General features: G+C 42.3%; 3 protein-coding genes across 4 annotated transcripts in view; 2 read left to right on the plus strand and 1 right to left on the minus strand.

Annotated features, from left to right (window-relative positions):
• Nucleotides 1-3,329: 3,329 nt before the first annotated feature.
• On the minus strand, nucleotides 3,330-27,698 carry LOC135894208 (scaffold attachment factor B2-like). Of its 2 annotated transcripts, none has more exons than XM_065422265.1 (21): nucleotides 27,486-27,698; nucleotides 26,639-26,726; nucleotides 24,268-24,332; nucleotides 23,974-24,180; nucleotides 22,651-22,713; nucleotides 21,684-21,711; nucleotides 20,270-20,759; nucleotides 19,816-19,862; nucleotides 18,709-18,809; nucleotides 16,393-16,542; nucleotides 16,186-16,286; nucleotides 13,775-13,920; nucleotides 12,520-12,611; nucleotides 11,828-11,964; nucleotides 9,795-10,088; nucleotides 7,339-7,476; nucleotides 6,066-6,105; nucleotides 5,072-5,193; nucleotides 4,139-4,248; nucleotides 3,891-3,957; nucleotides 3,330-3,672 (listed from the first exon to the last, which is right to left on the minus strand). In XM_065422265.1, the coding sequence occupies exons 1-21, from the start codon at nucleotides 27,672-27,674 to the stop codon at nucleotides 3,546-3,548; spliced, it is 2,802 nt and encodes a 933-aa protein (XP_065278337.1). In that variant the 5' UTR covers nucleotides 27,675-27,698; the 3' UTR covers nucleotides 3,330-3,545. The 2 variants fall into 2 exon arrangements, with proteins under 2 accessions (XP_065278337.1, XP_065278338.1); XM_065422266.1 differs by having other exon boundaries at nucleotides 23,902-24,180; nucleotides 27,486-27,674.
• Nucleotides 27,699-28,142: 444 nt separating this feature from the next.
• On the plus strand, nucleotides 28,143-54,139 carry LOC135894236 (scaffold attachment factor B1-like). The gene is made up of 21 exons (XM_065422300.1): nucleotides 28,143-28,331; nucleotides 29,089-29,176; nucleotides 30,545-30,606; nucleotides 30,687-30,893; nucleotides 31,930-31,992; nucleotides 33,094-33,121; nucleotides 34,008-34,506; nucleotides 34,908-34,954; nucleotides 41,873-41,973; nucleotides 43,628-43,777; nucleotides 43,875-43,954; nucleotides 45,489-45,628; nucleotides 47,012-47,103; nucleotides 47,391-47,497; nucleotides 49,203-49,496; nucleotides 50,708-50,845; nucleotides 51,552-51,594; nucleotides 52,197-52,318; nucleotides 53,419-53,531; nucleotides 53,666-53,746; nucleotides 54,060-54,139. The coding sequence occupies exons 1-20, from the start codon at nucleotides 28,143-28,145 to the stop codon at nucleotides 53,719-53,721; spliced, it is 2,619 nt and encodes an 872-aa protein (XP_065278372.1). The 3' UTR covers nucleotides 53,722-53,746; nucleotides 54,060-54,139.
• Nucleotides 54,140-60,197: 6,058 nt separating this feature from the next.
• Nucleotides 60,198-71,179, plus strand: part of LOC135894211 (disintegrin and metalloproteinase domain-containing protein 10-like) — a 20,813-nt gene continuing 9,831 nt past the window's right edge. The window contains exons 1-9 of the mRNA XM_065422269.1: nucleotides 60,198-60,267; nucleotides 63,077-63,227; nucleotides 64,664-64,782; nucleotides 65,533-65,691; nucleotides 66,179-66,270; nucleotides 68,013-68,135; nucleotides 69,401-69,493; nucleotides 69,810-69,978; nucleotides 70,661-70,821. Of these exons, the coding sequence (XP_065278341.1) occupies nucleotides 60,198-60,267; nucleotides 63,077-63,227; nucleotides 64,664-64,782; nucleotides 65,533-65,691; nucleotides 66,179-66,270; nucleotides 68,013-68,135; nucleotides 69,401-69,493; nucleotides 69,810-69,978; nucleotides 70,661-70,821 (1,137 nt within the window). The remainder of the gene's footprint in view (nucleotides 60,268-63,076; nucleotides 63,228-64,663; nucleotides 64,783-65,532; nucleotides 65,692-66,178; nucleotides 66,271-68,012; nucleotides 68,136-69,400; nucleotides 69,494-69,809; nucleotides 69,979-70,660; nucleotides 70,822-71,179) is intronic.

Below are 71,179 nucleotides of genomic sequence, written 5' to 3' on the forward strand. Positions count from 1 at the left end.
CAGTCCTAAGGAGCACTGAAGAGTGGGATGTGTTAGGCCAGGAATAAACAAACCAGACCATGAATGAAGGAGTCATACAATTAAAATTCTCCAATTCCATTGATTGCAAGCCAGAGAGCACATATATTTGTAAACAAAAGCTACATATAGTGAGAGTTCAGGGAACAGCAGGACACACATATCCATCCATCCAAAACCTTAGAAGTATGGAAATAAGTTAAAGGGGAAGCATGGGCAGCGTGTGAGCCCTGCCTTTGGGGAGGCTAGCCTCAAGGCCCCACCCCTTCAGACTGAGGCCCTGCCCCTACCGCCCCCCCCATCCACCAGAGCTCCGAGGCCAGAGGAGTCCTGGACAAACCATCCCGGGACACTGGCTGGCACCAGCACCGGGTCACCCACGAACCCCAGTGTGGCCACAGCACCAGGTTGCTGGCTGGCCCCAGCTGCCTGCTGGCCTCTGACTGGAGCTGAGCCCCCGCCAGCTTCGGGGGAGAGAGAGGAGCATGGGGCGGGGCCAGGACCTGGCCTATTTTACCCCCCACCCATGGGGGAAAGATTTATGCATTCCTTTCCACCTTCATATTGCTTACACCGCAATATGTCTGGGGATGGGTCCTGCTTTGAGCAGGCGGTTGGACTAGATGACCTCCTGAGGTCCCTTCCAACCCTGAGATTCTATGATTCTATATCTGCATCTGTACCACTTAAGCAGAGATATTTTAAATGAAATTCCTAAGTAAACTACATACATTACACACACACTTACACAACTGTAGCACGGGCCAGCTGAAGAAGTCAATCCTTTAAGGGATGAAATTGGCCCAAGGAGTTTAGAAAGATCTAGATCAGGGGTTCTCAAACTGGGGGTCTTGACCCTTCAGGGGGTCGTGAGGTTATTACAGGGGGGGTCACCAGCTGTCAGCCTCCACCCCTAAATACTGCTTCTCCTCCAGCATTTATAATAGTGTTAAACATAAAAAATGTGTTTTTAATTTATAAGGGGAGGGGGGGGGGTCGCACTCAGAGGCTTGCTATATGAAAGGGGTCAGCAATGCAAAAGTTTGAGAACCCCTGAACTAGACAGAGCAGTTATTTTACAGTGTAGTTAGAGTAAAGGAAAAGCACCCACCACTTGGGTTTTTTTGTTTGTGAAAAGTCAGTCTTCAAAATCCCACTTTAAAATGTCATTCAGTACTACCTGGAAACCCACTGCACTTCATTTATAAATGGAGCCACCTAGTGGAATAGTGGGAGAAATGTAGCTGTAACATGCAAGTTTAAACCTTTTGCCTGTAGATTATATGATTAGCCCTTTCGCTTGACTGAGTGAATTTAGCTCTTTTTCCCCAGCTACATCAGAAACCACTATGAGATTATAAATTGCAGTGACACAGCTGGTCCGTTCCCCATATTCTCAAGATCTAACTCACTGCTACGACCAATTTTGAGGAGGTTTTAAAAAGTTAACTTTTTTCCATTTAGCTCTTCTCTGCTGACTTAAAGGCTGGAAAAGGGCTAAAATGTAATTGTCATTTTCTCCCTTCACCACGTGTGAGGGAAATTTTTTTCTATTGCAGGAAGGTCCTAGGCTACAGGTTAAACACTCACCATCAACCTGGGCTTGCATTCGACCTGTCTTTATAAACTAGCAATATGCCCCGATCCCGCAACTAGCCCTGCACAATCTGATCCTTGCACTCTCAGAGAATCCCATTGACTTCAAGGAGCATTCAGGTGCCCACCTGTGCAGAACAAATTGTAGGAACAGGGCCTGGCTTTCACAAGATGTACATTTCTTGCTCTCTGAATAGTCAACCAGTATTCAGACTGCCATTCTCTGGGGAAGAACATAAGAGCAACGTCCGTTTCACTTTCCAATACAGCCCCTCATTTCTGCTTCCTATGAGCTTGGCCCCCATACTAAGGTGAACCAGTTCAGATATAAAGATTGGCCACGTTCTCTTTTTTTCATTCAAAGAAACTGAAAAGGGGTTTTTTGCTCTCTGCAATTGAGTGTTAGGAGACACTGATTGACCACTCTCATAACTCCTGCTAACTCAGTCATCCCTGCAGGAGTGACTCAGTCCTACCAAGATTTAAGGCTAGTATGGCCTCTGATCATCTATTCTGACCTGCTATATAACACATGCGTGTTAGAGCTAAAGGCTTATGAAATTAGAATGTGAACTGTCATCCTCGCTTTTGTTTTTACTTGTAAGCACTTGGGGCTTTTTTCCTCCTGCAGACACATAAGTTCCCTGAAGAATACATCAGCCTCTGACTTTCAGTGATGACATGCCTGTTTACGGGCGTTTTGGCCATTAGCATCACCTCATCAGATCTCACTGCTGAGCAGAAGTAGGCCTGCTCAATATTTGACTTGGAGACCTCCAATAAAACCCAGAGGCAGATGCTGGCAATTCAATCCATGAAAGTCTCCAGGGCTCAATGCCTCTTACAGATGTGTGCCAGTCCCAAGGACTACAATGGGGGCTGTGCATGTGTGCAGTCAACGCAGCAGTCAGCAAGGGAACAAATGCCTTTGGGTAGAGAGCACTGTGCACCATCTTCCAGATGAAATGAAACAGATGCCCTGGCCTGCTTGTGGTTAAAGGCCTTACAAAAATACTCTAAGAGCAGGAGTTATTTTTTTCTTCACCTAAAGAAGCTATAGTGTACTGTACCAATACATAGCTCTCTCAGGTATACACAACACACACAATTTCCTTATGCTTTCAGAGGAATGGTTACTTTGCAGGAGATTTAAGTAAATGACTTAACAGGGTTCAACAAAGAACTAGATAAGTTCATGGAGGATAGGTCCATCAATGGCTATTAGCCAGGGTGGGCAGGGATGGTGTCCCTAGCCTCTGTTTGCCAGAAGCTGGGAATGGGCAACAGGGGATGGATCACTTGGTGATTACCTGTTCTGTTCATTCCCTCTGGAGCACCTGGCATTGGCCACTGTAGGAAGACAAGAGTACTTGTGGCACCTTAGAGACTAACAAATTTATTAGAGCATAAGCTTTCGTGGGCTACAACCCACTTCTTCGGATGCATATATAGAAGTGGGTTGTAGCCCACGAAAGCTTATGCTCTAATAAATTTGTTAGTCTCTAAGGTGCCACAAGTACTCCTGTTATTTTTGCGGATACAGACTAACACGGCTGCTACTCTGAAACCTGTAGGAAGACAGGATACTGGGCTGGATGGGCCTTTGGGCTGACCCAGTATGGCCGCTCTTATGTTCTTAAATTCACATTTTTTTATACTTCTCTTGTGATACAGAATGGCCAAAGACCATGAAAACAAAGAAGAGCGTTAGCTGTAAACTAATTTTATTATTTATGAAAAATGGAATGTTTCATTAACAGAAACTTAAGTGGTGTTTGAACAAGAACACATTTATTACAAAAAACAAACAAATGAGTTCACATAGTTTTCAATTACAATATGGCAGATCTTTAATTACATAAATTCAAGGTGACCCTGGGTAACAGAATTCACCACTGTCGCCATCTTGCATTCAGAGAAAGTTAAAAATTTCAGTAGCGGTGGGTGAAGCGGGGATCACTGGGTCTGTTTGCTCTGTCCTGGCTTGCAAATGCTCCTGGCACTCCACTAGCCTGCACTATCTCGCTCTGGTTTCCACTTTGCATGAAGCCTCCACGCCTAGGAACAAAATCAAACTTTTTAAAATGTGTGTTTTAATCTTCAGTGCAAATTTGTAACATTGCTGTGATTTTGTAGTATTTACATTTTTTTAATGATTTTTATTCTTGAAATAAAATGCACCAGATAAAATCATGGAAACATTACTCAACTGATTCAATTACAACATGCAGAGGGAAAGGAAGTAAAGGAAAAGATCTTTGACAAAAGCTTCTTACCCCGATATTGCTCCTCGATTCATCACATGGCCTGTTCCGGACTGACCAGGGATGCCCCTATCAGCACCTACAATAAAGGGGAAAACATTTAAATAAAAATAAAGCATTTTTAAAAAGAAACACCTTCCCAGAATTTTGCTTGCTTGGTAATGCTTTTAAAGCTCAGTATGAGTTTTAACTACCACTAAAAGTTCAACAGCAGTAATGCCTAGAAAAACCACAATCACACTATTAAGCAGCAAGTATACCTTGCCATCTCTCATGATCCCGTCCCATCACTCCATCTGCACTGCCCTGCCATGAACGATCTTGATGCCCCTCTAACTTTCGACCATGATCTCCCCAGTCACGTCCATCTCTTAAAAAACAAAACAAAACAAAAAAAAAATGAAAGTCTTCTAAGTGCGTCCATTATCACTTTGATAGCTAACCGTGAAGCCAAATACAATACCCCATACATAAACTTATTAAAATCATTTACCAAGCTATAGCTATGCAAATTCTACATTTACAGTGGATACAATCGAATTAGGAAGATTGTTCAACAAGTTTCTAACATAGAAAACTGAATTTTCTTAATTGATTTACAGACATAATCAGTTAATATTACAACATACAGCAACACTCAATACTTAACAACATGGAGCTATTAATGGAGTAGTATCACTTCAGACAAGTGTAGATGTATATTTTATATACAGAACAATTAATGCAAAGTCTGGATGGATGGTTTAAAAAGAAACATCTGGGATTTCATATTAGTCTCATCTCAGGTTTTCCACCAAGATTCTAGCTTGCTTTCATTTCTATTAATACATACAATCTCAAATCCACACCACCAGCCCTAAATTAGCCCCTTTTCAGAGAATTTCTGGAGCGTGAGTGAAAGAACTGGATTTTATCCCTAGAAGAGGAAGACCATACAAGAGAACCATGATTACACTGGCAGAGCAGCACTTTAATAACGAGAGAGCTCCATTCTCTTGATGCACAGGGGAGCGCTGTGTAAATTCACTGCACATCCAGAAGAGAACAGACCCTCGATGAAACTATTTAGAGAGAGGATTTACACTTGTAAAACTGATTCCCACTATGAACCTTCAGAGAGTTCATTTGACGTTTCAAAGAGCATGAGCACTTTGAGCACTGGTGAATGACTGTCCTCGTTTACAGGTACTAACCGGGACTGTGGAGGTATCGTTCTCCCTTCGCTTATTCTTCTGTCAGACCCATAGGCAGCCCAACTGTCCCGTGAGTCCCGCGAGTGACGTTCTGGTCCTCCATGGCGCTCATCTGCATAATGCTGAAAGACACACAGGAATGCTGCAATCTAACTCTCAAATTGGTAAATGCTGGTCAACAGAATTTAGCCAGTGCCACAACCTATCAAGTCACTAGAGCATTTTTGACAACAAGATTCCACACAGCCCTTCTACGACCATCTACTTGTGTGAGCTCTTGGAGCAATATTTTCTCCTTCAAATAACTTTCAAAACTCTTCACTGGTTCCCTTACTACTCTAAGGCTCATTCTGTGTATTATGCAATTTTACTCCAATCCCTTTAACAATTTGCCTTTGCTTCAGTTCTTTCCTCCAGGTTCAAATAACTTTACATAAACTAGTCTCAGTTCAACTCTTCCACTTTGGTAAAGCGTCAACAGAATTCTTAAATTTCCAAAGTACCAATCCAGCCACTACCTCAATGTTTTTAAAAAGGTGATATTTGTTGCATGGTTACATTTGCCCCTCTGTATTATGGCACCTTTGCATTTTCTATAGACCATTTTGCTATATTGAAGACACCGGGTTCTTTGCTGTTCATGGATAGAGTGCCAGAATAATTACCTTACACATGTTATATTTACTGATAATACATCTGACACCAATAACCAGAACACACTTTCTTTTCAGCAACTAGCCACAAAAAGAGAATCCATATGGTAATTTAAATCATTTAGACATGTGTTTTTTCCTAATCTATGACAACTACCGTAGTTAGCAACTGATTTATGCATTGCACATTCAGTGTGTGAAATCGGTTGTTTATTAAACAGCTGTTGTGTTTCATGCCAGTGGCGGCTGCATTTAAGCCCCGTGCGCCCTGGGATCCTTCCAAATGAAAGGCGCCATCTAAATGCACATTTTTATGAAGCAAGAGTTTCAACTTAACCTACCTGCCCATCTCGATCTGCCACTGCCCTTGAAACTTCTCTCCTGGGGTGAAAAAAAAAAAAAAAAGAGCACTTCAGTAACAATGGATATATCTTCCAGTTAAATTACACTGGGGTTTCCAAGAAGTAATCTACATTGAATGCTGGTATTTGTTACACTGTAAAGTATGGAAATGGTCAGTGCCGGCTCCAGCTTTTTTGTTGCCCCAAGCGGCGGAAAAACAAACCAACAAAAAAATGATCTAGCTGCTGCCGAAGTGCCGCCAAGGAGCAAGACAGCGAGTGAAGGACCCGCTGCTGAATTGCCGCCGCTCCGGACCTGCCGCCCCGACAATGGACGACGCACTGCCGCCCCTTTCCATCGGCCGCCCCAGGCACCTGCTTCCTTCGGTGGTGCCTGGAGCCGGCCCTGGAAATGGGAATACTTATTTTATTAGAAATATAATATTAGGATTGGAGACACTGGTTTACCAAAGCAAACACATACCAGGGCACTAAAATGTTATGTGCCAGTGCAACACAAGTGGCAGTATCACTGAAATGTGCCAAAGCACCCGAGGCGATAGCTCTGTATCAGATCTGAAGGAAGGATGGGGCCCAAGAAAGGGTACACAATAAACATCACATAAACATGAAGAGCAGGAAAACAATCAAAGTGGAGCAGCTCCCACAAAGAATTCCTTTGTCAATTGCAGTAAAAAAAACAACACACCCTAACAGCAGTATCTGGAGAGCAACATTTTTATCTTTTTTTATTTGGGGGGGGGGAGGGAAGGGGAGAGAGAAGAGAAGAGGTATACAAGTATAAAACAGCCAGTAAGGAGCCTGGTTCACGCTCTACCCTTCTATCATTGCCTTCAACAGTTAAAAAAAGCAAAGGCAGTTCCATTAGTCTTGTGCCAAGGAGCTAGGAATCAGGAGTGATAATCCTGTACAGTTGTTATCTACATGTTCTAGATTTCCACACATGCTTTGTGGGATAGTACAGAAAGTGGCTTTCCTTATGGTGCTTATTCCCACGCCTTACACAAGTTCACTATGCTTTTCAGTTTCACATTGGCAAACAAAATTTTTTCAAAGTCTGACAATATTTTCATAAGTAACATACACAAGCTTGCAAGTAGCAGATACACATACAGCCATAAGAACACACAAGTTCGAATACCTACTTTTTTTGCACTATTTTACAAGCAAATAGTAAAGCTGATACGATACTAAATATTTTGTCTTTTCTTAATTTCAGCTAATACAGGAGGAAAAAAACCACATCACTAACCTATCCACAGAATGGTCTTGGTATCGGTCACGATCCCTGTGATCAAAATCATGGAAGCGATTTTGGCGGCTAAAATCAGAATGGTATCTATCATCCATCGCCATTCGCTTTGCCTCTGGCCAGTAGGAGTCATCTCGCCTGTAAGGAAGTGCACATTTAATACAATGTGAAGCAATAATTTTTCCATCTTGCTCTTTCTAAACCAAGTCTCACTTAAAGCAACCTGTGGGTTAAGCTGAACATTCAATAGTTATATTTTTGATATGATAATTAAAATCCCTGAAGTGCCAAACTGACTTCTCATTTCAATTTCAGAAAAGAAGTTAATTGCATCAATACAGCACACACCTTAATCTCAGCATATGTTGAAATGAGAGTAGAAAGACTATTTAATCCTTCTGACATTTGTGTTTTATGATTCAAGTCCACAATTTCTACAGCCCCTCGTGTAACTTCCCTTGAGAATCTAGTTTCTGTAGGAGTCAAAGGAATAATTGAGTGCTGTCATGTAGTATTATGTACATCGCAGCGCTGCTTCCAATTGGCTATTTTTTATTTCTGCATGAATGTAGGTGACTGAGGGCAAAATTCACCCCTGGTGTAACCCCCCAGGAGCACTTCACCAGAATCAAACCAGGGTTGAATTTGTCCCCAGGTGACTAGATTTCAGGTATATCATCAAAAAAATAGGTATGAAACAGCTTTCAGAACATGTTAAATTCAGGCAACTCATTCTGATATTCCTCTATCAGCCTGCAGCAGTCCCAGACAGACAGACACTGCAAAGGTGAATTGATATCTAGCAGACAAGACACATTTGAGAGCACTATCATCATTTGTAAAGCTGTGCGCGGCTGGACTGTCAAATATTAATATTGTTCAGGATACCTGGTTAAGAATTAATTTGGAATTAACATCACACACTACTGTATTAACTCATGTTCTAAAATCTTAAGAGTTCAAAAGACACTAACAATATAATTTAACTTACTGGGCACTCACCTAGCTATGTAAACTGAAGTTTATTGTGAATACTTGCCCCAGAAACAGACAGTCACGGTGAAAAGCTGGCAAGGCACAAGTGATTAAAATGCTTCTTGCCTTATATGTATATCAAGATTTCAAGGACCACACAGAAATCATGAAATTAGCCCAATACCATGATTTTTCCTACAGGTGAGAGGCGGTAGTGGAGACTCAGCTGCTCGTGTGTGGTGGGGGCAGGGAGGGTCTGGCAGCACTGACAACGCACAACAATTAGGAGCCCCAGCTCAGCCTGCCACACGGCTCCCCCAGCGGGTCCGGGGGAGATACCACAGCACGGGCTGGCATGGAGCTCAGAATAGGATCATCCACTTGGAGCATGGGTGGGACGGGATCCTGCCCTGGCAGAGAGGAGTGGAATGGGGGATGGATCCTGTCTCACCCTGACCCAGGGCTCCTCACACACACTTTCAGCTCCTAACCAGCCAGAGCTGCACTATCTCCCCCGGACGTGTGGGGGGCCACTATGGGACGGGGATCCTGATTGCTGCTGCGTCCTGGTGGGTGGGGAGAGGGGGGCAATGTTAATGCATGGCAGACAGCCTGGGTCAGAGGTGGGCACAAAGAAAGCCAGGCCCCAATCCCTACTAGGCCAGGGTGCATAGAGCCATTGGCTGAGACACGCCTACCCCAACTACCACCCACCCTACTCCCCAGGATCCAACTGACCTATTGCCGCCCAACCCAGGATTGGAATCAGCCTGTTAACCCCCCCGGAGCAGCTGCAGCCTTAGCAGGGAAGCGGAAACAGGGATGCCTGCTTCTGCCTCCCTGCTGTTGGAAAAATTGCAGCACTTCAGGGGGGATTTGGCAGCCATGTGTATCCACTGAAATTCAAATACTTACCCATGAGCCTACTGTGAATTTTTTTTTTTTTTTTTTTTAAATACAATTTCCTCAGGTCCTTACCCAGAAAAGAGCAGCTTTAATGCCAATGAGGAAGATACTCCCACCATTCTACAGGTCAAGGTAGGGGTAGATAAAAGGCTGCTTCAAAGAGCTGGGAGAGAAAAGAGTTCCTTCTCCTTAAGAATCATAGATGTAACTTTAATTCGTGTAGCTGCACTTAACACCCCATGGTAATGGATGCCTTAGAAAAGTATGAAATACATCATTTGCTGTGGCTGTTTGACTGCATTGTGTTTTGTAATCTACTTTGGATGTGCATTTACTGCTTTTTGAGTTTATTAATACACATCTGTGTGTTTTGCTGGATTTTGCTTATTTAAAAACATCAAATTAACTAGAATAAAATAAACAAACCGATCTAGAAACAGTGGTGGTGCTCAGAAGTTTAGCAGCTGTTCTAAGAAGAGTTCTTACTAATTGCATAAAAAAATCTCACTGATTACAGCCTAAACTTCCTGCTATAAACACACTCTACAATTTGGAATCTCACCGCAATCACTTACCTTGCATCAGTGTCGTAAGGTCTTCTAATTGCCGATCGCCGTTCTTGCACATAGCGCAGTTGTTCTTGCTGACGACGCAGCTCTTCTCTTTCTCGCTGTATGCGATCCTGTTCCTTCCTCCTTTCTTGCTCGATATGCATCCTCTCTCTCTCCAGCCTCTCCCTCTCCAAACGCTCTCTGTCAAGCCGCTGCCTTTGAAATTCAAGTCTGTCGCGCTCTCTCTGAAGCCTCTGTCTTTCATCCCGTTCATGAATGGCTTGAATACGCTGCTCTCGCTCTCGCCGTTCTCGTTCTCTGAAAAGGGGAAGTAGCGGTTTGTTGGTTTTAAAGAGTACTCTACACCTTCAAGTGACATATTTTTAAGGCTTCCTAGATCTTCTCCCACAACTCAGCTGACTGTTATTTTCTACTAAACAAACATCACAGCCACTTAAAATAGTTCTTTAAAAAGTAACAATATACACACACCAGATGAGAGGAAAGAATTTAGTAGTGATAACACCCCTTTCCCAGGGAGCAGTTTTGAAAATGCTTTCCCGTAAGGTGAAGAGTTCTATGTCCCTCTTTACATTCTTCTGGAAGAAAAGGCAGCAGGCATACAACTCCCCGATAGAAGGGAGAGAGTAATTTTACTCTCCCTTCAGGGTGACAGTTCAATACAAGCAAAGTTAAAACAAAGGTATTTTAGCAAAGCTAAACGCAAAATTTGAAAATACCTAAGTGTTACTGAATAACAAAGATTCTGCTTCTGTTCAAAAGATTTACTGCAGAATCTATTAAAGCTCATGCAATAAAAATAGCACTAGAAAAATATAAACCCAGAGCAATGGACAAAGATACAGGAGACTAAACTTTGAAGTTGAATATAACTATGCATGAGGTGATAGATCGCTCCAATACTAAATTGTCATTTTCATAACAGACTGTGTCAACAGAACAGTATCATCACAGGATAATCATCTCTTGCTACTACATAAATGCAGACATTTTTCAAAGCAGGATAAATGATCCTGTAACATATTTATGACAATTCGTCCCTTGCATAGCAGTAAGGGTAAAAAGTCATATAAAAACATTCCAGTTTTGCCCCGTTAGCAAGGAAGGAATACGTTTAATTTCTCTCTATTACACCAATGATTCATGTTGGTGCATTAGGGACAGTTCACTGCATTCTAAATATTGAATACACAATATAGTACCCACTACGCCTAAATAAATTTGTTAAACTGTACACTAAACCACTATGAATCACAAACCCATAAAAAGCCGTTTCTGCAGACAATCTGTGATCAGAACAAGGAGCCAAATCTGAATTGTTTAAATTAATAGTTCAATCAGGTTTTAGTGACGTCATATTTTACTCCTCGGAGAATTCTGTGCCACTGTGCATGTGCAGAAACATGCCCCCTGCAGATTCTCTTTGCTTCCCGCAGAAAAATGGTTTCTGTGAGGAAGCAAAGAGAAGCTGCACCAGTGCTCACTCACCCCTCCCTGGCAGCACAGGTGCATCTGTTCAGGCAGATCAACCCCCAGAAACCTCCCCAGCTGCAGGAAGCTCTGCACTGGAGGGGGGAGGGAGGGAGGGTCTGGCTGCAGGAGGTGAGGCTCGGTGGGGTGGGGGTTCCGGGTGCAGGGGAGGGGGGGTCTGGATATACGGGGGCTGGGTGGACAGGGGGAGCAGCTCCCCATGCAATGACCCCTTCCCCCACATCCTGGCCACAGGGGGAGAGATCACTGTATGGGGAGCTTAGTGGGGAGGTCCAGGTGCTGGGGGGATCTGGATGCACAGGAGTTCGTTGGGGGGTTCTGGGTGCAGGGGGAATGGAACTCTGCTGGGGACTCCAGGTGAAGGTGGTTATGGGTCAGCGCGGGGGCGGTCTGGGTGTAGGGGGCTCAGCGGAGGATCTGGGTGCTTGAGGAGTCGGGCTTGGTGGGGTGGGGGGCTCAGGGTGCAGCTGATTGGAGCTCAGTGGGGTGGGAGTCTGGGCGTGGGGGGCTCCCGATGCTCAGAGTAGTGATGACACTAAGCTCACCGGCGTCTCTCCGTTTCTCTGATTTCTCGTTCTCTCTGCCTCTGTCGCTCACGCTCTCGCTGTTCTTTGATTTTATCAAATGATAAAATATCTTGTTTCTCCTTGCTCTCTGACTTGCGATCCTGGCTCTTAGTATTCTGCATTTAATCAAAGTAATACGTGAACCAGAATAAAAGTGTTTGGATTACATTTCCAGAGACCAGATAAGATAAATGCCCACAAAATACGACCACTATCATCCCCCCTTCCTTACCAGAGGGACAAATAATTGTAGGCATTTTGCAGGTGAACTAGAAGGAAGAGAGTCATAGGAAGCACCAATAATTTGGCTACAATTTTTGGGGAGCGAATCTGCTAGCTAGTTTTGTCTCTGGTGCAACACAAACCATATCACTTTAAAAGTGTAGTGACACGGACTGCTCCCCACACTAAACATCTGGGGCAGCATGGTGTCTTAATGGCCTTGTTCCATTAAATATGTGCAACTCTGCCTAAAGTAGCAGTGAAGAAAGCTGTAGCATAGACAGGGTATGATCATTTACCAATATAGTGTCATATTACTAGCCAAATCCCCTTATTTACAAAGAACAACCACAGTTTTCAAAATGCAAGTCAAAGACTCCACAGGCGTACAGGGAAAGTTGGTTTAAAACTATTTTCAGGGAAAAGTTTTCTATTGAAATTGTACTTACTCTCTCTTTTGATGTGGTAGAGGTTTTCACACTAATAACTGGTTCTCCTTTGGATTTATCCATTATTACTGTCCTTTCAATTCCTCGACTTCCTAAATGAACCAAAAAACCCAAAGATTGTATAATGAATAAAACAAACTGTGGCAAGAACAGTATTCCTTAGATGTTTTTTATAAATATTACAACCACAGAACTATGTTCATCGGGTTTTTTGAAGTGAGAGGCTGGAGGTTAAGTTTTTTTAGCCTAAATATGAGATTTGTATCAAAGAAAATGGAGTAGTAGTAAAATTAGTAATTCAGAATGCATGCTTTTGTGAACTTTGGGAAACAAAAAAAAAAAGGGAGATTTCAAATAACATCAGAAGTCTTACTGTAAAGGACAAAAAAATTCAAAACAGTGAATTTAAGTCCACTTTTGCACCTTAAAATGTTTCTCATTCAAAAGACAGACCATGAACTGCACCAGATTCTATACATATCAGCAAAACTTTAGACAAAATTTGCTTCCTGCTTATAACCAGAGGCAAGAGTTTCACAAATAATAAAAAAGATGCAAAAATCCTAAATTTTTATTCTTTCCACAAATTTTGCAGTTTTTTAAATCTAAACCCATTATGCCCTAAATCAAATAGCTGCTGCTCTGTTGAGAGTCTGACAGAGAAACAGCATAATGCTGTATGAATTAGCGTCACCCATTTATCTTAATGGAATGTTAAACTTGTTGAAATACCATCTATAGCTGAATATACTAAATATTCTAAATTGCAATAACTTAAGTAGAATAATAAAAACTTCTTTAAATTAGCTGGGTCTTCATAATTAAAATGTATTTTATACTACATGTGAGGTTTTTTTTTTTACAATGTAGAAACATACTTTGTTCAGAACAGAAAAATCCTTGAAAAAAACTAAAAGCATTTATCTACAATGTAATCAAATTTCAAGTATTTTGAAGGACACTAAATAGCCACAAATATTTAGATTACAGGTCTAAATTCCAAAGAGTCAACAGTTCTCAAACAGTGCCCTATTTGTACTCCTTTTTAAAACACAGGGTATTGAATATTATGAAAACTTCTCCAGCACAGAGGAAGAATTCTCCATGTTTTATCACTTTCCCCACAGATTTCAGTGGATACGGCATGACAATCTAATCTATCTGTATGTCGGGAAAGTCAATCTTTTGTCACTTAGTTGTCCATATGAACAAAGTCTGTAATACAGTTCTCTATTTAGAAAGCAGTTTACATTACCTGATTTGCTAGTCCTAGAGCGATTGGAGGATGTAGTTTTCTGTTCATCTTGCTCTTTTCCTTCTTTTTCATCTTTTCCATCTCTCTCTGTTTTCTTAGTATCATCTTTTTTATCTGTCTTCTCATCCTTTTTAATACTGACAGACCTATAAATAAACTGAGCTTTAATAGTACAGTACATAGGAACACAGTTATCTATGCAAATCCACTTCTTTTGGATTTCTACACAAGCCACAAAAGACATCCAAAAACTGAAATTTCGTAAGCTCTTCCAATTTGCCAAATCCTGAATGCAACATATAGTTGCACACATTTTCCTTAATTTAGCTGACTGAATATGAAAGCTAGAAAGATCCAAAGAAATTAGGAAGAATAGTAGGTGAACCTTTTGAATATTAACAGTTTTCCAAATTGTTATTAATTCCATCCATAATGAATCTTCATATATAGCTCACTCTTTGCCATTTAAAAACAGACATCCATACAGAGTGAACTAGAGTAGGATAAAAGCTTTTGCAAATATGTTCTGCCGTAAGAAACTGCTCAAGTAAAAGTCAAATCAGTAATCAGGACTTTGGCAAGTAAATTAAATACAGAGTGTAGCATCTAAAGGCATATGTCTTCACTAGCAACGTTAAGGCACTGGCCATGGCAGCGCTTTAACGTGGCTGTGTAGTCGTGGCATAGCACTGGGGGAGAGCTCTTCCAGCGCTATAAAACATAATAAAAAAAAAAAAAACCACACACCTCCACGAGGGGAATGGCTCCCAGCGCTGGTGCACTGTCTACACTGGCACTTTGCAGCGCTCGGGGGGTGTTTTTTCACGCCCCTGAGCGAGACAGGTGCAGCGCTGTGAAGTGCCAGTGTAGACAAACCCTAAGAATACTGTGAAATGGAATGCCCCTCAAATAACCAGTAGAGGCAATCATGCCCAGGGAAAATAAATATTAGCAGACATCTCATGACCCATTCCAGCAGCCCTTTTAGAGCTTGGGATTAGTCTTTGAATGAAACTGCCTAAGTAACAGGAAGATTTGAAAATTTAGAGAGCTGACCCAGTTCCATTAAGATTACAGGAAGGCCCTTTAATACTTCATTTATGAGGACAACATATATGAAACAATCATGATGACCATGGTGTCTATGCTGGTTTACATAAAAACGAACTGGATCAGGAGATACCAATATAGGGCCCAAAACAATATGACCAGGTCCCAAGCTACAAATAACTGGACTAAGCTAATATGGAAGGAAAAGCCACACTACGTAGCACTTTACTGCCATTGAGGATTCTTGGTCACCTTATTTGTCTCACACATTCAGCATACTAGCATCCCAGAAGACACTACTTATATCTTTCTAGTATCCTTGAAGGGCATGAATAATTCCGAAAGGAAACAATCATTGTGATATTGAACATAACAGCTCCAGATGTTAGTTACTGCAAGTAGTACTGAACTGTCACATTCAAGAAGTACAAGATTTATCAAGGCTGGTCAGGCCTAAGAAAGGAAACGATCATTACAGGGATCAAGAATCTGACATGACGTGCCCTGAAGGCCTAAGATACTGAAGTAAAGTTTGCACCACTTTAAAAGAGAAAGCAGAGCTAGGATTTGGAAACAGAAGTATGAGCTGCAATCTAAGCAAGGCCAGGTGTACACTAGAAACTTCTGCTACTATAATAATGTCAGTTAGTGGTGTGATTTTTATGACATTTTTAAACGGGCAAAAGCCCTAGTGCAGACATAGTTGTACCAGCAAGAGTGCCTTTGCAAGTATAGCTTATTTCATTTGAGGAACTGGTATAAGCTATACTGGCAAAAGCACATTTCTGATAAAAGCTGCATCTACACTAGGAGGATTTGACACTCTAGTTACACCAGCAAACCTTTTCCAATGTAGATTAGACATGAGAGACCTTTTCTGACTCTAAAGAGGTATCAGACATGGATCTTATAAGACTGACTTGATGCACATAAGTTAAAAGTTAACTGTATCACTAAAAGCGAATTATATGACTAAGTCAGAAATGTGTGCACCAGGATAACAAGACAGCTTTGAGGCTGTAAAAGCAAATGTAGAGTACTGAACTGAAGCAGGTACACAAGTTTGCATGAATGGGAATCTACAATCTAAAAGAAACTAACTACAGGTTATAACCTCTTGATATTTCCATTTCATGGACTCTCAAGGTCACAAATACAGGATCCATGAAGCAAGATGTGCAATGCAATAAAAATGCTTATTCTTCCTTGATATCAATCAATACTTCAGGTGCAGCATGAAACAACAAAACATGTTTGGGTACTTTATAAACAGTAATATCAATAAAACTAAATTCTGTTAAACTATTATTTGTCTTTCACAGTTACATTTCACAGTTTGTTTGTTTTTAAACCAACTTTACTTTTCAGACTTGGAATCTGTAGAATGGTGCCTGTCTCTTTCCTTCCTCGCTTCACTTTCTTTTTTGTCTGAAGGTTTTTTCCCAGCTGGTTCATTTTTTGCCTGGAATAGTATTTGCCAAAAATATAATCAATTACAAGTCTGAGGTCATTAATGCATGCACTCTTATATTTTCATTATGGATCCATCTTGGAAAATTACCACTTACTTTTTCTACAGAGATCATTTTCCCATGTAACTCTGTTCTGTGGAGGTGACCAATACATTTGGTGGCTTCCTCAGATGTTGACATTGTAACAAAACCGTAACAGCGAGCCCCAGGACTGCGAGCGTTAGTCACCACTTTTGCACCAACCACCTTTAAGAAATGGTATTTTTTATTATTGTTTTTGCAACACCTTCAACCATACAGCCTCATAGACTTAGACTCATAGACTTAAAGGTCAGAAGGGATCATCATGATCATCTAGTCTGACCTCCTGCTCATTGCAGGCCACAGAACCTCACCCACCCACTCCTGTAATAGACCCCAAACCTCTGGCTGAGTTATAGAAGGCCTCAAAATCATGATTTTAAGACTTCAAGTTACAGAGAATCCACCATTTATCACTTCATTGATACAACGTACTTGGTATACAGAATAAAATGCCAGCTATGCCACGTGTACCAGGAACATTAGTTTTGCACCATTCCATTGGAACACCATTTTCATTATTTATTATTTGTATTATCATAACGTCTAGAGGCCCCATGCATGGGCCAGGACCCCAAAGTGCCAGGTGCTGTACAAACAGAACAAAAAGACAGTCCATGCCCCAAAGAGCTGACAGCACTTCTAAAAAACCACCTGACTTCAGTTGTCCAGATTTTGATAATGGCATCACGGTTACACTTTGGAACAGAGGTGTATCCAATTTGGCCATTAGTATTCTAAAAATGTTGTGCTGAGAAGTACTTATCAAAGTGAAGTATAAATATTAACAGTGTTTCCATTGATGCCAATGGCAGTGCCAACATTACTGAAAAGACCAGAGTTTAAAATTCTAGAGCGTATTCTAGTGCTAAAATAAGCAATCTTATGCTGGAGTTTCCATCCTGACAGTATCAAAATTAATACAAAAAACTTAGATCGTGCTACTACAGTGGTGTGCACAAAACCACTAATTCGGTTTATGTAGTGGGACGTGATAACTGCAAAATGAACATCCTCTCTGCAGCACTGACCAATATCAGTGCACTGCCTTATTAACATCACCGTTAATATACTTCACTTAAATTATATAAAAAAATTAGAGGCATAAATCTCCACATGAACATAACCAATTTCTTTATTTAATCCTGTAACACAATGCAGCATTTACATATATCTCAAAATACATTTGCAGTAGTACGACTTTCACTGGAACATTTATAAGCATGTTCAACAACTCAAAGTTGACCTTTTCTGAAGAGATAAATGACATAAGGAATGACTGAGTCAGAAAAACCTCAATGACTTAGGGTTGGGTCTAAACTGAAAAGTTAGGTCAACCAACTATGTCGCTCAGGGGTGTGAAAAATTCATACCTCTGAGTGATATACTTAAGGCAACCTAACTCCCAGCGTAGACCATGCTAGAAGATCCACGGAAGAATTCTTCCATTGACCTAGCTACTGCGTCTCAGGAAAGTGGATTAACTACAGCAACCAGAGAATCCCTCCTGTTGCTGTAGTAGGTGTCTACACTGAAGCACTACAGCAGTGTAGACATATCCTCCGACTGCCTCTCACGTAGCAGTGGATCCAAGAAGTCCACCAGCTGACCTTTCAGAGCATCCCGGTGAATTTTTTTCTATAAATGGGGAAAAGCCATTTGAGGAGAGGGGGAAGAAGTGGCTACCAGCTGTTCCAGATTCCACTTCCTTGCTGACACTAAAAAGCTCCAGGAGGAACCATGCTGTCACTGACTGGGTTTCTCCTAGTAGCCAACTATGGAAGGATCACCACCTAAGCCAATACTGTTTGAGACAGCATTAGATTTCAGGGGGATAACCAGGTGGTGAAGCAGTGACTATGATGTGGAAGGTGCCAGATCCCCGGCTCTGCCACTCCTGTATTCGAACAGGCATGCCACCTCTCATGGACACCCTCTGCAGAGGGGTCAATCTGGGCAACCATTGCATTACTTTACCGGATATTTCTGAGAATGTTTTGATAGAGGACTGTCCTCTCGGGGGAGATTTTCAAAGGCCTAAAAGGCAGCCAAGAGCCCAGCTCCCTTTGCCTCCGACTTTGGAAATCTGACCCTCAATAATTGACAATTCTATGTGCTATCAGCTTAGCCTGTTCAGCCATACAGCCAGTTCACTCCCATTTTCCTCCTAAGGTTTTACACAAGTAGGCAGAAGACAGAATTTATTTCAACCTGATGCTCATTATTACGTAAACAATAGCGAGATTTTAAGTCACCATTTAGTTTTAATAAGTTGTTTAAGTAAAAAAAATTGCATTTAATTTAAAAGCACTGTATAAAAAAAATACATACCTTTCCATATTTGCTGAAAAGGTTCTTCAAGTCTGTAGCTCTGGTAGAGGAGGAAAGTCCACTAACCCACAAATTTCTACCAGAACTGCTACTTGTACGACCTAATTCAAAAATAAATCACTACTGTATCAGAAAAATGTCGCAGTGAAAAGCAACTGTCCTAGAAACTCCATTTCCTTCAGTCACAGACCATTTTGATCTTAAAAATATTGAGCACTTTTAAATACATGAAGTTTCAAACACACTATTTCTTTTGACATAACTATTGGTATGACATGGTTAATATCAAGGCCCCTAGCCTCTGTTTGCCAGAAGCTGGGAATGGGTGACAGGGGTTGGATCACTTGATTACCTGTTCTGTTCATTGGGCACCTGGCACTGGCCACTGTCGGAAGACAGGATACTGGGCTAGATGGACCTTTGGTCTGACCCAGTATGGCCATTCTTATGTTTTTACGACATGCAGAATAATGAAAGTATAAGAAATTTTCATCTACTGAAAGCCTGATTCTACTAGACAATGGAGAATATTGTTGGAGACTTGAACTCCTTTGAAGAGTGCCACAAAGGTTATAAGTCTTATCATGAAGTATTAGATAAAATTTCTGAAAACCTTGCCTTTGTTTTAATCAATAAGCAAGAAGTTTTTATACAGAATTACATTAAATCGAAATGGATAGTACCATGAAACATACCACCTTATGTTAGTAACTTTAAATGGAATCAATGTTTGCCATGCACTAAAAGCTAACCTCAATTATCATAAAACTCAAGGATTCATTGCATTGACAATCTTGATTAGAAATAATCAGAACCTATATTAAAAGTAGGAAGCAACTTTTTACAGCCAAGATTATATTTTCAAAGATGCACCCCAGTCCTATAAACACACCTGCACTTAATTTTACTACTGGGAGTAGTCCCATTGACTTCAATAGGATTGCACTGTAGTAAAATTAAGCATATGCCTAAGTGTTTGCAGAATCATGGCTAAACAATGCAATTGAAATGTGTTCTCAATTACTCCCTTGGATCTTTGATGAATGTAGAAGAGTAAGATTTAGTATTATAACATTTTTCCAAGTCAGTCTTAATCTTACAACGTACCTTTCTCATCTTTTGAGACCATCTTTGTGTCTGCATCCTCAACAGAGCTAAAGACAAAAAACAGTGTTATTCAACCAGGAAAAACTGAAAATAACTCTTAATTATGTGTGCTAGAATTCAATACCTACCAGAAAATTAGTTGTGAAATAAAAGACACCTTTGCAAACTTTTTCAAATCTGATATGTGGGAAGTCAGATGTTTAAACAGACAATTAATTCTGTTTGTCAGAAGATAAAAATTAGGAAGAATTTAAGAAAACAACCTTTGAAGGTTGAGGAAAGGAAGGAAATCAAACCATCAGTTAAAAATTGCACAAGAAGAAATAAAAGATTCTTTAGGAATAGACTACAATTTCATCAGTCTTGCTGACCAATTGAAGGAAACAGCTTATTTGCATCACTTAATGACCAATGAAAAAGATAGCATCTGGTCTAAAACTGAGAAAAAACAAACCTCTTTTTCTGATCACCGCCCTCATTGGTAGAGGACTCTTTAGTAGCAGATGATTCTTCAGAATTAGCTTTGTCTTCTGTTTTCTTGGCATCTTCTTTACTATCTTTGGTTTCAAGACCTGCATCTTTATCCGCTGTTTCCCCACTAGAGGCTTCCAGACCTTGTGATGGTTTGCTACTCTGATCACTTATTACTAAAGATTCAGAGTCCATTTTCTCTTCATCTATTGTCTGTTCACTTGTCTCCCCTTTTGCTACAACTAAATGCTTTGCTTCCTTCCTTGAAAGATCTTGTGCTGACTTGCTGTCCAAATCTAAAGCATCTTCCTCCGACTGACTGGCAGCAAGAGCGTCCTCTTCCTCTGCTAGCTTTTTGCCTGCCACGGCGTTACTTGCTTCTTGTGCATATGGCTGCTCCACTTCGGAAATTTCTTCTTTAAGTGGTTCAGATTTACAAGTTTCCCCCAAAATCTCGAGTATTTTCTCATATTCTACGGATTTAACAGGAATAGAATGGCACAAGATTTAATCACCAGGGAAATAAAGCAATCACAAATGTGGAACTGGCATGGCTGCCACACTAACACCAAGAGAAGTTCTAAGCTACACAGAGATTGGAAAACCCCAATGTACACAATATTAAAAGTTCTAAACTATCTGCAGTCTAGCAAACTATTATATTAAAGCCTGAAAGCTACATGGAAGAAAAATGCCCAATAAACTTAAACACAAAACCTTCTGTCTCGTCCTTGACAGTCTTCTTCAAGTTGAGTTCTAGTTCTTCCTAAGTTAGCTTCCAAAGTCCAAGATGCTTAACTGACTGCATCAATTCTTTGACAGTGCAATTCCCAAATTCCTGTGAAATTCTTTTAGCGGAACAGTCCAACATGAAAACCGGAACATCTTCTGATGGTGCATGAGTATGTTTGCAGTCCAGAAAAGTGAACAGTATCTGTATGAAGTTTCCATGAAGAAACTCTGTCTTCCTTCTTCTGAAATCCAGGCACTCTTTAATTTTAGTTCCCTACTATAGTATTACACTACCTGCACTCCTCCACTCAAAATTACAGCGTTAATGTACTGTGTGATATCACAAGATCTGTTTTACGTGCAGAACCTTCAAGTTTTAAGGCTTAGGTTAATTAACATACTTACTTAAAGAGGTTTTAAAGCAACCACTTTATCACACTGAATGTATTTCTCACACAACAGAGATGACACTGTCACAGATCTGGTGATATGACTGGGTTTCCAATCTCTATGATCCTTGAATGATCTGGACTGTGCACCATTAGAATAATGCACACTATAGTAATTCAGTTAAATAAAACAAATAAGGGTACAAGAGGAATTTGGTGCAAGAGCGAAACCATTTCAAAGCCTAACTTTTTATTTTCTTCCCCCCAAAACAGTACCTGGCTCCAAAGGTAGTTCTTCAATTTCCTATAAGGAAAAAATACATATATTACAAACCACCATCCTATGTAAAGATGCTGAGCTTGGCTAAAATTATTTACAAAAGAGAGTATGGAAAAAAATTACTGTAAGTTTTATTAACTCTTATAAACCTCAAAAAGGTTAGATTTTAAAACAACTTCCTTAAAACAATCATTTTTAGAGTAAGATTTTAAGGTAAGTACATTATAATTTCCACCCATGAAATATAAATACAAAAAACCTCTAAGACTACTTGGAATCAGACACATACACCAAGTGTTTTTGTGGGCATTCAAAGCATATTACAGGACTAAGGCCACATCCATCATATAAAGGATGGGAAAAAAATCACAATAGCGCTATTAGTCAGCTGAAGTGTACACTGTACTGTTCACTCTAGGGCCTTTAAAATACAGGCAAACAAAATCAGCAGACAACAGTTTTATAAATACATGTGCCTATGTGAGCGATACCATTTTTCCAACACTATGTAACTACGACAAATTTGATTTGCCTAGGTACAAGTCACCTACAACTCCTGTTGAAGTCAACGGGAGCTGTAGATCCTCCAGACTTCTGAAAACCAGGCCCTATGTTTCAGTTAATTTATATCACACCCAATTATGGTAACAATGAACATTATAAAAATGAGTGTATACAAAAGTCTGATGGTATTATATCTTGACAGTAAATTATTTTGGAACAAAGCATAAAAAAAGGCTCAATTCTTCCGATCAGCAGACAAATTCAACATAGGGAAAAGTACATAATTTTGTTACTATGCATACTATGATAACAGTGAATCACAAAAACATTCTAAGTTTTCTGAATATAAGAATTAGGTGTTTGTATTCCCTCCCTCCCCCCCCCGAAACGAAGAGTTTTTTAGCTCTTTATACAGCATGTCATTATTTACATTAAATTTAAGATTAAAAAAGAGTTTACCTTCACTACAGTTAAATCAGAAGAAGAAACATCTAAACTGTTTCCAGCGTCCTCACTTTCTGCCTAAAAGAATCAATAGGAAAAATATGTCACTCTATACGGAAGATTCATCACAGCTTTATTGATAATGAAACCTGAATGAGAAATTGTGAGGTTGGCAAAATATTTTATCTGATTTTTTCCAGATAACTGATATTAAGCAAATATTTGCTAGCATTCAACAGAGCAACAAAGAAGGTAAAAAATGGTTACGGATGACTGCATTTAAAAAATAATAATAATAATAAAAATAAAAAGACAGGCAATGAGCTCTCTCTGTCTCCAGGCTCTGCTTGCCTACTTTAAAAGTCTGAGCTTTTTAAAAAAATAAAAACTTTCAATGTTAACAGAGAATTCTATATGGCATTTTTATTTGCCTTTCAATCACAGCTACAAAACAAAGCAAGTCAGTCAACTTCTAAACAACAAGTTGATCTATTTAAATACTGCTTGGAAAATCTCAGACTTCATTAGTTTTACCTTAACAATATAATCAAATCTGAATTATTTAGCTACTTTCTTAGTTACTCCTGCTGTTTCTAAAGTGAACCAAAAGCAGCTCCCTGGAGCCCCATAACCCAGGATGGAGACAATGCATGTCAGAGGTAATATCTGTACTTCCTATCTGAGGCTGGGCAATAGTAACTATCTTTCATTGCCCCTCTGTATGTTTCAAGTGAGTTTTAACTTGTAGATTCATGAGAAAGATTATCGTCAACCATTAATGGACAAAGCTGGAATGGCAGTCTATTACCAGATGATAAGCACAGAAAGCCAGCATGAAAACATTCCAAATGTCAGAATGGGAGCCCCAAAACTAACAAGAAATTTGAAATACATTGAATCAGTCCAGAAACAACATACTGTGCAATTATGAAGTCAATCAACTAAAGCATTTGGATCCCTCAATGCCCTCCAGAACAAAGGAAAAAAAGAGAAAATGGGAACGTAAACTGAAGGCAAAATAGAGAATTCAAAGTTTTTTTAAAAATGATGCTTTCTAAACTACTACTACTGTGGGTAGCAATATGATGCATGCAAACAAAACCTAAATGTTTTAAAATCAAGAATGCTATTTCCACAAACAGAAAAAAATCAATGGCCATACAAATTTAGATCCCCAAATTATTTCTGCTATTGTTTAGATAATGGTGCACTATTTAATTTAAAAAAAAAAAAAATTCTGATTCCACACATGTAAGAGATCCATACCATCACTACTGGTATTTCTCTTGATTCTTCTTTAATTTCTGAAAACTGTGGAGATGCCTCCAAGTTACCTACAGCATATTCTGTAGGCTGATCTGGAAGTTCTTTCATTTCTGCATCAGCATTTTCTTTACTATCAGACAGTGAGTCAAGAATATTATCAGCACTGTAATCCTCTCCGCAATCTACAGCACTGCCATTATCTATTTCAGCTTCATCTAACACACTAATATCCATCATGTCAATATCCTGCAAGTTATCCAAACTTGCTTCAATATCCTCCTGTAAAAAGAAAAAAAGTATATATAATAGTCATTGTGACTTGAATGCAGCACTATTCTTTTTCACCTCAAATGTGGTTTCACATACCTGCCCATCTCCAGAATCCTCCTCCAGTCCATTATCTTCAACTCCCTCTTCTTCTAGTCTACGCCCTAGTAACATTATGATTATTAGAATGATGAATTCATACATTGCTATTTTTCAGATGTTTCTTCCTAGAATAGGTATTAAATCCAGTTTCTTACAGAAGAGTAACATACTTTGCCTTATTTTCAACAGTCCTATAACTCTGAACATCACATTTCTTTTTGTAAGCCACAATCAAAGTTCTGAATGTTCAACAAAACATAAGTTGTACAAGACTAAGCTAAAAGTATGCTTAGGCTGACTATGCATGACTGCAGTGCTTAAGTATCTCAAAGACCATTAATTTTCTCTTTTCAAAAGTCTTACTACATCAGGAATTCATTCAGCAGCTTGATCCATAACATTAGAAGTAACACTCATTACTGAAACAACACACTTCAGGTCTAACACAGATCAACAGGGAACACGTGAAAACAGACAATTTCTCACACATTTACAAGTATATTTTCCTCAAAGAATACAAGCACAGTAGAACAAGAAAGGGAGAGAGGTTTTAGAAATAGGCCTTCTACAATGAGAAACATCTCAGCTTGAACATTTTCATTCTATTAACATGCTGAAATGTTGCAATCACGTTTTAGGTATTTTCTGGGAAGGGAAAAATTAGCCAAAATAATTTACAAGTGAATTTAATCCACCCAACGTTAAGAGTGACTAACAGCATTGGTCTGAGCCAGGCATAGTATTGTTAGGTGAGCATTTGTGCATCACCACCAACTCCTCCATGTCTAACGCACTTCAAAGCTTTTAACAATTTTATATTAGGCATTTAAATGGAAGTTAGAAGTTTTTTTAAATCCCTGTTGTACACAATTCTAGTACTAAAACAGATTCTATCTTTAGTTTATTAATTACGTGGCAGTAACACCCATCCCTCATTTCAGAAGTAGAGAAATTTATTTCATACACAGCATAAAATGACTCCTGACCATTAGAAATCTAATGGCTTGTTTTTGTTCAAGTGAAACCTGGTATTCTGTAATTATAAATACCATCTAAAGCTTATGCCCAAATAAATTTGTTTGTCTCTAAGGTGCCACAAGTACTCCTCGTTCTTTTTGCTGATACAGACTAACACAGCTGCTACTCTGAAATCTGACATCTGAAGCAAGCTTTCCAGGTAAATAGGAAATGAAAGGTAACCCTGACAGCCCTTTAACTACAGCAGTGCAAATGCATCACTGTTATAAACTCTAGAGGTTTTAAAACTATAAGGAACTCTAAACCTGGGATATGAAACTTTAACTTGAAGTACTAAATTTATGTCTTCACATGTAGCACACCTATTAAATGACTTTCCCTTCTGCCTTGCAGAACAGGGAGAACAGTATATACTGAATTAAGTTTCATCTGGAATCAATTTATTTTATATTTAAAAGTTTGTGTTTGAGTCTTCAATGTGCTATTTGTTGTAAAATCTCTAGAAACTCCGTTTGAGATTTCACCTTCCATCACACAAACAGCTATTCTAGATTTGTCATGTAGCTGGTTGCCATCTGCATATATCAACAGGAACATGAAAAATATTTGAAAAGCATATATTAACTTCCTGCTGCAGACTAACCTGGGGGAGCTCATATATATTTATTAAATTTATCACACCAAATGAGTAATGCATTTTAATTTTAACATTTTGGTTACATGCTGAAATAAGTTAACACCCTAACCTTTCACCTCTAGAGGTTTTGTCTCAAATTCTGAATTTGGTCATAAGCGTAAATTAATTTGGTTGTCTCACCCTGTTCCCCATTTGTCCATGACAAGGCTAGCAACGGTCGGCCTCAAAATGGCTCAATGCCAAACTAGCCTCCTGCAAAGACATAATATCATGATAAATTTTCACTGCCTTGGCAGTAGAAGTCAATCCTTTCTAAGCTGGTCTTTCGGGAAATTTTGATTAGCGATCCAACAAACTTTGTTTGGGAGTATTCCCAGTTATGCATGGCCCTGTGATTAATATTGAACAAAATGTGCAATTCACTAATGATAGACTTGGTATCATACCCGATTGACTGAAACTCATTCACATAAGTATGGAAGAGGGTCAGTAACACAAAACGTTGATGGTAATATTATCTGCACTGGCCTAAACCGTACATTTTATCTTACAGTGCTCCTGTTTCTGCTATATCTGACTCAACCAAATACTATTAATCACAAATTCAGCTCTATAAATTCACGCACACTGCCAAAATTAAGACACAAATACTTTTCGGAGGGAAAGCAGGGAAAGAAAAGAAGGAAGGGAAGCTAGATTCTGTTTTGTAGGTGCAAGATCCAAGAAAAAAATCCTCTCTCAACTCCCTTGTACCTTTGCTGCTTCTCTTTGGTGTTTTCTTGATAGTAATCTCTGACACCATTGGAATTTCATCAGGATTTCCCCCTTCATCCTCAATAGCCTATTGGAAAAAGATATAAAGCCACTATTTATTTACAGAGCACTGTTGGTCTTGGGCATTAAACACACCAGAGAGAAAAATGCTGTCACTAGAACCTTGCATGCAATACAAGTGGGACCAAATGAAAGTGAAATACCAAAAATTCCCAGGCACTGGTGAAAGAGGAAAACGTGTGCCAGGGCTTTCTAGAATGCACCCCCAGCTCCCTTCTCACCCAACCCTCCCATTGCCCCCACGTGATCAGAGCAATGACAGGGTCTCCGTTTCAAGGAAGTGGAGAAGGGCAGCCATGGATGGCTTTAGTCGGTGGTGCCACAACACTCCCACTACAGAACAGCCACGTGTCGCGCTCCCTGCTCCCACCGCCCGGCCTCGTGGTATTTAAGGTCTGCAATACGCCTTGCACACCCATCCTCTGACTGCGGGCAGAGACTCGAACACGGGACCCGCTGCCTAAGTCAGCAGGTGCCATGTGCACGAAAGGGGGGGGGGGTCTGCGTGTCGTCACTCGAGGAGCCCGTGCGGGGCTCCCTCACTGCCATGGGACGGGGCTCGAGACCACAAGGCCTAGAGCGGAGCACGTGACCTGAAGCGAACGCTCCAGGGCGCTGCAGGAACAGCTCGCGCCGGGCCTGGTGGAGTCACGTGACGCCTCTCGCTCTCTCCACTTGGCGCCATTTTCTCACCAGTGTCTCCCCTAAGCCCGCGAAAGCGCGCCTCAGCCGCAGCGCCCCTCCCCCCGCTGTCTCCCCCCCTCACCTTCCTGAGACGCTCCATCAGGACGCTCTTGTTGCCGCCGCTGTCCAGGTTGCGGCGCTTGAGCTCGGCCCGCAGGTCGATCACCCGCAGCTCGCTCAGCCGCCGGGTCTCGGGCTCCGAGCCGGGGGGAGCCGCCCCGCCCAAGGGCGCAGACTCCCCCAGCCCGGCCGCTGACTGACTCTCCGCCATGACGCCGCTGCTGTTCCGGCTCTCACGCGCGCAAGCAAGAGCCGCGATCCTAGCACAAAATGGTGGTGACGAAGCCGACAGAGACACGCACGGGGGCTGCGGCGCAGGCGCACTAGGGAGAGACTACAGGGCATCAGGGCTGCGCGCAAGCGCCATAGCCTTGACTGCCTGAAACGACTCTGAACCTAGCGCATGCGCCCGAGCCGCTTCAGGGCCGCAGTAACCCGCATGCGCAGTCAGCATGCACGGTTACGGCGTGTCTGTGCTACAATGGAGAGCCGCCCTTCTTTCTTGAAACTGGTGCGCCTGCGCATACCCCTTTCTCCCTCCTTACTGCGCCTGCGCGCCGCGCCCGCCCTCCCCCCACTGCGTTTCGGCCTCGCCACCATTTTGTGCTGGCACTCGCGGCTCTTGCTGCTTTATCCTGCCTAGTCCCGCGCGCGTGAGAGCCGGAGCAGCAGCGGCGTCATGGCGGAGAGTCAGTCAGCGGCCGGGCTGGGGGAGTCTGCGCCCTTGGGTGGGGCGGCTCCCCCCGGCTCGGAGCCCGAGACCCGGCGGCTGAGCGAGCTGCGGGTGATCGACCTGCGGGCCGAGCTCAAGCGCCGCAACCTGGACAGCGGCGGCAACAAGAGCGTGCTGATGGAGCGGCTCAGGAAGGTGCGGGGCGAGGCGGGGGTGGGGGAGGGGGCGAACGGGAACGCTCCGTCTGGCTCCTTTGTCCCCGCGCTGAGGCGCGTTGGACGCATGCGCGTCCCGGGCCCGGCGGAGCGCTCTCCCCGGGAGGGAAAATGGCGCTAACCCAGGCCCGGTTCGAGCTGCTCAACTCCTCCCCGCGGAGCTGGGCCTCTGGGGCGCGTCCACCCAGGCCCCTCGTTCCGCTCCTAGGACCACTCACTGCCCCCATCACAGCCCCTGGTGCGGATACCCTTCATGGGGGGCCTCTAGCGCCCCGACCCACCCCCTTCTCTGGGGCCCCCCTCCCTCGGGACCCACCCCCTTCTCTGGGGGCCGCTAGTCCCCCTCCCTCGGGACCCACCCCCTTCTCTGGGGCCCCCCTCCCTCGGGACCCACCCCCTTCTCTGGGGGCCGCTAGTCCCCCTCCCTCGGGACCCACCCCCTTCTCTGGGGCCCCCCTCCCTCGGGACCCACCCCCTTCTCTGGGGGCCGCTAGCTAGTACTCTGCCGAGCCTTTAGATATGATGCTGTCATTTACAGAATAAATGTCCTGCTGCTGATTGTATTCTGGTTTATCTGGGAAATGGTGAGCAGTGCATCTTGATATAGCTCCTCCTCGCTCCGGCTGTTTACTGATGGCCAATATCTGACTCCCCTATATGTGAGATGATATTGGGAAAATGGAAACGGGCTCTTGAAAACTCACCAAACCAAAAATGACTTTCTCTGTTTCCAATAGGCCATTGAGGAAGAAGGGGGAGACCCTGATGAAATGCCAGTGGCTTCAGAAGTTAGCAATAAAAGAACACCAAAGAGAACTAGCAAAGGTACAAAACAGTTGACACTCCTGGTTCACAAGTAACTTGTGTCTACATAGTCTTGCTTTTCTTTCTTTTGTTAGTTTTCTCTAAGATTACTTGTAATTTTCTGTTTTTGTTCCAGTTTCTGTTAATGTACAGCTGAAATCATGCTATCAACTACTTAAGCTTAGCACTGTTTCCTTGACCAATGAAGACAATTTAAAATTGTATTATGAGGTTCAAATATACCTTATGTTAGTACACCTTCAACCATAAAGTGGACATGGTCTTAAATTGCAAGTGTATTTTTAGTACTCATGACAGTGAATACAGGATTGTGCCAGGCATAGGAGAGACAGCTGCTCTGAAAGCCCCCTTAGCAGAGTTTGTGTTTTAGAAAGAAATCCCTCCTTTTCTGAAAGGAGTTAGTTTAATTATGAGTAAACTATGTGGTTGCAAAACCTCAAAAATTGGCTTGGGGCATGCATTTTCTGAAATTGCTTGTAGCTCATTTTTAAAATTTGACTAGATTTCAAGTTGTCACTTGAGTTTATATTGGGCCAGTTGTCCGTATATCCATTATGGTAGTACTTGAGAACCAGAAAGTGAAATTGACTATTTAACATTTATATCATCATAAGTTTGTCTAGTCACAGACATAGCTAAACATGATCCATGTCCTAAAGACCTTGATCCTGCAAAGTGATATTGTGGACCGGCTTGCAATATTGGGATCTAAATTATAAACTGATAATTGACTAATCTGTTTTTGAGATGAGCAGGACATAAATGGAAAAAGTGAAATATTACGATTCTGTTCATTATATTGGTTTTTAAAATTTCTTTTTTAAAAATGTATCTTTATACTGTCCTTTTATTGAGGGGTATAGGGATGAGAGAATGATGTACGGAAATCTAAATAGTCACCTGTGGTATGACTACACTGCAGCTGCTACAGCAGCATAGCTATGATGCTGCAGCAGTGCATAGTGTAGACACTTCCTACATCAATGGAAGGGTTTTTTTCTGTTGATGCCGATCCACCTCTCCGAGAGATGGTTGCTAGGTTAACCTGGCCATGTCTACGTTGGGGGTTAGGTTAACCTAACTACAGAGTTCAGGGTGTGAAATCTTTCACAGCCCCAAGTGACATAGCTAGGTCGACCTAAGTTTGAGTTGGAGAACCAGGCATTAGACACACTACACTTGTTCAAGTTGATGCCATTTAATGACATTGTAGTGGTAAATACAGTCCAGATTATCTGCAGCCTAGAATCAGGGTCTTAATGATTAATTTTTGGAACAAACTCAAGGTTGAATAGCTAATTTAGCAAAGAGGGTGTGTATTCTGAAGAACATAATTGCTCTTAATCCTTTGAATAATGCTGTTTTCAGGGCGAAAACCAGAAGAAGGCATTGAAGACAATGGACTAGAGGAAAACTCTAGAGATGAACAGGTATGTGAAACCATGATGAAGATTAAAGAGTGTTGCTTTCAAGCCACAATGAATATAGAACTATTCTTTTCTTTTTACAGGAGGATATTGAAGCAAGTTTGGATAACTTGCAGGATATTGACATGATGGATATTAGTGTGTTAGATGAAGCTGAAATAGATAATGGCAGTGCTGTAGACTGTGGAGAGGATTACAGTGCTGATAATATTCTTGACTCACTGTCTGATAGTAAAGACAATATTGATGCAGAAATGAAAGAACTTCCAGACCAACTTACAGAAAATGAGGTAGGTAACTGGAGATATGACTTTTCATATATTCAGTTTCTGAAAATTGTAGATGATAATGCCTCACTTAAATGTCAGGAATCAAAATTTATTTATTGCATGCTAGTTTTCCACTTAATGGAAATAATTTGGAGGTCAAACTTTTTTCATTTCCTCCACACCTTCTATGTAAATAATGTCCTTGTTAAAAATATTTGGGTTTTAAGTCTTTGCGTATTCTATTTTGCCCTAATTCTGTGTTCTCATTCTTTTAAATTGTACCTTCGTATGTCTGAGAGCCTTGTGAGAGACCCAAATATGCATTATTGTACAGTATATTTTCACTGGGCTGACACAGAATTTTAAATATTTTGCTCACTTCAGGGTTCCCCTAATGTTATGTTCCTCTATTTTGGGAATGCCAATTTTGGACTAACATTACTATTACATCTTAAATTCTGCCATTGCAGTGCTGGCCCCTTAATCTAGAAGGCAAAACCTCTGGTATTCTACAAGTTAAAACTGCTCTAAATCATATAGCGGGGCTTTGAGGGATGCGTCTTATTGTTCATCTCTCAGCAGAGTCCAAGAATGTTACTTGTAGGACATGCTTTGTTTCCAAAAAACCCAGAGTATGAGTCCTGTGTTAACTAATTCAGATTACTTTTTTCCCTTTAGAAACAGGAGAAGCAAGGCAATGAGACATAACAATGTGTAAAGCTATCAAACAAATTAACACATTTTCTCTTCCGATCAGAAGCTTTTTTTAAGTGCACAAGACCATTGTAAACTGATGTTTTATTGCTGATGAAAATTTCATTAAATTGTTAGAAAAATTATCCTGACATTTTTCAGCGTTCTTGGGTAGTATTTTGAGGTTTGGGAGCAAAAGTTCCTCTCACTATTGGTAAATATTTATACCAATGCTATCTCCCTGGGAAAGTCAGATAAAGTAGTGTTGTTTCTCCTACCTTCCAATATTTTATGTAGGTTTTTATCTGTAAAGCTGTAGTTAATCTTTTGTAAGGAGTGAAATATTTTCCATTCAATCTTTCAGGAAGACTGTGAGGAAATTGGAAACAACGTAGATGCTGCCTCATCTGATTTAAATATCATGAAGGTAAATTGAAATTTTAGCTCTGCTGCGGGTTATTTTCAATCCTACATAGAAAATTGCCAGTTAGTCTCTCAACATAATAAAACTGAACTCAACTCTTTTACTCTAATTGTAGTTCATATTATGATTTAGTATAGATGTTGTGATGCTTAATAAAGTCATAATGACAGTGGGGTCTCAGCAGGGCAGTGCCTACTTATTTTGGAGTCTGGACACTACCTTTGCTCATATCTATAAACTGAGCACATCTGCCAGTGTTTGCTGCCCGCTTTGAGAAATCATCATCCTCTACTATTTGAGTTGTAAATAAAAGTGGTTTTAGTTTGGAAAGTTTAACTTCCTTTTGTGTAGGCACCAATATAACTGAAATACCCCCGCTATACATGTTTTGATTTCCTTTCTTTTAGAGAGGAAACAAAAAAATACCGCATTAATGCTAACATTACATAATCTGATGTTCAGTTCACTTCATTTCCTTTTTCATCATTGTGAATTACAATGGTTAGTACAAATATGCAATATGTTTTCTCCATATTTATTATTTTTGGCATGTTAGACATAAATGTTCTTTCTAATGCCTTTAGTATTCCGAGGCTTTGTCTACACTAGCACTTTTGTGGGTAAAATTTTTGTCGGTCAGGGTGTGAAAAAAACACACACACCCCTGACCAACAAAAGTTTCATGGACAAAAGCGCCAGTGTGGACAGCGCTGTGTCCACGGGAGATGTTCTCCTGCCAAAATGACTACCACTGCTCGTTAGGAATGGTTTAATTATGCCAGCAGGAGAGCGGCTACACAGGAGACCTTACAGGGCACAGCTGTGCCACTGTAAGGTCCATAGTGTAGATATAGCCTGAGTTAGCTAGAAAGACACATAACAAATGTAGCTGAACTCAGGTAGTTTTGATTTATTTTGTGGTTTTGTTTAAGCAAATTCACATTTATATAAACAGTCATTTGAAATGGTTCTAGATGAGCCAGTTTTAAATACAGTATCTGAATTACTGTAACTTCAAATAGTCTAAAATTCTATCTTTGTAATTTAGACTCAGTTTATTAGGTTTATAAAAGTGTTTGAAATGTTTTATTTTTTTCCTTGCAGAAAATCGAGGAATCACCCTTGGAGCCAGGTACTATTAAAGAACAATGTAATCCCATCTTTTCAACTAACCCTTTTTAAAACACTAGTTATTTTAACAAAAAATGCAATGTTATAGTTTGCATTATTCCTATGGTGGACAATCCAGATCATGCAAGGATCATAGAGATTGGAAACCCAATCATATCCCCAGATCTGTGAACTAATGTCTGTCATTTAAATATTTTCACTGACATAAAGTGGTTATTTAAAAGCCTCCTAAACTACGTAAATGGATCTAGAAAAGTTAATTTCAGTTTAAAAGCTAAAGATTCTACATGTTAAACAGATCTTGTGATATCAGAGTATCTTAATTTTTTAACTAGTAGAGCAGAAAAGGCAGTATAAAGCCATTGTAGGGACCTAAAATTTAAAAATTAGTAACTGGATACAGAAGAAAGAAGACAGTTTCTTCATGGAAATTCCATACAGATTCTATTCACTTTCTGGACTGAAAATATACATCAGAAGATGTCCCAGTTTTCATGTTGGAGTGTCTGCTAAAAGAATTTCACAGAAATTAGAAAATTGAACTTTCAGTGCATTGATACATTCAGTTAAGCATCTTGGATTGTGGAAGTTAAATTGAGAAGAACCAGAACTGAACAATTTCATGAAGAATGTCAAGGACCAGCCAGAAGGTTTTTATTAAATCTGTGGGGGCATTTTCTTCCCTATAACATTTGGGCTTAATATAATTTGTTAGGCTGCAAATAGTTTAGAACTTTAATATTGTGTACATTAGGGTTTTCCAATCTCTGTGTAGCTTAGAACTTCTCTTGGTGTTAGTGTGGCAGCCATGCCAGTTCCACATTTGTGATTGCTTTATTTCCCTGGTGATTAAATCTTGTGCCATTCTATTCCTGTTAAATCCGTAGAAAATGAGAAAATACTCGAGATTTTGGGGGAAACTTGTAAATCTGAACCACTTAAAGAAGAAATTTCCGAAGTGGAGCAGCCATATGCACAAGAAGCAAGTAACGCCGTGGCAGGCAAAAAGCTAGCAGAGGAAGAGGACGCTCTTGCTGCCAGTCAGTCGGAGGAAGATGCTTTAGATTTGGACAGCAAGTCAGCACAAGATCTTTCAAGGAAGGAAGCAAAGCATTTAGTTGTAGCAAAAGGGGAGACAAGTGAACAGACAATAGATGAAGAGAAAATGGACTCTGAATCTTTAGTAGTAGAAAACATAAGTGATCAGAGTAGCAAACCATCACAAGGTCTGGAAGCCTCTAGTGGGGAAACAGCGGATAAAGATGCAGGTCCTGAAACCAAAGATAGTAAAGAAGATGCCAAGAAAACAGAAGACAAAGCTAATTCTGAAGAATCATCTGCTACTAAAGAGTCCTCTACCAATGAGGGCGGTGATCAGAAAAAGAGGTTTGTTTTTTCTCAGTTTTAGACCAGATGCTATCTTTTTTTATTGGTCATTAAGTGATGCAAGTAAGCTGTTTCCTTCAATTGGCCAGCAAGACTGATGAAATTGTAGTCTATTCCTAAAGAATCTTTTATTTCTTCTTGTGCAATTTTTAACTGATGGTTTGATTTTCCTTCCTTTCCTCAACCTTCAAAGGTTGTTTTATTAAATTCTTATTTTTATCTTCTGCCAGACATAAGTTTAAGAATCTGACTTCCCTTATTTCATGTCAGATTTCTTAATACAAGTTTGCAAAGGTGTCTTTTGTTTCTCAACTAGTTTCTGGTAGGTATTTTAATACCATAATTTAGAGTTAATTTTCCTTTTTGTTTCCTTATTGATTAACATTAATTTTTGTCTTTAGCCCTGAGGAGGACAGAGATACAAAGACAGTGTCAAAAGATGAGAAAGGTATGTTGTAAAGGAAAATAATCTTCATCCTAGGACTCATTTGGTAAAACTTGTGTAATTTCTTTGCCTTTTTTGCAGAGTAGGTTATTGTAAATGTACATAATTGAAATCAGTGGAAGTGCTGTTATTGATTTAAATGATTGCAAGATTTGTTTGTCTTTCTATCTGCATTATGTAACCATTGTTTAAAAAAATACTTAGTGTGTACCATGGAAAGCTTATTGTTCTAATCATTTTCTATAGATACCAGGTGACTATATCCCACAAATTGTAACAGTGATTTCAAAGAAAACCTTTAATATGTGGCAAATACGTCCTTCAACCAGTGAAGGTGCTTATGGACACCTCATTGGGTGAAGAGCTTTTCATAATTCTACTCAGTTTGATACATTTGTTTCATATATTTATATATAATCTTCTGTTTTGCTAAAATAAGGATTCTAATAATTGCATATAAATCTAAATTGCAATAGCTGTACACTTCCATGTCAGTCTTCAAAGGCTGCCTCCCTCAGTCAAATTCTTTTTTCTTCATGGAATCTGTCTTTGTGGATCCCACTTATGGGGCATGTACACACCATATGCAAGTAAGATCATGATCTTTCACCCAGGAGTGTCAGCTGGGCCTCATTGCCTGTGCATGTCCTTATACCTCTGTCTCACCTCCCCATTCAAGGGTATGTAGGCAGTGCGGATCCAACTGCCTCTCTGTTAGCTCTGACCACTCCAGCAATAAAACAGAACTTGGCAGTGTCTGCCTGCTGGCACCTTTTCATCAAATCAGTTTTGTAAATATTAGTAATTGCTGTAAGTATTTACGGACACTTTTCTGCCCTTTTGGCAGTCTCTTATTCATTTTCTTTAAATTTTCTTCCTCCTTCTGACTCCTACTTGGCACCTCTTCACCTAGTGGCTGAGCCTAAACGCTGACATCGAGTCAAATGGACTTATTCCATTAACAGATAGACACTGTTAATGTATTATCTGTTTTTCTGAAGGCCACATTCTGGACCATATGCTGATCTTTTTCCACCAGAACTCATCACTCTGTAGCTATTTCTACCTTCTTGAACAATTCATATAGGGAGCATTGGGTTTGGAAAGACGTTCCTCTGATTCCAAAAAGAGACTTTGACTCCCAGAGATTCCACCTCTTCAGTGCCTTAGGTCCCTCACCAAAAAAGTAAAGTGAGCTGTCATGGGATAAGAGGGGAAGATCCTCTCATGGATTGGTAACTGGTTAAAAGATAGGAAACAAAGGATAGGAATAAATGGTCAGTTTTCAGACTGGAGAGAGGTAAATAGTGGTGTCCCCCAGGGCTCTGTACTGGGACCAATCCTATTCAACATATTCATAAATGATCTGGAAAAGGGGGTAAACAGTGAGGTGGCAAAATTTGCAGATGATACAAAACTACTCAAGATAGTTAAGTCCCAAGCAGACTGCAAAGAGCTACAAAAAGATCTCACAAAACTGGATGACTGAGCAACAAAATGGCAGATGAAATTCAATGTTAAGAAATGCAAAGTAATGCATATTGGAAAAACGTAATCCCAACTATACATATAAAATGATGGGGTCTAAATTAGCTGTTACCACTCAGGAAAGAGATCTTGGAGTCATTGTGGATAGTTGTCTGAAAACATCCACTCAATGTGCAGCAGCAGTCAAAAAAGCAAACAGACTGTTGGGAGTCATTAGGAAAGGGATAGGTAATAAGACCGAAAATACCATCTTGCCTCCATATAAGTCCATGGTACGCCCACATCTTGAATACTGCGTGCAGATGTGGTCGCCCCATCTCAAAAAAGATGTATTGGAATTGGAAAAGGTTCAGAAATGGGCAACAAAAATTATTAGGGTATGAAACGGCTTCCCTGTGAGGAGAGATTAATAAGACTGGGACTTTGCAGCTTGGAAACGAGACGACTAAGAGGGGGGATGTGATAGAAGTCTATAAAATAATGACTGGTGTGGAGAAAGTAAATAAGGAAGTGCTATTTACTCCTTCTCATAACACAAGAACCAGGGGTCACCAAATGAAATGAATAGGCAGCAGGTTTAAAACAAACGAGGAAGTATTTTTTCACACAACGCACAGTCGACCTGTGGAACTCCTTGCCAGAGGATGTGTGAAGACCAAGTCTATGACAGGGTTAAAAAAAAAACTAGATAAGTTCACGGAGGATAGATATGTCCATCAATTGCTATTAGCCAGGATGGGTAGGGATGATGTCCCTAACCTCTGTTTGCCAGAAGCTGGGAATGGGCGACGGGATTACCTGTTCTGTTCATTCCCTCTGGAGGACCTGGCATTGGCCGTTGTCGGAAAACAGGATACTGGGCTAGATGGACCTTTGATCTGACCTAGTATGGCCGTTCTTATGCCTTTGTAAGTAGGGACTCTGTGCTAAGTCTCCTTACTAGTATTGAGACAGGGTCAGCAAACCCTTTGTTCGGCCTTTCTGGATCCTCCAAATTGAGGTTGGCCAACCCAGTCCATAGTATTTTATAGGGGCTTTTCTAGATTCCAATACAGCAAAGGAATACCTTCCTCAAGACAGATTTGAGGCTGTCATGTCCCTGATCTTCATCCTCAGGGAAACCCTTCAACAACAGCAAGAATCTCTTAAACTGTTAAGTTACATGGCCTTGTGCACTCATGTGACACTTCTTGCAAGTCTTCACCTTCGAGGCTGGCTGAAGTCTTATTTACCAACCCACCAAATACAAATATTTGCCTCGTGTTTCCAACTCGTATAGTAGTTTCCTTGGACTGGTGGATCTATCCCTAGTTAGGCTGCAAAGAAGAGATACCATTCCTGCACCTCTCCTCCCACAGCGATAAAGATTACAAGTGTCTCCATAGCAGGTTTCTGGTCCATTTAAACTACCTACAAATGTAAGGCGTGTTGTCCTGGGAAGAATCCTTACTCCATATCAATGTGCTGAAACTCGAGACGTTTTGACTAATTTAAAGAGCTTTTCTGATGCTCCTGAAAAGAACCACAGTACAGCAACACCTCGGTAAAGTAATATTTTATATCAGTAGGCAGGAGGGTGCCAACTCATCCTCTCTTTGTCAGGAGACAATCAAGCTATGGAATTAGTGCCATCGTTACAGGATAACTATCAGGAACAAACAATTTGGCATAATTGCCTCAACATTCAGTATTCAGCCAACCACTAGTAGTTGCTGACGGACTCCATCCTAAAGCCTCTATTCTGCAAATAGAGCCCTTCCACGGTATACCTGTTTGCCCACAAGAACATCAAATGCTTTCTTTTTCCTCAAATACCAGCCCAGGATCCTTCCAGGATTCTTTCCTTCGAAACTTTGAGACCCAAGGGCTGGTGGAAGGACCCAGGACATCCAGAAGCACATGTGGCATTAATAGACATGCTCAGTAGCTGCTTCTGAAGCTGCGGGAGTAGCGTTCATTTAGGGCGAGCAGTTGTTCAGGTCCCACACATTCACTAGTTGAGAGCTGTGCCAGTCGCAGTTTAGGTGAGGGAGGAGGTGGAGGTTAAAAGGGGGGGTTGTCTGAGAGAGAACAGAGCAGAGCTCAGTGAGGTAAAGGTTTGTAAATTCTTACCTGACTTAGCTGGGTTTGTGGGGGGAAAGATAGTACCCTATAGAGTGAGCGCTTCAGAGAAATGCAGGAGATAGATATTTTAAATGTTGATCCCAGTACCTCTACCACTTTGGTTATAGGCTTCAGATTTCTATTTCACCAACAACTGAGACCAGGAACTATTAATCCAGGGGCTGGAATCCTTCTAGCTGTAAGGATTCCCAGATTTTTGTTTGCTGACAAGGCTCTGGTGTGTTTGGCAATATCGCTATTCTTTTCCATTCTTCTCAAGCTCTGAAGAATCCAGGTGATGCTATACATATTAGGGCCACACTATAAAGACTGAAAAATCCCCTGAAATAGGATCAGTGGGGTTTTGTTTATATGTGCGTGCTAAAGTATAGAAGTGCAAATGTTATGTTGAAACCTTACATTTAAATATATATAACAGCAACAAAATGGGACAGTTTGTAAATCTACCGATGTTTCTATTACATTCTAAAAGGTTTTATTTAAAAATATTCATAAGTATTCCAAATACTGTTTACGATATTTTTGTGTCTTAAATCTTTGTGTACTAAGAAATTGTATAGTACTCTCTTTGAAGCTGACTGGGAACAGTTAACAGCTGTTCAGGGTTTTACATACAATAGCCATGAGGTTTAACTGCATAATGCATAAAGAGAGAACTCTGGCTTGTGCTTCAGAAAAATGTTAAGCTGAGGTGCAAGAAAAAGGGGGAGTGTAATAGTTATATGTAATATTTCTTCATCTGCCCCCCTTCCTGTTACACAAATGGTGCCAAAAATTGGACTTGAGACTTGCACGGTTTTAACTGATTTCTCTTTCTGAGACAATCAGTATCATTCAGTCAAAGAGATTAGAGTGGTAGTATATGTGTGTGCATGTACTGTATTGATTCTGTTGTCTAGCACTATGGATACTTGCAGACATTTGGGCTGAATTCCTACACACCCATTCTCATCAGTGATGTGTCTCATACTGATAGTACAGAAGCAATAAGGCGGGCTGATAGGTGGGCATATGGTCAGGTAATTGATATACAGAGCTTTGAAGGAGAACAGTTTTATATGCTTTGTGAATGTCCAGATCTTGCCTCCATAATACACAGAGGGGGAGAGACTGTGTGAAATACACAGATTAGTGAAGAAATGGGTTGTGATATCTATTCACCATAGGGTTGTGCTACTTATATCCACTAGAACTGCTCACAGATTCCCAGCACAATGATCATGGGGATCCTGAACATTCTGATGGAGGATCTGATACTGACAGACAGACTATTTACACATGTGGCTGACAAACTAGAGGGTTAACAGGTAGTCATTCAGTGGAAGCATCTGTTCCTGCTGTAAATCTTTGTCTTAAGAGCAGGTTTTGAAATCTGCCAGTGAGAGACAGAATGACAGATGTAAAGTTTAAATTGAAATGTTTTTCGGACAGGTCACCCAGACTCAGTGGAGGGGTTGATTATCCTACCTGGCAAGCTCAAACCAGAGAATTTATGGAGGGTGTTGAAATCAAGATAAAGAGAGGGAATATCACTGAGAATGCATTGATCCCAGCAGTGAGGATAGCTTTAGTAGCTGGTATCCAGGCAAGTGCTGGAGACTGTTTTTAAGAGTCTTGAAAAGGCATATGGAAGAGTAGAGCGAGAGCGTCAGAGCTTAAGCCTCAGTTTCTGAAACTGATCAACATACTGGAGAACAGCCTGTGTACCTGAGCAGATTACATGCATTAGTCCAAAAAATTCTTGAGCTGGAGAGAAATATGCAGAATTAGACACTTGTATACAAGACCAGGTTGTTGGCACAAATCATTGCTAACCACACTGAGGATCACAAGGGTTTTAGTCCAGATGGTCGACAGAGAAACATTTCCAGTGCACAACTCTTGTTGGAAGTGAGAACCTGATTTGGAAAAGAGAACTTTGTCAAGAGAAGAGAAGGGCTTTAGTATATGAACTTCATACCCTCATATCTCAATGCCTGTACTTTGACCCATCAACCTTTTACCCCCAATCAGGGATACTGCAGATTATGTATTCCTTATGCCACCTGATCTTAAACCAGACTTTGCATCCTCGATAATCTGTACGTTATTCCCTGATAACCAGAAACTTCTATCCTCAAACTCTGTTCACTTTTTTTTTTTAACATCTTAATAAAATTTTTAAAGCTAGCCTGCATTTGGTGAAGGAACTGAAAGGAATATTAGAGCAGTTCTAAGAGACTGAAGGAGAAATATCTCCAAACTGAGCAACTGTTGGTTCAATTGCAGATAGCTAGATCAAGATCTGCTCCACCCAGTTAAGGAGGACATTTGACCACTCAGAAGCCTAAGGAAATTGGTAAGCGAGTGGTACTAGGATTGATAAAAAGACATGTTTCAATTATGGACAGCAAGGACATTTCATAGGTGGCTGAAAACTCTCCCAAGCCCAATTTAATGCATTGACAGCACATCAGGTAATCAGAGCAGAGTAGACCCACACCTGTATAGGGGTTTTGCAAGGCAGAGTTGCCAGCTGGAAGATCTGTGTGCAGAATACAGCTCAAGTGGAAGCCAGTAAAGCATTTCAACAGCTAGTAGAACCTGTTTTTCAGGGCTATGCTTATGTGGATGGATCCAAGTGGGTCACTCAGTGCATTGCAATTTGTTACCCATGAGTAGATAGGCCCCCTCCGTTGGGCCTCAAGGCCCACACAACTAAAGCGAGACACCCTTTTCAGGATGCCCTAAGAAGTTTTCCTATATCAAATCTGCAAGGCTGCCACTTGGAGCTCAACCCATACCTTTAACAGCCATTTATACCCTGGATTAGGTGATTGAAAATTTTACCTTAGAAATACCTAAAATCCATTTTTTTCAAGTCACTTAGGTTCCTAAGACACGTAGGCCCATATTTTTAAAGGTATTTAGGTTTTGCTGCACTCAGCGCCACAACACCTAACTAACTGATGAGCCTAAATCTCATTTTCTAAAGGGATTTAGGCACTTAGGAGTCTAGATTGAATGGTCAAAAATTCCAATCTCTCACGCATGAGGAATATTTGTGCCATAAGTGGGATCCACATGGACAAAACATCTCTTAAGAACCACAGTTATCTAAGGTGAGTAACCATTCTATTTAGTGGAGTGTGAGTGTTTGTAAAGTAATGTACTATATACTTCGATCTTAAAGGTACTAATCATTTTCAAGAGTGTCAGTCAGTGAAGGTAAATTTTACAGTATATTTCAGTTGACCTGTGACTAAAGAATGTGAACTGGAATTGCTTTTTTTAATTATGGTGAAATAATGAGTTTTCTTTTTGAATTAGGTCGCGCTAGTAGCAGTTCTGGTAGAAACTTTTGGGTGAGTGGACTTGCCTCCACTACTAGAGCTACAGACTTGAAGAATCTTTTTAGCAAATACGGAAAGGTAAGGTTTTTGATCCTTTTACCCCAAACTAGCTAACAATATTTCTTCTCTTGGTGTTTGCTATTTAAAGTATTTTAATGGAATACCTGTACCACAGATGAAGTACAGGTAATTGGAAGTGTAAATTGTCAAAAATATTCTTGGTGCACACAACAGCAAATAAGATGTACTAATCTAAGCCATTTAAGCTTTTGTATTTTGTCCCTCACCCAATACAAAAAATATCCTTTCCTCTCCAGATCCTAGTTTGAATCAATTTAGGCTAATGGCTTTAACACCTGAAAAAAGGTTTTGTATGCTGCTGTTAATGGTGTGCTGAATTAAATCCCATAACCCCTGTTAAGAGGAAAATTGGAAGGGCTGATTTAATAGATGATGGATGCCAAAATTAGTAACTTCCCTCATACATGAGGGAATATTTAAGTATTTTCTCAGAGGTTCAGTAGCGTACTTTAAAACGACATTGTCAGATGATAATGCTTAAATACTGTCCCCACTGCAAGCGGTGGCAATGGCTTTCCGCAAATTTAACTTGAGAAAAAGCAAAACTTAATATATTGTGATCTTGTATTAAATCAAATGAATTAAGTTCAGCACATCCGGGGATTTGTTTGAATTGCATGTGGTTATTGCATTTCATGCCAAGAAAATTAACTATGTCAAACTACATTATTAAAATGAGGTGTACTCATTTTGCTTAGTTTAATCCAAAATTTCATCTGATGATCTGGGAGGAGATGATTCTAGAGAAATGACACAAATGTGAATCCAAACTACCGGTGACAGCTGTCTTTGTATTTGCCTGAATAATCTGACAGCAGTGACTGTAATTCAAACAAAAGAATCCACGTTCTTCTTTGGAATGTTAATTATGGAGAAAGTTAAACTTACAAGAGGCAAAAGTACATCTACGGTAAATTACGTGTTTGTTAAAAGCATATTCCACCTTCAGCTGCACTTTAAAAAGGGAAGCCTATGTGAATTTCTGATTTATTCCCCCAGTATAAAATGTGCTGTATAGACTTTATCTGCATAAAAAGAGCTTTTATGGAAATACTTATCTATACGTGCTGTTTCAACATTTTCTTCCCGGTCTTCTGTAGCGTACTTGAAAATTGCATATAAGTAGGCTTTTTAAAATCGTATTTTTGGTGAGTGCTTCCCGTCTCTCAAACTGAATTGTATTTGAAAAAAATTAAAATTAGGTAATATTTTGTGCCAATGACTGAAAAGTCACATTTTTGATATTGACATTGTGACTCATCCTAGGAGATTGTTGAACTAGTATCAACACGGGTGGAAATTACACTTGCCCTTGACCGTTGTTCTTCTTGTTGCCATTCATCAAAATGATGGTGGTGATGCACAGAAGAGCTAATTGATTTTAGAGGATTTCTTATAAATAGATTTCACATTGTCTGCTTTTCACCAGTTGAACTTTTGCAACATTGCACTTACAATGCTTGGTTCCAAAAGATATTGTTTTCATAGTTGTTTGTCACTTAAAAACAGATGTTCCAGGTATGATAGGCTGCATTAGAGTAGGTAAAAGAGGTGGGGGAGAAAGAAGCTAATATTTTAAGGTTATAAATGGGCTGTGTATGTGTGTGTTGTGTACTTCTATTAGAGTGACACTATAATTGTCCTCCTTAAGGTGGTTGGTGCAAAAGTGGTGACCAATGCTCGCAGTCCTGGTTCTCGCTGCTATGGGTTTGTTACAATGTCTACAGCTGAGGAGGCAACAAAATGTATTACACACCTTCACAAAACAGAGTTACATGGAAAAATAATTTCTGTAGAAAAAGTAAGTGATAATTCTCAACAAAAGATAGAATAACCCCGTCTAAGAATTCCTAAATTACTGAAATGTTTCAACTGGTGTTTGTCAAATATAATTTCAGGCAAAAAATGAACCTGCTGGGAAAAAACCTACAGAGAAAAAAGAGAGTGAAGTGAAGAAGGAGACAGTTGTCAGTGAGAGGTATCATTTTATAGATTCTATATCTGAAAAATAGTTTGATTGTTTTGGGGTATTTTCTGCTTTGTCTGGAAAAACAAAGCTGTGTTAAGTGAGCAAGGTGAATACACAGAGGTCTGGAGTGATGCATGCAAAAATAGGAATATGAATGGAAGCAATATTTGTGTTTCGTTGTCACATTTCTGGTCACATGTATGCAGTCACAAATCAAATCTGTATCTGATTATCTAGGAACTAATAAGGCTTAAATAGCAAAAAAAAAAAAAAAAAAAAAACCCAAAAAAACAGTAAAAATGAGTTAAAAAAACATTGAAGACATAAATCCCTGATTGAATTTCATTAAAAGGTCTCCACCCTGACTCCCCTGTGTAGACTTTGAAGTATCCTGATTATTGTTGGGGGTGGAGAAATCTCAGAAATTGGTTATTTTCCTTTAATGCTAACTTCCCTTGTATGCACTTGGAACCTTACTCCCTACCTCAGTTGCATTTCTCAGTTCCATTTTCCAGTTCAGTTTTTTTTTTTTTTTTTTTTTTTTTTTTGGCTCTCTGATGTTTTATCGTAATGACTGTTCTTTCTGATCTTTATTACCAAATATACTATTATAAAAATTAACAGTGAGTGAAGTGCAGATATTTCAATTGCATGCCTGGTTAGGCATATATAAGACCCATGTTTTCTCAGTCATAGGCTTTTTGGTATATCTAGATCTTATGGCAGCCTGCAATAAAGCCTGCTACACGTCAATATCATAAACCTATAAAGAGCGCCACTCCAGAGTTCTGATCTGTTCTTTAGTCTGTTCCCGTACTAGAGCTTTTTACACATGAGAGATTCTCTCATGGAACAGGGCTACCTAGTGCTACTGGGATAACCAACAGTTGGAGAACAGATGTTCAAGATTCTGTTCCCACCAATTGTTCTTGTCAGTGCCACACTGCTTTTCATTTTAGGAATACGTAGAGTAGCCAGAAGGGTTCAGATAAGTCCTCTGCTTTAAATGTTTTCTTGAAGCATAACTCTCTTGTCAAATGCTGTTTGATAACTAGTTTTTGGCTTTGTTTAATTTAGCCCTCACCTCTGGAAACTTAATTTTATGAGAGGCTTTGCCCACCTACTGTATAGTGTCAGTTTTGTTGGGTTCAGCAGCCATGCTACAAAAACCCTACTAGTTTAACCTTGGTTGCCATGTTTTCTCTCAGGAATCTTCTCTGGCATTAGGCACACCATAGTGTGTGTTTTCCTATTGTGTATAGTTCAGTTATCCTGATCTTATGCTAGGCCAAAACTTCTTTGAAGCTGTACAGTAGGTTCTGATCTTTTTCACTTCATGCCAACAGAGGAATTAGCATCTTCAGTATCAGTGCCATTGAACATAATGTGCATCTCTTCCAGAGACTTAAGCCAATGCCTTATATGCAAAAGGACATTTATATCAAGCTGCTTTTATCTCAGACTTTCTGCACATTCATATCATTCTTTGTCAATGTGGTGTTGAGTTTTTTCCTTCAGTTTTAAATCAGTTTATTTTCTATAGGTCTGGCAGTGTTAAAAAGGATGAGAAGACTGACCAACAAGATGATGCTAAGAAAGCAGAAGTAAAAGATGAAAAAGAAGAGAAGGATAAAGATGAGCTGAAGTCTGGGTCATCAGATCAACTGAAGACTACAAAATCAGGTAATTTAACTGCTGTTTTGTTAGAGTATTAGGCATGATTCGTGTGGATGCTTACAATTGTGTCTTCCCAAACCAAATGATTTAATTGTTTTGTAAAATCTTTTGGGATTGTAAGATGGAAGGTAGGATAGTACTTTTTTAAAAATTGCTGTAGCTGACTAAGTTTTAGTCATCATATTAAACAGAGTTATTGTGCATAATTTTGGGTGATGAAATGCTGCTGGTGTTCTGTCAAGACTTTGTGGAACTGATCATTTGAAAAATGGAGTATTACATGCACATATGTGAAATAGTCACAGTTACACAGCTACCTATGTTATTATTAGCCTTGATGTCTATCAGGTCCATTTTTAGGGTGGAAGCTTAGAAACAAGCACTATTTGCTATATATGTTAGGATACTTCAAGTGAATGCAATTAGAAATAGGATGTGTAGTCAAAAAATGTCACACAGGACTTTTACGTCGCCCTAGTTATGTAGTAAATGCTGGGTAGAATGAGAAAACATAGGATTTTGTTTTTCTATTTCAACTTCTCTTATGTCTCCATGCCTGATATATTTGTGAACACACAGGGTGGGTAATTTAATCAAATATAACTTAGGCCAGGTCTACACTACCGCGGTAGTTCGACAGCTGGCAATCGAAGTTCCGGGTTCGATTTATCGCGTCTGGTCTGGACGCGATAAATCGATCCCGGAAGCGCTCGCCGTCGACTGCGGTACTCCAGCTCGGCGAGAGGAGTACCGCGGAGTCGACGGGGAGCCTGCCTGCCGCGTGTGGACCGCGTCTGAACCGCGGAAAGTTCGAACTAAGGTATGTCGACTTCAGCTACGTTATTCACGTAGCTGAAGTTGCGTACCTTAGTTCGAATTTGGGGGTTAGTGTAGACCAGGCCTTAGTAGTAAACTAAACAGTAAGTAAAACTTACCCATAACTAGTATCTGATGGAAACTGCCAAAATTATAAAACTTGTGTCTTGTTTATGGATTCTGTTTCTTTGTTATAACAATCATTATTGAATGATTCAGGTTATGCTGACGAGTGCATTTCATATTTAGTATCTGTTGGTTTTAGAAATTGAAACAGTTGTATAAAAATGTATTCACTATGTACCTGATCACTTTGATATCTCTTTAATATCAAGTAGCATCTAAAAGTCTTACAAGGGATCTGCCCCTGGTGTAACTCAGTTTGTAAAGTAGCAAAGATAAACTAAAAATGTTGCTTTATGTTATGGGTACAAATTGCAGAAGTCACTTCTGTGAAACAGCATTTTGAAAAGGCGGTTAATGTTAAAAATGTTCACGTTTTGAGGACTTATGCCATTGAAAGTCAAAGCTCCCATTATATTATGTAATCTCCTTTTGTTGTGGTTTGTGTAGGAAGTAAGGGAGCAGAGAGGATAGTAGTAATGGACAAATCCAAAGGAGAACCTGTTATTAGCGTGAAAACTTCAACTACATCAAAAGAGAGAGTAAGTTTAATTTTTTGGGGTTCAAAATTCCCATTAGTAAAATAGCTTTTAAATGGCTGACATCACAAAACTCCAGCATTGCACTCAAGCTAAGACATGTTTCTTTTGTGAGTTTTGTCTGCACTTATAAAAGGAATAAATACATTAAAAAAATTCATGCAGAGACTAAGCTCTCACATACCATTTGTGAAAGGAAGGGATTTTGAATATTGTTTGATCTGTTATCATAATTGTGTTCTTAGAAATGCACTCCAGTAAGCCTTTATCAACTTTTATATTTACTATAGAGCCTTAAGAGCCAGGACCGCAAATCAGAGAGCAAAGAGAGACAAGGTATTGTGCCATTCGACAAAATCAAAGCACAGCGAAAAATTAGAGAGGCAGAACAACGCCGGTAAGTTCAATGGCAAAGTTGTTTGGAATTTTTTTTTTCTTTTTAGAACTTTGGTGACTGACTTCTCACTAAAGCTATTTAAAGGGCACATAGTCCTTTTATCGTTGGTATATGAACTATAGTTTTTTTATTCAGTTAAGCATTGCCCATGTAGATGCCCACTGTCAGGTCACACATCAGTAGGCCACAAGCCCAAGAAGAGACTGCTAAGCACTGATTGTTGAGGTTATTCATGTACCCTCTTTGGATCTGAACATATGTGAAAACAGAAAAAATGTACAAAATGGAAAAGTCAGAGGTGACAATTTGAGCTATATGTGAAAACCTAGCTCAAATTGTCATCCTCTGCCTTTTCCATTTTGTACATAGGTTTAATTAATGTTAAGTATTCTCTGCTGCTTGGCTCCAGGCACACAAATGATCAGGCAAGAGAGAGGAAAATCCCCCAAAACAATTCCATCCCACCCAATTCAGTGCTTTCAGGCAAGTGCCTAAGAGGAAGATTCTGTCTCAAAATCAGGGGCAGATTTTCATCCAGACTCATTCCATCTAGCAGCGTGAATCTTAGCTCCCTTTTAGGTAACTAACCTTGTCAGACCATTCAAAGTTTACAAGTAATTCGAAATTTTAAAAAAGCTGGTTACGCATGTATGCAAAGTTGGGCTTAAATTGCAGCAAGGGAGGTTTAGGTTGGACATTAGGAAAAACTTCCTAACTGTCAGGGTGGTTAAGCACTGAAATAAATTGCCTAGGGAGGTTGTGGAATCTCCATCATTAGAGATATTTAAGAGCAGGTTGGACAAACACCTGTCAGGAATGGTCTAGATAATACCTAGTCCTGCCGTGAGTGCGGGGGACTGGACTAGATGACCTCTTGAGGTCCCTTCCAGTCCTATGATTCTATGTATAGAAATATAAATGATGGTTTACCAACCGTCCCTCAAAGCTGCATTCTCTGTGTCCTTTCAGCTCAGAGAGGGACCTAGTGCAGATGCTTATTTATTTCTGATACTCATTTCATAGTGTTCTATAAAAGGATAACGGTAGTACTGTGTCCACATTCTAAATTCCCTGATCTTTACTCCGTCTTAATCAGTGCATCCATTTCCCATCCTTTGCAAAATTTCACAGCTTATCTAGGGAAAGCTAAATCTGGGTAGGGTAAAAAAAAAAAACCCAACCCCTTTCATAAGACTTCAACATGGTTTTTAGTAATTTTTTTTTTTTTTTTTGGATAAATCCAGAGAATCTGTATCTGTTCATAGATCTAAATAGATTAGACTCTGTATTCAGTTTTCAGCCCTCTTAACAGTGGATATTCCAAGGTAGTTCTTGATGGGAAGAGAGGTTACTCAGTTCTTAGCCTTTGCAGATTCACACTAACCCACCCTCCTTTCCTGCTTCTTCACAGTCCTTGGATGATATTTTGAGTAATAGGAATGAACTTAGGGCATTTAGGATCATGGTCCCTTGACCTCGCACCTAATGTTCAGATCTGTGAGGATGTGCATGCTACTGTGGCGGTGATATAATTGAACTCCAGTTACAGGTGAGCAGCCATCCTCAGTGCTGAATACCCCGTAGCCTGTTAGAGGGAACCCCCAACACAAATCTAGGATTATTGCAGTTCCTATTTTTGCTTTGTAATTCATTTTCAGCATTGAAGGGTTAAATCTTTACACCTTTTACCTTGCTGTTTATATAGCACCCGTGAGCGTCGGGAGAGACAGCAGCATTTGCAAACCATACGCGAACGAGAAGAAAGAGACAGGCTTGAGATCGCTCGAGAGCGCCTACAGATTGAACGAGAGCGCCTGGAGCGAGAGCGGATGGAAAGAGAGCGCCTGGAGCGAGAGCGAATGCACATAGAACATGAAAGGAGACGAGAACAGGATCGCATACAGCGAGAGAGAGAGGAGCTGCGTCGTCAGCATGAGCAACTTCGCTATGAACAGGAACGGCGATCGGCACTGAGAAGACCATATGACATAGATGGGAGGTAAAAACTCCAAATACAGTGAGTTAATGATTTCCCGTTTGTTGATGCAAGTAGAAAAGCTAGCAGTCCTTAGATTCTCTCTGGAAGTCCCAAACCACGGAGAGAACTACGTAGGCGGACAGTCATTGATGGGCTTTTCTGTCAAATGCTCCACTAGATTACATGCAAAAATGTGCTTGTCACTATTAAACAGTTCAGTCAGTAACCATTCTTAAACACATTAAACTCTTCATAGAGTTACCTATAACAGTTCACTCTGAATTGAGAAAACTCAAAATATAGTAAATTCCCCTAAATCCCTACATGGATTAGAAGATCCATGTAATTTCAAAAAACCTACTTCGATCTATCTTTATCCCTCTGTTGCTGATAGGAATCTAATTTTGACTGGAGTTCAAGCAGTCTGTTTTAAGAGGCCCTCAGGGAAAAGTTGACTGAGGGGTTGTGTGTGGCACGCTGGGATGTAAAGCTACCTTATGCTAGCTTGCCGTGCACCAACTGTCTCTGTGGACCTTGCTGCTGCCCACTAAAAGTTTCCGGGTGTACTGAAGACAGGTAGATCAAAGCACAGTAGGGAACTTTTAGTGCACAGCATCAGAGTCTACACAGTTAGTGCATGGCAGGCCAGTACAAGGTAGATTTACATCCCAGCGTGCCCTGCACTAATAGTTCATATAGACAGGCCTTGTGACAGATGGACAAATTACTGTAGAAAATCTTAAAACAAATGCAGATAGAAGAAAATATTTCTTCTCTTGTTTCAGCACATGTACAATAAGGTAAAGATTGATATAGGTTAACTCAAAGCAGTCTTTTTTCTGAAACTCAGATACTGTTTTGGCAGATCAGATTTTAATAATCAAATCTAATTATTAACTGTTCAGATATATCACAGAATAGAAATGGAATAATGTATTTCCTTAATTTAGATTCAAAGAAACATGGACGGAACTGATTAACAGTGTAATTCATATAATTTTTGTAATTCTGTGTACACATACTGTAACTCATAACTTGTACTGCCTCAGCTCTGCTGTATTCCTTTCTCATAACTGTCACCTCTCCTCTTCTGTAAGAAAATATCCTGTAAACAATTATGCTTATCTTTAAAAAAAGGTAGTAATTAAATGAGACTAGAGATGAAGAGAACGAAACAGAAAGATGATTCTATCTGGACTACAATATTGTATTAAATCTCTACTTTATTATAGGCGAGATGACTCCTACTGGCCAGAGGCAAAGCGAATGGCGATGGATGACAGATACCATTCTGATTTTAGCCGCCAAGATCGATTCCATGATTATGACCACAGGGATCGTGGCCGATACCAAGACCATTCTATGGACAGGTTAGTGTTTTGTTTTCCTGCATTGCCTGAAATCAGGTAAAGGCAATAGTATATTTAGTATGGCATTTTTCTCTATTTGTTTGATAAATACTGTTGGTTTTTTTTAAAAAAGGACCTCAGAGCTTGTCTATTCTTGTTCCATGCTGAAGTTTGTAAGTGTCTATGGGGTTTACTTGTGAAACCTGTGTAACCAGAAGAAACCTTACAAAACAAGGTGTTTGAATGTACTGTGTCATCAACTAAAAGCCTCCAACAAATTTGTTCAAAATGTGGGAAATAGCATTACAAGCAAAATTTACTGCAATAGGACTCATAAAGTCCCTGACACAGCATTGTGAGCACCCAGCACTTTTTTCCCATGACTAATTGGTTTCTTTCATATTTATATATTCCCAGTGTTGCAAGTCAGAAAGTTGCCAAATGTTTTAAAAGCTCACACTAACATGTAGACAAGATAAATGTCTCTCTACAATGAATATTCTATTTACCACCTTCTGTTGAGACTGACTAGGTTTTTAAACTGACCAGAATGTTTCACAGTTTCCATATGTGCAGGTGAAATTTGATACTTTGTAAAGATTGAGAATCTACAATTCCAGCAGAAACCTGTGCTCAGCAGCTGTGAAAATACAGCCCTAAATACTTTGTATACGTTACAGTTCAATAATGTTATTGCAAGATTCTGATTCCAATTGCTCCTTTTCAGGAGAGAAGGATCAAGAACAGTGATGGGAGATCGCGATGGGCAGGTGAGTTGTATTGGGTATATTGGCCTAGAGTAGCTTAATTTTTATAAACTGATTTCCTATACTGAATGTCAGATTAATTTATAGTGAACTAGTGTAAGAGATGCAGATAAGGAAAGGAAAACGTATGCATTATAAAATTTAATTTCTTTTTTAAATAGGTAAAAATGAAAACACTTGAGTAATCTGATCGCTTGTTCTATTTACTGGTACACAAATACATCAGAGGTAATTCCTCTGGCACTATAAACACAACTAGTGAGTGTCTCAGTATGGTAAAGTGTACCAAAAGGGTGCATAGAAAATGCAAAGGCACAACATAGAGGTAAAAGTGAGTAAGGAAGTCATTGGAAGAATTTAATTCCACACAGTAACTTTCAGATTAAACTAGACCAAAATGAAATTAGCAAAAAAGTTTTGAAGTTGTTTAGAGGAAAATTTTTGCTCTAGTGGTGACATTCCTAGATGGGCTTTCTGAAATCTTGCGATCCTAACGTGCTCTGTACTGATGGATAGGTTATTGAATTGGGTAAATTCTATTGACCAGCTCTTACCAAATTGAGGATCAGGTTACAGCATTCCAACGTGTACCCTTCATCTTTCAGCATTATGCAGATGAGCGCCATGGAGGACCAGATCGTCATTCACGAGACTCACGGGACAGTTGGGGTGGCTATGGGTCTGACAGAAGAATGAGTGAAGGGAGAGGGATTCCTGCACAGTCTCGGTTAGTATGTGAAAATGAGGGCAGTCTTTCACCAGCACTTGCAATGGTCACGCTTCTTTGAAACTTCAAATGAACTTTTTGAAGGGTGATAGTAGGGAACCGGTTTTACCAGAGTAAATCCTCTCTCCAAATAGTTTCACTGAGGGTCTGTTCTCTCCTGGCTGTGCAATGGATTTACACATGTAGCGCCCCTGGGCATCATGGAGCTCTGTAGTAAGGAGTTGCTGTGCTTTGCCTATGTTCTCTTGTAAGGCTTCCTCTTCTAAGGGTCAAATTTGATTATGACCCTGGTGCTCCTGAAATTCTTTGAAGAGTGAGTAACTTTTAGCTAGTGGACTGAATTTGAGACTGTTAAATGGAAGAGAAGCCAGAATCTTAATGGAAAACCCAATATGGGACAAACCTGGAATCCCAGACAGTTCTTGTTTAACCATCATGCCAGTCTCAGCATGAATTAAGATTTTCCATCTGTATAACTGAAGCACTCACAGGTATTCAGTGAAATTACTCCATTAATCTTCCTTTTATCGCAATATTAAGATTTACTGTTTGTTACTTCTGTGTCTATTCACATTTGTCAGTTCCACCGTGTGGTTTTACCTCTGATTTTCAGTTGAAGTGGCAGGGACCAGCCTGGAAGAGCATTTAACTCCCTTCAGGAAAACAACCCAGTAAAAACGCTTCCAAAGCTGAACATTTTGTTAACTTTAAAATTAGATACTATTTCCTCTGAATAAGCCACTCTGCAGAACATGACAACATACATTGTTCTCAGATTGAATTTTGATTAGTGGGTTGGTCAGAATGGCCAGCCTGGATACTTGGAGAAGAAGTCATTGTGCATCAAATATACCCTGTTGCATAAATAGGATTAAGGAAATCCTATTTCCTCATTTGTTACATTAGGTGGATTGTTCAGCAACTTTATTACTGAGGTATGGTTAAACAGCTGAACATTGTAGATTCAGGATTGGTAAGCTTGTATCTTGGTAAATGATACGAATATGTTTATGAATGAGATGTTACGTTTGGCTTCACTGCATGCTATGAAACTGGTAAGAAACATACCTAAAGATTTTTCTTCCTTTCTTTCCTTCCAGAGATGGACGTGATTGGGGAGATCATGGTCGAAAGTTTGAGGGACATAAAGATCGTTCATGGCAGGGCAGTGCAGATGGAGGAATGATGGGACGGGATCATGAGAGATGGCAAGGTACACTTACTGCTTTATTGCTAATTGCTGCTTGACTTCTACTGGTAAACATAGAGCATTATTAGCATAAAGAAAGCAAAACTGGAATAGGGGGAATAATAAAGGGAATGCTTGAACATTCTTTTTAATTCTAGGTGGTGGTAGAGGCAGGCCAGGCCATGCAGTGCATCGGGGAGGCCTGTCAGGGTAAGCAAACCCTATCAAGGATAATTGGGGTTTGTACCTTTTATTCCCGTTCCCTTCCCTTTGTAACAGTCATTCCTTTGCATGTTTAAATTATTCAGCAGAATCTTTTGTGAGAGAACAAAAGTTATTTGGAGTTATGCAAAGTAAAATAATTCAAGAACGTTTGTGATTTGTCATTGATACAATGTCAGTGAGTAATAAATATTCCCATGATTTTTATCTGGTATGAACGAAAATCATACAAGAAATGCAAATGGCACCAATTGTATCAATTTGATAATCGAGGTTGCAGTGAAAACTTAAACACTTTGAAGAAAACTTAGTGTGTGAATCTCTTTGTAGGCGTGGAGGCTTCATGCAGAGTGGCAGCCAAGGCCAGATGATGCATGGCGGAGGGATTCAAGGGGAAGGATTTGCAGGCCAGGAGAGAGCAAACAGACCCAGTGACCCCCGTTTCAACCGTCGCTACTGAATGTGTTTTAATTTTTTAATGTGAGATGGCAACAGAGGTGAATTCTCTCTTACCCAGGGTTACCATTAATTGTAACCGATGGGTTACCATAAATGTGTAATTTTTTAAGCTGCTGCCACATTATATAGCTCACTACAATGTGAACTCCTTTGTTTTTGTAATGTGTTGTTCATACCCCATTTAAAATGTTAGTCGATGAAGCATTCCATTTTCCATAAATAAAACCAGTTTACAGTTAACTGTCTTCTGTCCCAATGGCACTGCAAATGCCAGAGTTAGAATTTGACCAGGAGGTCACCTGACAAAGGGGACTGCAACTTTAAAAGGAGGATTCTCTTACCAGCCATTTTAGGGACAGAGAAACAGGCTAGATGGAGAAGAAAGAGAGGAGGGTCCAGGAACACAGAAAAGACACTGACCAAATCCCGTAAGGCTCTTGGAGTGATGAGGAGACAGGCAGAGATTTGTGTCCAGTGTTTGTATTTCCACTAGGTCTCTCAAAGTTCACTTGTGAATAATTTTACTGGAATGAACTCACTTTTATTCTGGAATAGTGTGTGTCCACACAGGGAACACTGAGTGGTGCCCCCAAGCAAGGCAGAGGATCGTTATTCTTATGGGTTGGTCTACACTTAAGTTAGGTCACCATAGCTATGTAGGTCAGAGGGGTGAACAGAACACACCCTGACGGACAGAGCTATGATGACCTCACCCCCACTGTAGATGGAGCTATGTCGCTGGTCAAAGGTTTCCTCAGTAGAAACAAACTTTTGTTTAGGGAGATGTTCCTACATCACCAGTAACCCCCCTTCCACGGGGGTAGGCTGCATCTATGCTATGAGGTTATGGCCACACATCAACCTCAATACAACTACACCTCTACCCCGATATAACGCTGTCCTCGGGAGCCAAAAAAATCTTACCGCGTTATAGGTGAAACTGCGTTATATCGAACTTGCTTTGATCCACCGGAGTGCGCAGCCCGGCCCCCCCCCAGAGCACTGCTTTACCACGTTATATCCGAATGTGTGTTATATTGGGTTGCGTTATATCGGGGTAGAGGTGTATGCCGATATAGTCTCTGTAGTGCAGACATATCCTTAGTCCAGAGGTGGGCAAACTACGGGCCACATCCGGCCCATGGGACCCTCCTGCCCGGCCCCTGAGCTCTTGGCCCGGGAGGCTCCCCCCCTGCTGTTCCCCCTCCCCCGCAGCCTCAGCTCACTGCGCCGCCAGCACAATGCTCTGGGCAGCGGGGCTGCGAGCTCTTGCCAGGCCGCGGCTCTGCAGCTGTGCTGCCCAACCCGGTGCTCTGTGCTGTGCGGTGGCGTGGCTGGCTCCAGCCGGACAGCACAGCTGCCTGTCCTGGTGCTCTGGGCAGCGTGGCTGTAGTGCCGCCAGCCACTGGTGCTCCAGGCAGCGCGGTAAGGGGGCAGGGAGCGGGGGGGTTGGATAGAGGGCAGGGGAGTTCAGGGTGGTGGTCGGGGCAGGGGTGTGGATGGATGGGGCAGTCAGGGGCAGGGATCCGGGGAGGTCAGGGGACAGGGAGGGATGGATGGGGCAGGAGTCCTGGGGGGACTGTCGGGGCGGGGGGGGGGTCAGATGGGGGTGAGGGCCTGGCCATGCCTGGCTGTTTAGGGAGGCACAGCCTCCCCCATCCCTCCATACAATTTTGGAAATTCGATATGGCCCTCAGGCCAAAAAGTTTGCCCGCCCCTGCCTTGGTCAAAAGATGCTTCTGTGACCGCAGTAACCCAGAGCAGGTCAGAAATCTGAGGAAATCAACCTAGCGCTTAGCAGCTGCTGCAAATCGGAACATGGGGGTAATGAAGGGGATTGCAAGCACTGGATTGAAAGCGCCAGGAGCACCTGGGTGGGGAGGGAGTTGGGTTTCATAAGATGACTTGGGAGGATTAAAATTTCTTTTAAATTAATACCAATTTCCTTCTGCGCCATTAATAATCCCTGACATAACTCGGACAGATGGAAACTTTACTATCTTTGCTTATTTTCACCCTTCTCCCTACCTAGATGGCCAGATCGTGGGTTCCAATGCATTCTGTGCAGTGGTTACCATCCTAATCACAGCCTCATCCCAGCACAACCTGGGAAATGGCTTACAAGGTGGGGGATGGCCCTGCCCCCTTACCTTGGTAACCCTGTGGTGTTACACATCGTGCCCCTGCGATTGGCTGGCTGGCTGAAAGAGAGGGTTGGGTGGGTTTAAAAGTTGGAGGCTACTGTATGTACAGCTCAGTTACAAGCTGAGGATGGGTGACTGCTGGGTCCATGTGTGGCCTGGTAGCCCCCATCCTCCTGGGCCCAGCCACTCTCATCTCTCCAGGAGGTCTCCATGAGAGTAGCTGTCTGCCTGGCCCAGGAGCTGGGCTCTGCATGCTGGGTTCACTCCCTGCCCCTTCTGATCTCTGAGGTCGCTCTCAGGCTGCTTCTGCGTCCCTCCTGAACTCTGGTGCAGGCACAGTAGTATTTGTGTCTCTTGCATGCAAAAGCCTCTTCAGCTTAGCACATTTAGAGGCTTTTTTTGTTTTTTTTTTACATTTTTGGTGGCCAGAAGAGTAACCCGTCTGTTGCAAACACCTAATTACAGGGTGACTGGGCAGGGTCCAGTCCACCTGGGACTTGTCAGCTGCCTCCCAGCTGGGCTTAAGAGAAGGCACCTGGGCCATATAAAGGAGAGAAACTGAAAGGGGCAGAAGTGGGAGCCATAAGGCAGGGAAGCTTGGGTGTCCTTGCTCCCACAACATGTGGGGGTGGCAGGTGCCACTCCATATTCCCAAGGTAGTGAAGGGCCTGGGAGCCAGACACCATGAGGATCCGTCATTGCGTGCACTGTAAGTATGAGCTGTAGGACAGATACAAGAGGATATTGCAGTGCATGGATGAGTCACATCACAGTTACGCTGACGACTGCCCAAAACTGGGAATCAGGCATTTGCCCCAGGAGGCAACCCACTGTGTGGTCTCAGGACCCTACGCTCTGCTCGGCTGGGGAACCAACACCCACCCCACTGTCACCATTTCCCTGCAAAGCCTGGCCAGCCCGACTGTCTCCCCTGGGTCCCTTCCCTCTTCCCATAGCCCCTGTGACTCCTCCTCCTGCTTTGTCCTCAGCCCTCTGTCCCAAGTCCCAGCGCCTTTTATGGAGCCCTCTCGCCCCGGTGTATCTTCATCAGTACTCCCCACTCCAACCAGCCTGCTTGCTGACCCTTCCCTGTCTGTGGGCCCCCTCCCTCACAGGAGTTCCTGTGATGCCTCCTGGAGGTACCTAGGGTTGTGATGCACCTGCCCTTAGCTGGGGGGAAGTCTTGTCTGTGCACGACAGGGCTCAGCTCCCAGACTCACCAGCCCTGGCAACCCAAAAGCTCCCCTCTGGACCTATGCAGGCCGTATGCTCTCTACAGGTTGGCACCTCCAATCACGTCCCTGAGCATCCAGCCCCTGTGCTGCTGGAAACTCACTGTAGAGTATTCACGGCTTCGCTGCAGTCCTTAGCCGTGTTTACAGTTTATGTAATGATGTACAGAGATTCAAGTGATTGGGGACAAATGGTTACATAGAAAATAAAATCAACGTGCATTCTAGAGGCTAGACTTGCCGGACAATGCTCACCCACAGTCCTTCCAATGTTTTACAGCCAGGCTTGGCTGTGATCTTCCATTCGTGAGACAAGTTGTGGTGTCAGCTTGCCTCCTTGGTGAAAGATCCTGGATGCCTGTTTGCACCCCCAGATAGATGAGAACAATATGTTCCCCCGCCCTCACACCCCATTGTTTTTTCCTGTGTGTAGATTTTGCAATCTATTAATCTGGCTCAGTTTGCAAATAGGCCTACAAGGTGAGACACACAATGACCAGACAGGGAGATAAGCAGCTTTTACCCCTTGCCTGAAAGGAACCTGTCCAAGACAAGTCACCTGGTTACCTGCCTTAAGACCATAATTTTCAGTATAGACACATAATTCCTTGAATATTAGTGGTACAAACATTTCACAATGATTGATGACCGGTGGGCTACTGGCTCTTGGTCGAGCTCTGGACCAGGGAGGTTGTGGAATCCCCATCATTAAAGGGTTTTGAGAACAAGCTAGTGATACCTCCTTAGGGAAACACGTTGCGATCTACTGCTGAAAAGTACTATCAGGAGATGGGTGTTATTACCGTGTAGCACTTTGGGTGTTAAGTCCTACAGCTAAAGATGAGAAGCATCCTTCTGTATCTAGTAATTGAAACAGTTCAGATTCCCTCAGGCAAGTAAGTTGACGTAGTTTATCCCAAACCGGGGAGTGGATACTGAGCACAATAAAATCGACTTACTCTAAATTGTTTCTGTTGGTTGGTTGGTTTTATTATTACACTGTTCAGTCAGAAAAGAACCATAAATGTTTGCAGTCTCAGGTGCATTCCAAGGTGAATTAGATTGTAGAGCAAACCTCCAAAAAGGCACTGCCGTTTCTAACCCTATTGTGGGGTTTGCTGCATCTGAAAACAGGAATTAAATTCAAGATGAAAGCTCAGTGTAGATTTTTCTCCGAGGGGTTACAGAAGACAAGTTGCATTTCTCCCTGATTCCATTAGGTGGCCATATTAGACCGTATACACACAAGGTAGGTGAGGCAATATTTTTTATTGGACCAATGTCTGTTGCTGAAAGAGATGAACTTTCGAGCTACAGGGTCTTCTTGATCTCACCCACCTTGTTTCTCTAATATCCTGGGACCAACTGTCTAGAACAACACTGCAAACAATGTATACTACGCTCATCCCTTTTCGAAATAGCAGCAGTAGTCCATGTGACACTTGGTACCAAATCAGTGACATTTTAATGGTGGATTTGATAACCTATAAGGCCTTATTCAAGCCAGGGCATGTAAATGTCTCACCGTTCAACATGTTCTGCAATGCCCCAAATGCCCAAAAGTGCAGCCAACTCAGTTGCATCCTGAGAAATCAAGCCTCGTTAGAGCTGGCAGCTGTTTTGAACAACTGCAGCAAATATCCCAACACTTAAATCTCTTTATATCCTTTCCCCCTAATCTATCTTCTCTATTTAGAGTATAAGCACTTCGGGACAGGGACTGTCTCACTGTACAGTGCCTAGCACCATGAGGCCCTGTTTTTAGCTGGTCCTCCGGCACTGCCATAACGAACATGCTAAGTACATAATCAAACTGTCTCCTTGCCTTATTCTATGTTGGCCTACGTTTTTCTAGTGATTTGGGGGGACATCATTTTTTCAGAAGCCAAATGTGTGATACCTTCCAAGCACTCACGCTTGGAAAACAGGGGCCCTTTTGGTTGCCTCAAGTTGGGCACCCCAAATCAACGAATCGCTTTTGGAAATATAGACCAGACGTATTTTAAATGTATTTACTACCCAAAAAAATACAGATGAACTGAATGCTGCTGCCACGTGCCACATGTACTGCTGAGTTACTCTCCGCAAACCCAGCTGCCGCCTCCGCAACGGCAGGACAAGCTTCTCAACAGTCGGTACCTCTTCTCACGTGAAATCGGCTGAAGCACGTAAAAGCCCCAATGGGAAAACAAAGCAATTCTAATTCCCGTTAAAGGAGACAGACCTATACTGCTGAATGAAGGCCCAACGCTTAGGGTGACCAGATGTCCCGATTTTATAGGGACAGTCCCGATTTTTGGGACTTTTTCTTATATAGGCTCCTATTACCCCCCACCCCTGTCCCGATTTTTCACACTTGCTGTCTGGTCACCCTACCAACGCTGAAGGGTGTTTTGAGAATTCAATGCTAGGTTCGCTCTGCTCCGGATGAAGTCAATGGGAGCAGAGCGCGGGCTGCCGCCTGCCTGCTTTGGAAAAAATCTCACCCCTAGAATGCAAACTCTTCAGCACTTCTAAGCAAGTCCGTGCAGGCAGGGTCATGAGCGATGATGCATTTCCCTGTAAACTACGCCCTGGGGTGAAGAATCCCTTCGCTTGACGCACCTCAAACGGAACGTACCTCTGCCAACGCCATGATTGCTCCTCGGTGCTTTGCTAGTCTAGCTCTGTGCAGCCTGGTCATTGCCCAAAGCGGCGGCTCAGGTAGGCAGATTTTTTGCTCGTTTTTCTCGTGGTTTGATATCTGAGAAGTGCAGCGAGGAATGACTGCAAATGTGGTTTCCTCACAGCAGAGGGGCTGCCGGCCAGCAGCAGCCCTGTTCGCAAAGGAACCAAGCCAGGTCCCATCGAGATTCCTTAGCTGGGTCTCATAACGGCCCCTGTACAAGGAGGGAAATAGTCTGCCAAAGTTACGGCGCTTGAGTGCAATCTGGCCTCACTGAGGAGTAACCTCTGCGGCCCATGATGTAAGACTAGTGTGAAAGGGGCGTAAGAGGAGATTACTAACTGCTCATTAGACAGACTTCTGAGGCCAGTCCTAGAGATTTCCAGTGTATCCTTTGTAGATAATGAAAAAAGTACCTGATCTGAAACATATTGGGCCTGGCCCACAGTTGTGAAAACCGGTGTAGCCCTAGTGAAGTCACCAGCTGAGGTCCTGCCTCCTGGCATTCCATGTTAACCCCCGAGCTTTTCACTCACCTCTGGGGGGAGTTGCTGGTGTTAATGCTTAATTCCCACTGGTTTCAACAGGAGTTCGGGGCCTAAATACCTTTGGGGAACTGGGCCTCAGGATCAGACCTCTCCTGAGGGGAAAGGAAATGGAGCACATTTGATCTGAGAATCAGTAAGAGCCAATAAACAGCTGGTTCCCTACAAGATGATTGTCACAGAGCCCTTTTTCACCAGCTGGGCTGAGGGAGAGAGCAGGAAATATTTCAGCAAATTAGTAGCAAATGTTATGGAGGGAAGAATAATAAAGAGGCGACGAACAAGTTAACTTCTTGTAGGCATGCTGCAAACCTGGACTATTTGGTCCGGACTATTCACCTAAGCTCCGGACCAGATAAGTTGGGGCGGAGCCCACTGTCAGGGCCCTGAGTGTTAAGACTGAACTCAGATTCTCCATTGTCTGGCCCCCTGTGCTGTCATTTGCACCAGTGCAAAGTGCTTGTAGAATGTTACTCGGTGAATGGGTGCATTGGTTTACCGCCAATCGGTTTTTAAACTAGCCCAACCCCCGTGTGGATGCTCTTACTTCAGTTTGCTTTACACCCGTACCTAACCAAAATAAGCCCATGGAGGGCTTTGCACTGGCTTCGCTAAATCAGTTTCAAACCACACCTCTACTTAAGCCCATGTAACTTGCGCATGTAGGCAAAGGCCAGGACAGTAGTGTTATACACCCATTCCGCACTCAGGTGCAGGGACCAGCCCCCGTGTCCATGTGAAGTCTGCATCCTCCTCCACAGTCCTGGAAAGAAGTGGTTCCTGCTCCCCAGACTGGTGAGCAGAGCAGCCTCCGGCGGCTCCGAAACAAGCAGCATAGGGGCTGAAGGGAGGAAGGATGATGAAGTGGTTTATGACTTAGGAGACCTGGTTCAAGTCCCTGCTTCAGCACAAACTCCCTGTGACCATGGGCAAGTCCAAGGGATTTAGGTGCCTAACTTCGACTGATTTCAATGGGACTTAGATGCCTAAATACCTTTGAGAATCTAGGCCTTGGTCTGTCAGTGCCTCAGTTTCCCCATTGGGGACACTAGCATTTCCCTAGCCCACAGGGGAGTTGTGAGGATAAATACATTAAAGATGGTGAGATGCTCACATACTACAGCCATGGGGGCCATGTCAGGACCGTAGCTAGCTAGAGACTTTCTCCCACTCCCAGCCTGTCTAGGCCCCTGCATGGAGCAGGCAGGGTGGGGCTCCTGTGCATGAGAGGGTCTGATAACTCCAAACAGCTCTTTTCAGCAACGGAAAAATCAGTCCCATTTTTGACACTAGCCCCGGGTTTATTTTAATTTTATAAAACGAGGATTGTCCTGCCACATGGAAAACACTGGATTTAAATTTGCCTGATTTGGTTTTCTTTAACCCAACCGAAAAAAGAACATGCCCCTGCCCGCCCCCCCCCCCCCCAGCCACCTTCCCACCCCATCTTTACTTATATAGCATCTAGAGCTACTGCAGGTTCCTGTGCGTGCTGGGGTATCCATGTCCATCTGCGTACTGGGGTCTTTGAGGAGAGAGAGTATTGCAGGAGCTTTGTGGATGAAAAGGGGAGAATTGCATTCAGGGATCACACACCTAAGCTGAAACTTTGTGTGAGGTCACTGCAGCCTTTGTGTGGGAAAAACTGTTTTGCTTCTGCACGGACTGCAGTCATGAGCCGTTTGCAAGTCAGGTGTATCCATGACAAGCGGATTTTTGTTGAGGGAGCAGGGCTGGGAGAGGGCTTATTAAGTGCGTTATTTAAGTCTCACCCAGCTCTAACACTGTACGTGACTAGGTCGCCCTTAAGTCTCACGAGCACTGCTGTTGTTACAAATGGGGAAACTGAGGCAACGAAGTCGCACAAGAAATCTCTGGCAGAGCCAGGAACAGAACACACGCCTCTTAAGGTTTGTCTACCCAGCACAAGGGAGTGTGGCTTCTAGCCCAGGTAGACGGACATGTGTTAGCTGGCTGAAAAGAGCAGTGTGGATGTGGTGGCAGAGGCAGCTGCACACGGGCTAGCTAGCTGAGCTCAGACTCAGGGTGTCAGGTGGGCTTGGACTCGGGCAGCCATGTCCACCTGGCTATTTTTAGTGTGCGAGTTTGAGCGGAGCTAGCACAAGTCAGTCTATCCAGGCTGGGAGATTTGCCCACAGCTGCAATGCAGACGCCCCCCGAGTTCCCAGCCCTGTGCTTTAACCACTAGACCAGTTCTTCCTCCTCAAGGAATAGAGCAAATGCAAACCTACTCATTTCAAAACCTGCATTCCTTTTTGATGTCTTTTCCCTCCCTTTTTAGTCAATAGCGTTGAGTATTTAAGGCCGTTTGTAAAGTACCAGGAGAAAGTGGCTTATGACAGAGCAGCTTTAGAAAGGATGCATCAGCGGGCAAAAAGAGCCACAGAAGAGCATGACAAAATCATCCAGCTAGAATTCCAAGCCTATCAGAGGTACGTTTGTGACGGGTTCCCCCCGGGGTGCCACCTGGAACTGGGGTATCACTGAGCCCCCCTGACCCACCAGCCCAGGTGACAAGCTGCTGGACCCGCTCCCGGTCTTACACTTCCACCAGCCTTCACCCAGGCAGGGACGCACCCTGCTGCAGACTCTCTGACCAGCCACACACCGCCGGCTGGAGGATAAACCCAAAGTTATGCCGTCTTGCGCCGCACAGGGAACTGCACAGCGTAAGCTCATAGAGTTCGCCCCACCCTCAATGTGGGGAGGAAAAGCAACAGCTCCCGCCCCTTGAGCTAAGATTCCCACAACTTCACTCCAAACCTACTGGTTTAGATTAAAACATAAAATAAGTTTAATTACAAAGATACATTTTAAGTGATAGCAAACAGATCAAAGCAGATTGCCCCTCAAGGATTGAACTCACAACCCTGGGTTTAGCAGGCCAATGCTCAAGCCACTGAGCTATCCCTCTCCCCCAGGGGAGTAAAGAACAATTGATGATGTCACTCCCTGCCTTATATAGCTTTAGCATGTTGCAGGAACCCTTTGTTTCAAACTTGGTTGCCAGACCAGTTTGTGAAAAAATACTGACACTAGGGTGACCAGATGTCTTGATTTTTTAGGGACAATCCCAATATTTGGGGCTTTGTCTTGTATAGGCGCCTATTTACCCCCCACCGCCTGTCCCAATTTTTCACACTTGTTGTCTGGTCACCCTAACTGACACCCCAGAATGGAGCTCAGAGTCATGTGGTCTGGGTCACGTGCCCTTGAAGAGTTATAGCAGCCATAACTTACAGGCTGGCCGAACGTTCACAGGAAGGTTCAGCTGTTCCACAGCCCATTGTCTTTGTTGATGAGCCATTAGCACTGGCTGACTTCTTCATTGTTGTACCTGAAAGGCTGGCTGTGGGTGTTTTCCAGAGTAAGCCCATTTGAAATGCAGACCCATAGTCATAACTTCGGATACAAAAATGATGCACGCATACAAATAGGATAATCATATTCGGCAAATCATAACTTTTCCAATGACGCCTGACATGACCCATCTTGTACAAAATGCATCACAGCTATGCCAGAATCATATCATATAATATTACTAGGATGAATATGGGGTGTCGTGTCACGTGATTCCATGTCTTTGTGGACAGTGTATGCGTATGGGTAAAATCCTGCTTGGCTTAAAGTTACTGTGGTTTGCAGCCCAATAATAATTGGAAATCAAGGGGCTCTGTACCGTAGGGACCTTCACTTTTGTTGCAGGAACGGAGGGAATACATTTGCCTATTCTGCTTTGTTTCAGATTGTATGCATAGCGTTATTAGTACTGATCATTTGTACTGTGGTAGCGCCTGGGAGCTCCAGTCACAGACCAGCACCCCTGAAGTCCTGTGACTCACTCTTCACCTTTTCGCTTACCTTCCAGGACATTCAAGCTGAGGTTAAGCAGGGACACAAGTGCTTTCGCCAGAGACTTTGAGATAACCGGCAAGGCCACCTCAGAGCCTGCAGATGTTTCTTTCATTTACTCTGGTGTCTTGCAAGGTAAAAATTAGATACAGCCCTGCAGAATGAAATCCTGCGATAGGATGGTCAGAGCAGGGCATGCAGCCTGATCCTCCGACCTGGAAGAGACGGGAGCTCCTACTCCAGGTCCCCTTCTCTTTCAGCTCTTTCCGCTTAGTTGTGCTGGTGGTTTTGTTCTGTGGGCACCTATCTGCTGGCACATTAACTGAGCCCCATCAGACTCGTTCCACAGACACTAATGCAGCTCCCATCCTTACTGACAGCGATTTGGGCACCTGGTTTGATTGTGCCGGGCACTGCCAACGTTCCCAGGACTAGCAGTATTGCATGGGGGGGCTGAGTTCAGTCTGGTGCATTCTGGAACATTGGGATCAGCAGTGGCTGGGAACGTTGCAGGGAGTCCGGAGGACAGGGAGCCAGTTGATTTGCTCTGGAGTGACCCCCCCGTGGCCATTGTAGCAGGCAACCCCCCCCCCAGCAACGAGTGACGCTGGAGCCCGAATGCTGAGGCAAGCCCAGAGTGCTAGAATTGGCAGGGGCAGAGGGTTACATGCCCTACAACAGCCACGGCAGTGGGCTCTGGAATAAGGTTGCCTTTTGCTCCACACCTTGGTGACGAGCTATACCCAGAATCCAGGGGCCAGTCATAGCCTAGATATGAACAGCTGATCCGTAGTTATTAACCCCAGGCAGGCCCTTCAGTTACCGGGGGGGGGAACCAGGTCAAGCTTCCTTCTCATTGTCTACGTCTGGATGCCTGCAAAACAGATGAGCCTGGATCTTTCTGCCATGGTGCCATCATCAATGGCCTTTTCGAAGGGTTTATCAGAACCAAGAATGGCACCTACTACATGGAGGCTCCTGGCGCATCCGCCAGCAATGCGACGTCGCCAGGCCATGCTCTCATCCACCATGAGAGCGACATTGGTGAGTCCTCAACTCGGCTTTGGCACGACTGAGCGTAGTAAAATGATTCTTGGCACTTCAGTCTCCCCTGCCATCGTGGCCTGTTCCCTTTGCACTTCCCCCTCTTGACCTCTAAGGATTTCGTAAACACTGAATACAGTCATTAAGACTCGCAAATCCCCTTTCAACGGTGCATTCTGATGTTCCATTTTGCACGTGGGAAAACTGAAGCACAGTGAAATGAACTGACACATCTACAGTCATCCAGCTAGTCAGTGGCAGAGCTGGGAATGAACCCAGGAGTCCTGACTCCCAGTCTACCCTTGCATTAGCCACTGGGCTTCACTGCCTTCCCAGAGCTGGGAATAAAGCCCTGGAGTCCTGATCCACAATCCTCTGCCACAAGCACGCTCAGTATTGCCCATGGGTGTTTGGAAGTGACGTCGCTCATTTTGCGTATCATCCCATTGTGATATTTCTTTGAGTAACATCTGAATTTCTGCTCTAGATTATTCCATTTTAGAAGATCCAGACTCTGCTCCTTTGACTAGGAGAACACATCAGGTCTTGCGGAATTTCCAGCAAGAGCTAAAATTAAAGGTGAAGTGAAATTGAAGAGAAACATCTTACGTGGAAATGAAATAATTTTAAGCAATGATTGTGCTGCAAAAAAAAAAAAAAAAAAAAAGGCTGCCCGGGGGCATTGATTGCTTTGAATTCACTGAATACGTCTGTGTAGAATGTGACATGATGGAATTCTATGGACTTAGCTTTTCAGAGGCTTGGATCTCTCTTTCCTAGCTAACTGTTATGGTCTGTGGGTTCCCAGCGAGAAAGAGACAGGAGGCTAATTATATGGCTGAGAAGGCGGGGTCCAGCTCAGAACTTCCTCTGCATTTGGAAGAGTTGGTTGGTTGGTTAAAAAAAAAATTTAAACATTTCCCCAAGTTTTTTGGTGAATTTTTGAAATTTGCAATTTTGTCCGAAACCTGAAATTTAAAAAAATGTTTGCAAGCTGGAGACAAAAAGTGTGTGTGGGGGGGGAGGGGGCGGGGGGGGAGGGGGAAGGGCCACTGCAAACATGCCATCAACAGTTTTTTCCTGCTTTCCCCCCACCCCAATTCAAAAGTTCATTGAAATTTCAAAATGTTAAACTTTTCTATCAGCTTTATTTGGGAGAGTTAAGATGTGGGAGGGTGGGGATGGGGATGGGGGTGGAGGGGAGAGAGAGGCAGTTGTTCGGGCCCATATTTAGTTTAGTCCAGGCAAACAAAATCCCTGAGTCTTGAGACAAATTATAATTCCAAAACCCTGGGCCAAGATTCATCAGTTTCATCTCATAATTTCATAGAGTTTTAGGTCCAAAGGGACCATTATATACATTTAGTCTGGCCTCCTGTATATCACAGGCAGGGCCGGCGCAACCCATTAGGCGACCTAGGCGGTCGCCTAGGGTGCTACAATTTGGGGGGCGGCGACCGCGGCGGAATTTCGGTGGCGGGACCTTCCGACGCCCCTGTGGGGGGCAGCATTTTGGGGCGGGACCTTCCGCCGCCTAGGGCGGCAGAAAAGCTGGCGGCGCTCCTGATCACAGGCCATTACATTTCACCCAGATACCCCTATATTGATCCCAGTAACCTTAGTTAGATCAAAGCACCCCAGTCCTCAGGAGACTAAACTGTTGTGTGCCACAGGCAAAGAGCAGGAGAGACTGAGGTGCACCATTGCCCGATGCCCCTGCAATGGCAGGGAATTGATTAGGTGGGCTATGCCAGTGCCCCATGCTGGCGCTGCAGAGGGAGGCAAAAGCCCTTAGAAACACGCTTCATTGTGGTTTGCCAGTCAGCCGCTCATCTGTCTCTGGCTTCCATCGGACACCAGCCAAAACGTGGGTGGCTTTCAGCTGAACTTGGCTTTGAAGTTTTGGGTTGGTTTTGAAGGCAGGTCTCAGGATGGGAACCCAGATGAGCTGGAACAAATTTAAAGGTTAACGTGAGTCCTAGGAAGGAATTTCCTCTGTGAGCAAACTATGGCAGGCTAGTCCATAAACATCCATTTGTGCTTGCACTTTCCTCTAGACCAGCTAGTTCTGGCTACTCTCAGAGGCAGGACGCTGAACTAGACGGACCACTGGTCTGATCCACTCAGACAGTGCCATTGGCTTTGATTTAGCAAAGCATCACTGTTCAGCGGAGCATTAAGCACATACTTGGCTTTATGCACCTGCGTCAATCCCCTTGACTTTGCTGAATCAGGGCCTATGTTCCTAACTGAAGTTGCTGCTGTTTTGTTCAACTTTAACTGAGGATCTTACTACGCACTTCTTAACTCTTGCCAAAAAGGGAGAAACCTTGGAGAGGCAGAGAAGGAGTCTAGATTACTCTAGGACGTCCTGCTTGCTGTACCTTCAAGCCGACTACTTGTTCTACCAAAGATTTGGCACTATAGAAGCAGTGATTGCTCAGGTAAGAAACTGGGTGTTTTTAATTAATTAATTAATATTTATTAATGTTCATTGTGTAATCCAAAAAGAACATTTGACAAATATCATGCTACTAAAATGCTTGTCTTGCTGTATAAAACGTCGCCATTGTAATGATGTTAGTGTTTAAATGGCACCTTCGCATCCCATCCATTCACCCACCACTGAAATGCAGCCACCTCTGGTGGAGGAACTTGGCAGCTGTTTAACAGTACAAAGCCAACACCGTGAAAGGGGTTAGGCCATGTCTACGTTACAGTGGCACAGCTTCCTACATCGACAGAAGGGATTTCCCCATTGATGTAGGTAATCCACCTCTCCAAGAGATGGATGGAAGAATTCTTCTGTCGGACCTAACCGTGTCTACAGCAGAGTTTAGTTCAACCTAACTGCAGTGCTCAGAGAGTGAAATTTTTCACAGCCTTGAGCCCCCTAGCTAGGTCGATCCAATTTTAAGTGTGGACCAGGTCTTGCAGATGTGAGCTGTACAACTGAAACTACAAAGCAGCATCAACTTATGTTCGAGAGGGGTTTTTTTGGATTTAGACTCAGGAGATCTGCGGTCAATTCCTGTCTCCTTTGTCAACATCCTGGATGACCTAGGGCGAGTCATTTAATCTCTCTGTGCCCCAGTTCCTCACCTGTAAAATGGACATAATAATAATTCCTTTGTCTCCCTTGCCCATTTAGATTACGAGCGCTGTGTGTCCTGCATCTAACACAATGGGCCCTGATCGTGGATGGGGCCTTTAGGGACAAGTGCCCTAGAAATAAGAAGATGTTTTAGGTATATTATTGTCAGGGGAACTGCCATGGGGATCGCTTCTGCCCTGTAGGGCTCGCTGTAGCATTTTGCTAAAGCAATGTCCATTAGATTGTGGACTAACCTTCTGTAAAGCTGAATCCTTTTTTCCCCTCATCAGAGCAAGAACAATAAGACCTGCTACCCGCATTTTTCTTTATGCTTCCGATCAGTTCACACGTGAGGAGAATAAAAATAATCCCTCCCTCTCATCGAGTGCTTTTCATCAGCAGATCTGAGAGCGCGTCACAAAGGATGTCAGTATCAAGATCTCCATTTTACAGATGGGGACACCGAGGCACAGATAGTTGACATGACCTGCCTAAGGTCATCCAGCAGGCCCATAGCAGAGCCAGGAATAAAACCCAGAACTTCTGAGTCCTGCTCCAGTCACAAAAAGCGTGGGTGCTTTTTTTGGTCATATGAACATTTGTCTCCCCCTGCAGATTGCTAGCTACATAAAAGCTGTGAATGCAATTTACGAAGGTGCAAATTTTGACGGTATCAGGCACATCGACTTCAAAGTGAAAACCTTCAATGTAAGTCGACTGGGCACTTGGGGCTGGGTTTGTCTCAAAACTCAAACGCCAGGGCAGACGGGTTTCAGATTGAATTTTCTAGCGGGCAGTGTGGAGGTGAATGAAAACTGGCATGACAAGAGGTGATTTGAAGGGGCCTGGATGGGTCAGGAGTCCTTAACTCTCAGGTTGTGCATTCAAATCTCATTTATGGTGGTTGCTATTGCAGTTTTCATTAGGCGGCCTCTGTGAAATGTGACTAGGAACAGTCTCCCCTGCTCTGCATCACAGGCAGTAACCGCCTGGCTGGCTGGCTTGTGTTGTGTCCATTCTGCAGATAATCCAGGAGAACCATCCTTCTGGCTCTATGGAGTCACCTTTCATCGGCCCAGAAATGCTGCTGATGCTGCACTCCAGTTCCAACTGGAATAGCTATTGTCTCTCCTACCTCCTTACTGACAGGGATTACAGCGGAGTTCTTGGGATTGCTTTTAATGGACAAGCTGGTAAGAAAGAGCTTTTGGTTATTTGTATAATGTTTTGTCCAATGATAAGTGGGATCATTATTATTACTGGAGTCACCAGGTGGCACTGTTACACATAGTCTTAAGTGTTCTTTTTCTTAGCATGTGCTCAGTGGGTAGTGGTTACAGAAATGTGTTGTTTGGTTTTGTGATGCGGCATCACGTGGGGGAGCTGTTGCAAATAGCAAGAGAGTTTCTGCTCTGAGTGTCTCTAACTAGAGTTGATTATTGGGGACGAGTTGCTTGCAGCATTGGAGTCTGGGCAGAGAGTTCTGACAGAGGCCTTGCCTGCATGCTGTTTGTGACCATCTCTGCTCAAGGACAGGTGGTATAAACCAGCAGCACTTGGAAAGCGCACGCCCTCTGCATCACTGCGTTCTCCTCTGATAGGAAACTGAAACCTGCTACTGCTGTTAATATTCATGTAGTGCCTAAAGGCCGCAACCATGAAGGCCCTATTGTGCTAGATCAACAGTCTGAGACTTTGTCTTTTACATCATCCCACAGGCCCCCCCCCCCAGACCTGTAGCTGGTCCAAGTGCAGAACACTGGCTTGAAATCTGCAGGAGTTCTGCATTCTGAGCAGCTTCCAGACCCAGGTGCTTTGCTCCCTGCTTTTCCGGCTTGCGTCACCAAGACCGTCTGTTTTTCCTTTCTGTTTCAGGCGACTTGGGGGGGATATGTTCCAAGCACAGGAAATTCCGGGACAAGGAGGTGTCTCTGAACACTGGCTTGATCACGCTGCAGAAATATGGCCAATATTTGCCTCCTAGGATTCTCCATATCACTCTGGCCCATGAACTTGGCCACAGCCTGGGAGCTCCGGTGAGTACAGCGGGTGCATGACACAGTGGGCGTGACATTGAAAAGCAAAGGGAGGCATTGGCCTGGAAGCCTCCCCTTTGACAAACAGCCGAACCAGTTGCTTGGCGGAGAGAACTGCAATAAGAGGTTGCATTTCCCAGGGATCTCAAATAACTTTACAAACACAGGTCAGCATCATCACCCCCTTGCTACAGGCAGGGAAACTGAGGTACAGAGCAGATGCAAGCTCACACAGGGAATTTGGCATAGATCCCAGGTCTGGAGGGGCCCTGTGCTAATACCTTAGCCACTGGCCCATCTTCATTTCCCACAGGGCTGTTCCAAAGTCCAATAAAGTCACTGGGTATCTTTCCATTGA

The sequence above is a fragment of the Emys orbicularis genome, chromosome 24 (genome assembly GCF_028017835.1).
Source record: "Emys orbicularis isolate rEmyOrb1 chromosome 24, rEmyOrb1.hap1, whole genome shotgun sequence".
NCBI classification, from domain to species: Eukaryota; Metazoa; Chordata; order Testudines; family Emydidae; genus Emys; species Emys orbicularis.

Coding starts and splice junctions, on each gene's coding strand:
- LOC135894208 (XM_065422266.1), bottom strand. CDS start 27,674: ATGGCGGAGAGTCAGTCAGCGGCCGGGCTGGGGGAGTCTGCGCCCTTG. Junction 24,181..24,267: donor AGGATTCTGGAGATGGGCAG/GTATGTGAAACC, acceptor TTCTTTTTACAG/GAGGATATTGAAGCAAGTTT. Junction 21,712..22,650: donor CTGATTTAACTGTAGTGAAG/GTAAACTCTTTT, acceptor TTTTCCTTATAG/GAAATTGAAGAACTACCTTT.
- LOC135894236 (XM_065422300.1), top strand. CDS start 28,143: ATGGCGGAGAGTCAGTCAGCGGCCGGGCTGGGGGAGTCTGCGCCCTTG. Junction 52,319..53,418: donor GGGATTCCTGCACAGTCTCG/GTTAGTATGTGA, acceptor CTTTCCTTCCAG/AGATGGACGTGATTGGGGAG. Junction 53,532..53,665: donor GGATCATGAGAGATGGCAAG/GTACACTTACTG, acceptor TTTTAATTCTAG/GTGGTGGTAGAGGCAGGCCA.